Source organism: Triticum aestivum, chromosome 5A (assembly GCF_018294505.1).
Source record: "Triticum aestivum cultivar Chinese Spring chromosome 5A, IWGSC CS RefSeq v2.1, whole genome shotgun sequence".
In the NCBI taxonomy this organism is placed as follows: Eukaryota; Viridiplantae; Streptophyta; class Magnoliopsida; order Poales; family Poaceae; genus Triticum; species Triticum aestivum.
Window position 1 is genome coordinate 90,020,055 of NC_057806.1, and position 72,089 is coordinate 90,092,143.

A 72,089-nucleotide genomic window follows, 5' to 3' on the forward strand; every position below is an offset into this window, starting at 1 on the left:
GTCTTGCCCTTGCGCTTCCTATTGCGATGCCGGCCCTTCTTTGTCGGGGCGGCTATGTCTTCGTCTGTGGAGTCGGTTTCCGCACCAGCGTCCTCGCCGGGGTACTTCCTCCCCTCTTCAGCTCGAGCGCACCTATTGGCCAGGCTACATCTTTGACCTTGTTCATCGGCAGCTCTTCACACATCTTGTAGTTGCGCACATTCTGATGGAATGCGCTAATCACAATGGCGGGATGAACATCTGGGATGTTGTACTGCACCCAGCTGAAACTCTGTATGTACTTGTGCAAGTTTTCACCTTCCTTCTGGGGGATGATATGCAAATCGCTTGCCTGGCCATGAGCTTGGTGACCTCCAGTGAAGGCGCCAATGAACTCATGACACAAATTCGGCCAAGAAGAAATGGAATCCGTCGGCAAGTGCATCAACCATGACATGAAATTGGGTTTAAGCGCCAACGGGCAGTAATTGGCAAGCACCTTGTCGTCGCGAGCACCAGTAGCTTGCATCGTGATGGTCTAGATGCTGAGGAACTCCCACGGGTGGGTCTTGCCGCTATACTTCTCGCCAACTTCGGGCTTGAACGTGCAGTGGGAGGGCCACTGGAACTGTCACAGCTCACGAGTAAAGGATGGGCAACCCACCTCGTAGGGTAGGCCGCCAGAGCCTCCCGGTGCTGGGTGGTCCATAGTGGGCCCCGCCTGCCTATCCGACTGGTGGCGTCCTTCGCACCGGCGCTCGATGGTGGTTCGAGCGTCTTCATGGGCTCGATATTGAAGAACTTGGCGCTGATCATGGTGGGTCCGTGGGTCGGACGATGCTATGGAAATGTTATCACAAGCGTCATCACGACAGACCGACACCCATGATGGCTGGCATGGTGGAGGAGAGTGCACCGTGGCCGCAGCACCTCCGGCCCTTCCACCACTGGCATGCGGTGGCTCGACGGAGCGCCGGCCTGAGGGCCCCACTGGTCGCGGCTCATCTTTGTTGGCAGCGCCGATGAGGCTCTAGATGGCGGCTCTCCACTCGTTGAGCTTTTCTGCAGTAGGAGGAAAGTCGAGGAGCAACTGCGCGCGTGCCAAAGCTTCTGCTGGCATGGGTGGCGGTGAAAGCTGTGTGGACCATGACGTGCTCCGACTTCTCACCAGGTTAGAAGGAGCTCTATCGCAACCTTGCGGCCGTGCGCGATTTTCGCCAGCGCCTCGGCATGCATGCTGGCCTCCTATGTCCCGTGGATAAGGCGCATGACTCTTCCCATGGCGGCGCACGGGGTCACCGGCGTGGTGACGCTGCTCGTCGTGCACAACCTGGTAAGAGCGCGTCGTGGGCGCCGGTGTAGGCGTCTTGGAAGTCGCCGCGACGCCCATGGGTGGCACGACGCCGCCCTTGGAGGGCCCCGCGCCGTCTGCGGGGGGCCCGGCTCCATCTCTGGATTTGGCGGCGTGACGCCCGTCGTCTCGCGCACGAATGACGCCGCTCGCCAGGCTTTGACTGCCAGAGCGATGTGGGTGTTCGCGGGCCGCGCCTCGGCTTCCGTCCGCGATAGCCCCACCACTCGCCCACACTGGTACGGGCCGTTCGGCTCCCGACGAACCGATTGCCGTGATCGTCTTCTTCTTGGGAGACATGGCGATGAAGAACTGCTAAGCTAACCGCTAGACTGGATTTTCATAGCTGCGCCCCCTACCTGGCGCGCCAGTGATGTCGGTGGGAACAACACCTATGGGATCACTGGGACCCCTTCTACGGTTGGCGGGCACAGAGGTGTGCAAAGAGTGGGTCTAGTAGCTAGCGCAATGATCGTTTGCCCAGGTTCAGGCCGCAAGGATGCGTAATACCCTAGTCCTACTTTGGTGTATATTTGAGTGTTCTTGAGCTTCCGAACTAGCTGCGGTGCGTGCACAGTCCAAAAGGTCCGAATCCTTCTCCAGTACGCCTCGGGCCTCCTTTTATAGTCAAAAAGAGGTCACCACAGTGGCACACAGGAGGTGGAAAGGTAAATAGTGTACAAGCTTATCGCCTGTCATTACGGGATAAGGAGCATTAAACGCGCACCTTAGGTATCCCGTTGCTTTATTGGGGACGGTAACGAGGCCCGTCCCATCCGTCGCCGTTCTGTCTCGCTCTGACGCGCGTCCATGCCAATGAGGGATGCAGCGCCATGTAAGCTGGTAGGCCACTGAGATGGCGTGGTGGTAGGGTCTTCACGAAGATCTGCATGCCACCATATAGGTCCTTGCTGAGTTGGCCTAGAGGCCGCGCCTCGCCACGCAGGTGCCTGCCCAGCTGGATGGGCTGGCAGCTACATGGGAATGGCGGTGGGGTCTTGGAAGACGTGGGCCTGGTTGTGGCCCCGCAGGTGTCCTCGGCAAGGGTCTTGTCGTGGCATCATGGTCTTCCCCGGCAAGGATCTTGCCGGCGGTCTCGTGGATTTCCTCGGCAAGGATCTTGACGAGGATCGTCGTCTTCTGGTCCTCATCCGATCTTGTGTGCCTATGATCTTCTGGAAGATCTGCATGCCACCATGGAGGTGCCTCCCAAGCCTTGGTTCCAATGTGGATGATGGTTTTGGAACCCTTGGGCTCAAGGGTGGCGCGCTTTGTTGGCATTGGGCAAGTTGCCCCGGCAAGGCTCTTGCCGGGGCTGCGGAGGCCGCCCCAGCAAGGGTCTTGCCGAGGGAGTCCACCTCACCCTCTTGCTCTTTGTGTCTACTGGTCTTGGCGTTGTTCTGGTTGCCTTGTGCTTTTGCTTCTTCTGCCCCGCCGGGTATGGCTGTAGGCGTGGCTCTAATTGTCTGTGCACAAGTAAAGGGGTACAAAAGAGAGCCCGTACTTTCGTGCACCGAAAACGTTCGCTAACTAGCAAACCCAAAAAACCGATCTAAACCGTCGAACCGAAAAGTAAACCGATAAAACCCTAAAAAATGATCTAGGTTTTATACCTAAAACCGGCGGGCGGCGGCGGTTTCCAGCGAACGGTGGCTCCGGTGAAGCAAAGTGCGGCGGCCGCGCGGGACAGCGACGCCGGTGGCGGCAGCGTGTGCTACGTTTTGAGGTTGCGTTGGTTTTCCCCGAAGAGGAAGGGATGATGCAGCAGAGTAGCGTAAGTATTTCCCTCGGTTTTTGAGAACCAAGGTATCAATCCAGTAGGAGGCCACGCTCAAGTCCCTCATACCTGCACAACATGATAGCTACTCGGAACCAACGCGATTAGGGGTTGTCAATCCCTTCACGGTCACTTACGAGAGTGAGATCTGATAGATATAATATTTTTGGTATTTTTGGTATAAAGATGCAAAGTAAAAAGTAAAAGCAAAGTAAAAAAGCAAGGCAAGATTAAAGTGATGGAGATTGATATGATGAGAATAGACCCGGGGGCCATAGGTTCACTAGTGGCTTCTCTCAAGAGCATAAGTATTCTACGGTCGGTGAACAAATTACTGTTGAGCAATTGACAGAATTGAGCATAGTTATGAGGATATCTAGGCATGTTCATGTATATAGGCATCACGTCTGTGATAAGTAGATTGAAGCGATTCTGCATCTACTACTATTACTCCACTCATCGACCGCTATCCAGCATGCATCTAGAGTATTAAGTTAAAAACAGAGTAACGCCTTAAGCAAGATGACATGATGTAGAGAGATAAATTCATGCAATATGAAATAAACCCCATCTTGTTATCCTCGATGGCAACGATACAATACGTGCCTTGCTGCCCCTTCTGTCACTGGGAAAGGACACCGCAAGATCGAATCCAAAGCTAAGCACTTCCCCCATGGCAAGAACTACCAATCTAGTTGGTCAAACCAAATGGATAATTCGAAGAGACTTGCAAAGATAACCAATCATACATAAAAGAATTCAGAGAAGATTCAAATATTATTCATAGATAGACTTGATCATAAACCCACAATTCATCGGTCTCAACAAACACACCGCAAAAAGAAGATTACATTGAATAGATCTCCACAAGAGAGGGGGAGAACTTTGTATTGAGATTCAAAGAGAGAGAAGAAGCCATCTAGCTACTAACTATGGACCCGAAGGTCTGAGGTAAACTACTCATACTTCATTGGAGAGGCTATGATGATGTAGAAGCCCTCCGTGATGACGGCCCTCTTCCGGCGGAGCTCCGGAACAGGCCCCAAGATGGGATCTCGTGCATACAGAAAGTTGCAGCGGTGGAATTAGGGTTTTGGCTCCTGTTTTGATCATTTGGGGGTACGTGTGTATATATAGGAGGAAGAAGTACACCGGAGGAGCATCGAGGGGCCCACAAGGCAGGGGTGCGCCCTAGGGGTGGCGCCCCCCACCGTCGTGACCGCCTCTTTTGTTCCTTGGAGCAAGGTCCCAGTCTCCTGGATCACGTTCGGTGAGAAAAACACGTTCCCAAAGATTTTATTCCGTTTGGACTCCATTTGATATTCCGTTTCTTCGAAACACTGAAATAGGCAAAAAAACAACAATTCTGGGCTGGGCCTCCGGTTAATAGATTAGTCCCAAAAATAATATAAAAGTGGAAAATAAATCCCAATATAGTCCAAAACAGTAGATAATATAGCATGGAGCAATCCAAAATTATAGATACGTTGGAGACGTATCAGGCATCCCCAAGCTTAATTCATGCTCGTTGTCGAGTAGGTAAATGATAAAAAGAGAATTTTTGATGCGGAGTGCTACTTGGCATAATTTCCATGCAAATCTTCTTAATTGTGGTATGAATATTCAGATTAGAAAGATTCAAGACAAAAGTTTATATTAACATAAAAATAATAATACTTCAAGCATACTAATAAAGCAATTATGTCTTCTCAAAATAACATGGCCAAAGAAAGTTATCCCTACAACATCATATAGTCTGGCTATGCTCTATCTTCACCACACAAAATATTTAAATCATGCACAACCCCGATGACAAGCCAAGCAATTGTTTCATACTCTAACTTTTTCAAAACTTTTTCAATCTTCACGCAATACATGAGCGTGAGCCATGGATATAGAACTATAGGTGGAATAGAATGGTGGTTGTGGAGAAGACAAAAAGGAGAAGATAGTCTCACATCAACTAGGCGTATCAACGGGCTATGGAGATGCCCATCAATAGATATAAATGTGAGTGAGTAGGGATTGCCATGCAACGGATGCACTATAGCTATAAGTATATGAAAGCTCAAAAAGAAACTAAGTGGGTGTGCATCCAACTTGCTTGCTCATGAAGACCTAGGGCAATTTGAGGAATCCCATCATTGGAATATACAAGCCAAGTTCAATAATGTAAAATTCCCACTAGTATATGAAAGTGATAACATGAGAGACTCTCTACTATGAAAATCATGGTGCTACTTTGAAGCATAAGTGTGGTAAGAGGATAGTAACATTGTCCCTTCTCTCTTTTTCTCTCATTTTTTATCTGGGCCTTTTCTCTCTTTTTTTCTTTTTTTATGGCCTCTTTTTATTTGGGCTTCTTTGGCCTCTTTCATTTATTTTTCGTCCAGAGTCTCATCCCGACTTATGGGGGAATCATAGTCTCCATCATCCTTTCCTAACTGGGACAACTCTAATAATGATGATCATCACACTTTTCTTTTTCTTATAACTCAACAATTACAACTCGATACTTAGAACAAAATATGACTCTATGTGAATGCATCCGGCGGTGAACCGGGATATGCAATATGACAATGATGGAGTGTGTCATGATGAACTAGATGGTGGAAAGTTGCATGGCAAAATATCTCGGAATGGCTATGGAAATGCCATAATAGGTAGGTATGGTGGCTGTTTTGAGGAGGGTATATGGTAGGTGTATGATACCGGTGAAAGGTGCGCGGTATTAGAGAGGATAGCAAAGGTGGAAGGGTGAGTGCAAAAATATAGAAGTTATCAAAGCAAAGTATTACACGCATGCTCCTAGGGGGATAGATTGGTAGGAAAAGACCATCGCTCGTCCCCGACCGCCACTCATAAGGAAGACAATCAATAAATAAATCATGCTCCGACTTCATCACAAAACGGTTCACCATACGTGCATGCTACGGGAATCACAAACTTTAACACAAGTATTCTTTAAATTCACAACTACTCAACTAGCATGACTTTAATATTATCACCTCCATATCTCAAAACAATTATCATGCTTCAATCTTTTCTTAGTACTCAACACACTCAAAAGAAAGTTTCACAAATCTTGAATACCAAGCATATTATTATTAAGCAAATTACCATGCTATTAAGAGACTCTCAAAATAATCTAAGTGAAGCACATAGAGCAAAATTATAACACTCAAAAGATATAAGTGAAGCACATAGAGCAAAACTACTTAGCTCAAAAGATATAAGTGAAGCACATAGAGTATTCTATCAAATTTTAATTCATGTATGGCTCTCTCAAAATGTGTGTACAGCAAGGATGATTTTGGTATACTAAGACAAAAAGACACAAATAATACAAGACACTCCAAGCAAAACACAAATCATGTGGGTGAATAAAAATATAGCTCCAAGTAAGTTACCGATGGAAGTGGACGAAAGAGGGGATGCCTTCCGGGGCATCCCCAAGCTTTGAATTTTTGGTGTCCTTGGATTATCTTGGGGGTTACATGGGCATCCCCAGGATTAGGCTCTTGCCACTCCTTGTTCCATGATCCATCAAAAGAATTCACCCAAAACTTGAAAACTTCACAACACAAAACTCAAAATAGAAAACTCGTGAGCTCCGTTAGCGAAAGAAAACAAAAGACCACTTCAATGTACTGTAATGAACTCATTCTTTATTTATATTGGTGTTAAACCTACTGTATTAAAACTTCTCTATGGATTATAAACTATTTTACTAGCCATAGATTCACCAAAATAAGCAAACAACACACGAAAAACAGAATCTGTCAAAAACAGAACAGTCTGTAGTAATCTGTAGCTAGCGCAAGATCTGGAACCCAAAAAATTCCAAAATAAATTGGTGGACATGAGGAATTTATATATTAATCATCTGAAAAAATAATTAACTAAATATCACCCTCCAAATAAAAATGACAGCAGTTCTCGTGAGCGCTAAAGTTTCTGTTTTTACAGCAAGTTCAACAAGACTTTCCCCAAGTCTTCCCAACGGTTCTACTTGGCACAAACACTAATTAAACACAAAAAACACAACTGAAACAGAGGCTAGATAATTTATTTATTACTAAGCAGGAGCAAAAGGCAAGGAATAAAAATAAAATTGGGTTTCCTCCCAACAAGTGCTATCGTTTAACACCCCTAGCTAGGCATAAAAGCGAGGACAGATCTAGGTATTGCCCTCTTTGGTAGGCAATCCATAAGTGGCTCTCATGATAGTTTCATATGGTAATTTTATTATCTTTCTTGGAAAGTGTTCCATGCCCTTTTTTAATGGAAATTGAAATCTAATATTCCCTTCCTTCATATCAATAATCGCACCAACCGTTCTAAGGAAATGTCTACCAAGAATAATAGGGCAAGAAGGATTGCAATCTATATCAAGAACAATGAAATCTACGGGCACATAATTCCTATTTGCAACAATAAGAACATCATCAATCCTTCCCATAGGTTTGTTAATAGTGGAATCCGCAAGATGCTAGTTTAGAGAGCAATCATCAAAATTACGGAAATCTAGTAAATCACACAAAGTCTTGGGAATAGTAGAGACACTAGCACCCAAATCACACAAAGCATAAAACTCATGATATTTAACTTTAATTTTAATAGTTGGTTCCCACTCATCATAGAGTTTTCTAGGGATAGAAACTTTCAACTCAAGTTTTTCTTCATAAGATTGCATCAAGGCATCAACAATATGTTCGGTGAAGGCTTTATTTTGACTGTAAGCATGTGGAGAATTTACCACGGATTGCAACAAGGAAATACAATCAATTAAAGAGAAACTTTCATAATTAAATTCCTTGAAATCCAATATATTGGGTTTAGCAACATCTAGATTTTTATTTCTTTCAATCCCACTTTCATCAATTTCATTGTTAAGATCTAAATACTCCAAATTTTTAGAATGCCTTCTAGGTAAAGGAAGATCATATTCAGTTTCATCAAGATTCATATTGCAAAACAATGATTTAATAGGGGACACATCAATAACTTTTAGATCTTCATCTTGATTTTCATAGGAATTGGAGGAACACGCTTTAATAAAGGCATCTTTGGAAGCACGCATCCTAGCGGTTCTTTCCTTGCACTCATCAATGGAAATTCTCATGGCTTTGAGAGACTCATTGATATCATGCTGAGGAGGAATAGATCTAAGCTTTAAAGAATCAATCTCAAGAGAAATTCTACCAATGTTCCTAGCCAAGTCATCAACTTTAATCAATTTCTCTTCAAGCAAGGTATTAAAATTCTTTTGTGAATTCATAAACTCTTTAACACTATTCTCAAATTCAGAGGGCATCTTATTATAATTTCCATAAGAGTTGTTGTAGGAATTCCCATAATTATTAGAAGGATTACTAGGATATGGCCTAGGATTAAAATTCCCTCTATAAGCGTTGTTACCAAAATTATTCCTACCAACAAAATTCACATCCATAGATTCATTGTTATTCTCAATCAAAGTAGACAAAGGCATATCATTAGGATCAGAAGAAACACTCTTAGTAGCAAATAATTTCGTAAGTTCATCCATCTTTCCCCACAAAACATTGATTTCTTCTATCGCATGCACTTTTTTGTTAGAAGATCTTTCAGTATGCCATTGAGAATAATTAACCATAAAATTATCTAGGAGTTTAGTAGCATCTCCTAAAGTGATTTCCATAAAAGTGCCTCCCGCGGCCGAATCTAAAAGATTTCTAGAAGCAAAATTCAATCCGGCATAAAAATTTTGTATAATCATCCACAAATTCAAATTGAGCATAGTTATGAGAATATCTAGGCATGATCATGTATATAGGCATCACGTCTGTGACAAGTAGATCGAAACGATTCTGCATCTACTACTATTACTCCACTCATCGACCGTTATCCAGCATGCATCTAGAGTATTAAGTTAAAAACAGAGTAACGCCTTAAGCAAGATGACATGATGTAGAGAGATAAATTCATGCAATATGAAATAAACCCTATCTTGTTATCCTCGATGGCAACGATACAATACGTGCCTTGCTGCCCCTTCTGTCACTGGGAAAGGACACCGCAAGATCGAACCCAAAGCTAAGCACTTCTCCCATGGCAAGAACTACCAATCTAGTTGGCCAAACCAACCGGATAATTCTGAGAGACTTGCAAAGATAACCAATCATACATAAAAGAATTCAGAGAAGATTCAAATATTATTCATAGATAGACTTGATCATAAACCCACAATTCATCGATCTCAACAAACACACCGCAAAAGAAGATTACATCGAATAGATCTCCACAAGAGAGGGGGAGAACTTTGTATTGAGATTCAAAGAGAGAGAAGAAGCCATCTAGCTACTAACTATGGACCCGAAGGTCTGAGGTAAACTACTCACACTTCATCGGAGAGGCTATGATGATGTAGAAGCCCTCCGTGATGACGGCCCTCTTCCGGCGGAGCTTCAGAACAGGCCCTAAGATGGGATCTCGTGGATACAAAAAGTTGCGGCGGTGGAATTAGGTTTTTGGCTCCTGTTCTGATTGTTTGGGGGTACGTGTGTATATATAGGAGGAAGAAGTACGCCGGAGGAGCATCGAGGGGCCGACGAGGCAGGGGGGCGCGTCCCCCACCCTCGTGACCGCCTCTTTTGTTCCTTGGAGCAGGGTCCAAGTCTCCTGGATCACGTTCGGTGAGAAAATCACGTTCCCGAAGATTTTATTCTGTTTGGACTCCGTTTGATATTCCATTTCTTCGAAACACTGAAATAGGCAAAAAACAACAATTCTGGGATGGGCCTCCGATTAATAGGTTATTCCAAAAAATAATATAAAAGTGAACAATAAACCCCAATATAGTCCAAAATAGTAGATAATATAGCATGGAGCAATCAAAAATTATAGATACGTTGGAGACGTATCAGCGTGCAGTGGCGGGCGGCAGGCGGCGGCGACAGCGGCGAGTGGGCGGCGGCGGCAGCGTGCAGCGGCGGCGGTGGCGGCGGTGACTGCGGTTGGGGCGAGGTGGGGAGGAGGCGGCGGGGTTGGCAGCTTTAAAGGGGGGCAGGGAGGTGCTGTCTTGGGCGAGGTGGCGCCCGGTCGGACCGGGAGTCATGCCCCGGCCGAACTTGGGCGGCGGCGACGGCTCGGTCTCCCCGCACGGGACAAAGGAGGCGCGGGAGTGGGTCGGCCTGCTCGGCTGGGCCTTCGGCCCAGTCGGGTAGGAAGTTTTTTTTAAATAAAATTTCGCATAAAGAAAATCCTAATAAAATATAAAAAAAATCTAAAAATACCAGAAACAATTTTCATCGTCTAAATCTATTATTTAGAACAAAGTGAACATTTTTCTGGCCTAAAAATGCATATTTTTTTCTAAATTCAAATAAAATAGCAAATAAAATCCAAATAAAATATAAATTTGATTTAAAAAAAATTCTCCTCCACTATTCCTCTCTTTTGAAGAAGTCATATTATCTTCACTCTTTTATTTATAATATTGGAAATAACTGGAGAGAAAACAAATTAAAATCAAATTGATCCTCTTTTCAAATTTGAGAAAATTCAAATATGAAAATTTATGAAATCCCCAACTCTCTCCTTGGGTCCTTGAGTTGCTTAAGATTTCTTGGATCACAACCAAAATGCAAATAAAATATGATATGCATACGATAACCTATGTATAACATCCAAATTGAAAATTGGGATGTTACACACACTCGCATATTAGCTACACCCAATGCTCAAGTACGATCATAGTGCCCCTTAGTTGGTGCTATATAAGAGAAGATGGAGACTCAAGTAAAAAATAAAAATTGCATAAATTAAATAGAAAGGTCCTACGCGGAGGGAAGTGGGGATTTGTAGAGGTGCTAGAGCTCAAAGCGAAAAAGATAGAGATAAAACATTTTGGGTGGCATGCTTTTCCTGTCAACGAAAACAATCAAGTAGTTCCCAATACTTTCCATGCTAGATATATCATAGGCGGTTCCCAAACAGAAAATAAAGTTTATTCCTTTTCCACCATACTTTCACATTCCACGGCTAACCGAATCCATGGGTGTCGTCCATAGCAATACTTTCCAAGGAATTTATTATTTGACAACATAAAGTAATTTCATTTTTCATTTCGGGACCGGGAATCCCTAATACCTTTGCCGTACTCTCGTGCAATGACAAGTGAATAACCACTCATCTTGAGAATAACACATCTAGCATGGAAATATATTAGCCACCCCCTACCGTTTCATGAGTGGTAGGAGCACACAAAACAGAAATTTATTTTGAAAATTAGAGATGGCACATACATATTTGCTTAGAACGGCAAAAGAATACCGCATATAGGTAGGTTTAGTGGACTCATGTGGCAAAAACTGGTTTAAAGGATTTTGGATGCATAAGTAGTGATCATACTTATTGCAAATGAAGGCTAGCGAAAGATTGAGAAGCATCCAACCAAGAAATGAAAAATCTTATAAGTGAGCATTAAGCATAACTAACACCGAATAATGCACCACAAGTAGGATGCAATTTCATTACATAACTATTGACTTCCGTGCTTGCATAGGGAATCATAAACCTTAACACCAATATTCTTACTAAAGCATAATTACTCATCAACGTGACTCACATATCACTACACTGGTACGCGTCAGTGCTATACAAACGGTTTTTAACCCCTTTCTGCGATGTCATTTGGGACCGTCCCCAAGTGAGTGTGGGCGATAGGATGTCCTTCCCACACGACCCAGAAACCGTCGGGGATATGGAGCAATGATCCAGAGGCCTTCCAAAATGTAATCGTGTGCGATGCAACCCACACTAAATTCTTTTGCACGTGTGGTATCGGTGATTAAATGTTTCTTATGACGCAGTGAAACCATACGGTCTGTCATAATGATCCATTTGGGAAACAGTATGTAAGGCACACTTGCCAACATATGAACTGTGTGTGATTTGTGCCCCATCGCACATGATTTTTCTGCATAACCCGTCTGCAATGCAAGACTCCATCACACATGTTTCCCAACAATTACCGTCTGCGATAATGTTCCATCACAAATGGTGCAGGAGCCCCTTCGCACACATACAAGTGCTGCAAACCATTTGTGATTTGTTGGGTATCACCGACGGTTGCCGCAAGAGTGATGTGTGCTTTTTCTTTGGGATCCCACACGTTTCCTGAAAAATTACGACTGGGATTGTATTTTACATTGGGCACGGTTTACTCCGAGTTCTCATGTGCGATAACGCGATATCACAAACGGTTCCGGAGACCCTACGCACAAGTAGTAGTGCTGCAAATCGTTTGCGATCTGCTGTGTATCACCGATGGTTCTGCTATGATTGACGTATGCTTCCCGACGCGGATCACGCACACTCATCTAGTTGAACCGTGTGCGGAGCAATTGCTAGATTAAAAAAAAAATATCCCATTTTGAATCGGCATGCAAAAAGCAAATTCGCCACAATGTTCAATTGAACAAATAAACAAAAATATCACATTTTGAATCGGCACGCAAAAAGCAAATTCACTACAATATTCAATTGAACAAATAAACAAAAATATCCCATTTTGAATCAGCATGCAAAAAGCAAATTCGCCACAATATTCAATTGAAAAAATAGTGTCCACGGGAAGAATATTCATCAGATTTTGCAATAATTGCAATTGAACATATGGTAGCTAAATTCCAATGATTTGTCCACACATATATGCATTACATAATTAATCATAGTGTATGAAATACGGAGACCTCATCAGATGGAAAACAGTGGATCCGTGCGTATATGTTTAGCGGATAATTCTTACTCAATGTTTCAGGAGAAGGCATGCTGAGATCTTCATTATCACCAGTGGGGTTAATGTAGTGATCCAGGAAGAAGTCGCTGATAAATCTCCGAACCATCAGCAATTCACCAGCCGAGAGCGGTTCAGGGGTCCTCGGTTTTAAGATGAGCTATAGTATTTTTAAGATCAGAATGTGCCATATGAGTGGAGTAGAAGGTATTAATTAAGATAGACTTACTGGTACTAATTTGCGAGGATCGTCACAACTATCAGCAGATTTGCAGATGGAGATCATGTGTCTACAAACATAGTATCCACAAAGGTTGGTCCCTGCTTCTTGCTGAGGACACTAAATTTTTTTTGTATAGAATTAGTCATGTATTTGCCCTGTTAGGAACAACCTAACCAGTGTTAGATGTATTATTTTTTATTTCGACAAAATAGAAAGAGGTTTATTTAGAAGCTTGAACATTTGACTAGCGTAAGAAAAGGTATTTGCAGACTGTTGGATAAATTTTCCGAAAATAACGGATTTCAGTGTGTTAGCGGAGAAACGATCTCGTGCTACAGAGGTAGTTCCCTCTTGAACAGGTTCCCTGGTTTAGTTTTCCACAATGTGAGCACACTGCATGTCACACCCTAGCTAGTCCATGCATTAGAGTGTGCATCATGTTTATTTTTCATCAGAAAATTGAAATGGGGAAGGCAGAACCCCCAGCACCCCTCTTGAAATCAACTAGGGTTTACTAAAAATAATTTCAATGAACCTGAAATGCCCTTCTAAAATGTTCACCCTCTTTGCCTTGGGTTGGAACCTCTGGAAAAATAGGTGCACAATTTTCTAGGTCAACAAAAGGTCACTGGATTAAATCATAAGTATTTGAATTTGGGCATTTTAATGTTATAAAATAATTTAAATGCTCAAATAATTCTGGGAGTAAATGTTTCCTGTTGGAAATAATCTAAACAGAGGCCACATTTATTTTCAGGATTTTTGGAAATGTTCTAGTATTTTAAATAAAGCTAAACAGTTGCAGTTTAATAGAAAACAAAAACTAAATAAAAAAAGAGGAGAAAGAAGCCCACCTGGGCCTTACCTATGCTGGCCCAGCCACCTGGCTCGGCCCAGCCTACTGGCGCTGCCAGTCGTCGTCCTCCTCGCGCCAGAAGGATGCGGAGCGCGTGGCCGGCGCCCGCGGCCACACGCCGGCCACCTCCTGCTTCCACCGACGCCCGGGAGACGCCCTGAAGTGCCACGCGACCCCCACGTCTCCCTCTCGCACTCGCTCACTCTCCCCCTCGTCTCTCTCTCTCTCCCGCGACGGCCGAGCGCGTACCTCGCCGCCGATCGCCGTAGTTGCCACCACAGACACCCCCTCGCCCCTCCGACGAGCCCATTAGCTCCGGCTCGACTCCCTCGTCCTCCCCACCAAGCCACGCATCGCCGGAGGCCCAGCATCACCGCCTTCGCCCTCGTCTTCAACCTCGGGCACCCGAGCCATCTCCGGTCGAATTCGCCGCCGCCAGGACCTCCCCGAGCCCGCTGACCCCCTCTCCGACTCCGCTGTGAGCCCCTCTTCCTTTCCCCCTAGTTCCCATGCTTGATTACGCCCCGTAGCCACCGCTCCCTCTGAGCCCGAGCGCTCCTCGCCGCCGGCCATGTCGCCGTCGTGGCTACGACCGTGTAAGCACGCGTCCGAGCGCCTCACCGTGCTCAGTGCAGCACCAGTAACCTGTAGCCACCCCCAGTTCTCCCTCCCGTGCACCGTAGCGTCGATTCCGACCTTGCCCGAACTTCGGCCGCCGCCACGAGCTCGATTCCGGCGAGCTCGCTCCACCCAGCTCCTCCCACTTGCCCCACTAGATGCGCACGAGCCCCAGCTACGCGTAGCCCGTCTCCGCCGTCGATTTGGTCACCGGAGGACCAAATCTGAAGCCCTCCGCCGTCTCGGGCCTCGCTGGCGTCGAGCCACCGGCGAGTTGACCCAGTTTGACCCCTGGGTGGGCCCAGGAAACCCCCCCTGAGTCTATGACAGGTGGGGCCGGTCGGCTAACTAAATTAGGATTAGTCTTAATTAATTTTAATTAAATCAGTCACTGACATGTGGGCCGAGGCCCCACTGACAACTAATTAGTATTAATCTAATTTTGCTAATTAGCTGAGAGGCTGACAGAAGGGGCCCACCAGTCAGGTTTAACCTGGGCTGGCGCCTTTGACCTGCTGATGTCACCCTGACGCAATGCTGACGCAGTAATCGATTTTCTGGATTTATTCTTATTCAGGAAATTCCAGAAAATAGTTCAAACTTCAAAAATTCATAGAAATTTAACCATAGCTCCAAATGAGATAAATTATATATGAAAAATTATCAGAAAAATTCAATCTATCCATCTGTAATGGTTTCATTTATGACAAAACAAGTTTACCATGCTGTTTAGGCAGAATAAGGAAATGCACTATAAATGCCATGTTTAATGAGCTAATATTTGAATCTTTGATTCAAATGAGTTCATTCCTCTCTGTTATAACTTGCATTAGGCCAAGACACATTCATATTGCCATGTCATAGCATGCATCATATTGTTGCATATCGTCATGTGTTGATTGTATTACGATGTGTTTTTCGTGGTAGGTTCTGCCTCCGAGGATATTCACGAGTATCCAACTGAAGGGCAGTATCCCACTACCACTCCATCAGGCAAGCAACCATTGATCATTCCGATACAAACCCATGTTCTCGCTTCTGCTCTTGTTTACTGCATTAAGACAACGCGATTCAAACTGCTGTGTGCTACAGTAGTTGAACCCTTATCCTCTGCATGACCTGTCATTGCCACAGTAACTAGATGAAACCCACTAGCATGTGTAGGATTTGATTGAGCCATGTATGTGATTCCTACCTTGCTATGCCTGCTATGCTTAGAGTTGTGTCAGGTCTGGTTCATCTGGGTGATGGGCTAGAGTGAAATGTTTATGTCGGTAATGTGAGGGATGTGTTGAACATGTTTTGGTAAAGGTATCGATGAGAGGCCATGTAGGAGTACATGGTGGGTTGTTTCATTGAGGCCGTCCCTAAGAACTGAGATCTGTAAGTGTGATTTAAGATTCAGCTACTACCATGCATTGGGATCCTTAATTGACCATCTAGGCTGCTTAACCACCCTAGTACTCTGTCCAGGAGTTGCAAATAGTTTCTGGTGCTTGTAGGATATGTGTTGGCGGCCGTGCGTAGCGCTAACCCTAGGGGTGGGCTATGTTGCGGTAGATACACCGTGGCACGGTGTACCGAGTCACCCGTTTGGTGTCCCGAGAACCCTGTTCACATCGTTCGGGGCCGTATGTGGAAACCTCGGCCGGACTCCCTGCGGATGGAACCTGGATAGGCGATAAACCTGGACTAGAGACTAAAGTGTTTAGGTAGGCCGTGGCCAACACCCTCGCTGGGCTTCCGCTTGAAGGTTGCCGAGTACATGTCGTGTAAGCGGCGGTAAGTGGTGAAAGCGTGTGTGACGAAGTACACCCCTGCAGGGTATAAAACTATTCGAATAGCCGCGTCCGCGGTAAAGGACTACTTGGTTGCCTATACATTTCATAGACAAGTTAATGGACACTACTAAAAGACTCAAGAAAAGTGTGAGTATCGAGGATGGCCCTCTCGTAGGATGACGAGGGAGGATCCCCGGTGGAGTATTGGGTTGGTGAGTAGTGGACTCGTGTGCGAAAACTATTTTACTGGTGGAGTTCCGTAGGATAGCTTAGCCAAGAGTCAAAGCTGGCTTGCTGCATTAACCCCACCACCTTCTTGAGAATAAGCATGTATAGTAGGTTCTGATGTAAGACTTGCTGAGTACCTTTGTACTCATGTTTGTTTATTTATTGTTTTCAGACGACAACACCGCCCACCCCAATGGGTTCTATGTAGACCTTGACGTCGACGAGTGACTAGCCACCCAGGTGGTGACCCTGGCCATGGAGGCCTATGTAGATAGACAGGCTTCGAGATGCCTTCTTTCTTTGAAATGCTTGGTATGAGTGGGATCCGACAATATAGTTGTTTATCCTTGGCAGCCTTTCATATGGGGAAATGTAGTCTAGTGCTCCTCGAGCCATAGTAGTCCGCTACAGCCCGGTTCACCGGAGTCCTGCTAGCCCAGAACTACTGTTCAGGACACTTGACTGGCCGGCATGTGTTTCACTTCGTCCCTATGTCTGTCCCTTCGGGGAAATGTCACGCGGTGACTTCCAGAGTCCTGCCTAGCCTGCTACAGCCCGGGGTTCCCCGGAGTCCTGTTAGCCCAGTGCTACAGCCCGGAATCACTCGTTGATGACCGACATGTTCGATGTGATTCATGTATGCCTGTCTCCATAGGTCTGTGCCGCTTTGGGTTCACGACTAGCCATGTCGGCCCGGGTTCTCTGTCATATGGATGCTAGCGACACTATCATATACGTGAGCCAAAAGGCGCAAACGGTCCCGGGCCATGGTAAGGCGACACCCGTGGAATACCGTGCGTGAGGCCGCAAAGTGATATGAGGTGTTACCGGCTAGATCGATGTGACCTGGAATCGGGGTCCTGACAGCGTTGGTATCAGAGCCGGACTGCCTGTAGGTTCGTTGAGCCAAATTGGTCGATGTCGAGTCTAGAAATGCTCTAGTTATATGTAGGGGAATTGATTGTGGGAGGGAACGTAAGGTTCTTTTACTCTTTTACCTATGCCTCTGATTTGAGTCATTCTCTTCTCATTCAACGTGGGTTAAGGACTAGGCTCTCCTCTTCTACCAGGTTCACGTGTTACTAATCCATAGTAGCTTATAGGATTGTTGTTACAAGCCCCAGTTCAGTTCTACTACTTTAGTATGTTGCTAATTGGATCAGAATCTTGATATGATGTTGTTGAGTGGTATTGCGAACTGTTGTGGATGACTCAAATATTTTTCTGAGCATTTACAGTTGTTATGCTGTCCAATTTTCCCTAGAAATTTTTATGCCTTTGCATTGTGGTTGTGCTTTCAGATGGCCAACCATGTTCGAAATCAAGTGGTTCGCCTGACCCGGTGCCTCGACGTGCCCGGTCATACTGCTATGTTAGTCCGGGTAATGATCGAGACGGGCTACCGTTGGTACCCCGAATACACCGTCGAAGAGCAGTTCCGCGACTTTAATCAAAGTCAATATCTCTGCACCGTCAGGATATTTCCTTCTTATCCTAGATCTACCGAGCCCCTTCACGGTTCCTATGGACTCGGGGTTACTATTGAGATGGCTGTGCAGGATGCTGCCTATTCCATGATGACCATCTTGCGAGTCCGGACTGGCCTGCTTCGGAACACCGACTTCCGTTACATGCCAGCTTCACTTCCGGGAGCGCAAGGGTATCTTCAAGCTATCTATGCTGACTCCACTCAGGAGGACTCATTAACTCGGACCACTGCCGAGTTGCTTGAAGATAAAGACCGAGAGAATCGGGCCTTGAGGCTGGAGCTTTTCAATGCACGTGCTGATCATTGGGCCACATTGACTCGGTTTGCACCTGCGGTGCAAGCTGGATGTATGGATACAAGGGATCTGTATCCTGTGAGATCAGCTCTGCCAGACATGGTGGATTGGCGTGATGTGGGAGGCATCACCCCACCCCGTGGTCCCCGCAGGCCACCGATTGTTGGTCCAAGACCTCATCCTAGCCCTTTTGGTCCACAGGCTCCTCAGGACTGCCTGTTTCCGGATGGTCATGTTGAACTTCCAGGCTACGGCGGTGACTTCTATGAGAACTACTATGGAGCTGTCTGAGTTAGTAGTAGTACCACTAGTATTGTAGTAGTTGTATCCCCACTGTCCTGTGTGACTTGTGGAATATGACTTTGCGTGTAATCGATTTCGGAGGTGTATATAAATAATGTATAGGAGCTTGGAATGCCTCCGATGAGATGTAATGTCTTTCATCATAGTTGTATTGTAGCCTGGGCTTGTACTAAACTATGTATGATGTGTATGATCGTTGGTATATATATGGCAGTTTTATATTACCATGACATACGGATGAACATCTCTGCATTCCGTGTTATACATTGCATTCTGCACCTCCTTGCTAAGTTTGAGCCATCCTTATCTAAACCATTGTCTTGCTTTCTCCTAGGATGGTCAACACCCGCAGCAACCCTGCTGCCTCGGAGCAGGGGGAAGCCAGTGCAGCTAGGGGTGAAGATCTGCCTCACCCGCCTTCACTGGCCAAAGTAATGTTGGAGGCGGAAAGAAACAAGCGTGAGACTAACCGCCTGCTAGAGAGGATTGAGCAGAACACTGCACGCCACCCGCGAAATGACTTAGTGTCAATCAATGACTTTATCAAGCTATACCCGCCAAAGTATAATCACTCCATCGAGCCCCTCGACGCGGATGACTGGCTTCGCAGCATCACCCACAAGCTACGTTCTGCCAATGTAGCCGAAGCCGACAAGGTTACCTATGCTGCCTATCATCTCGAAGGCCCTGCGAGCCTTTGGTGGGAAAACTTCGAAGCTATGCGCCCGGTCGGCCAAATCACTTCTTGGGCTGAATTCAGTGAGGTTTTCCGTGAGCATCACATCCCGGAAGGTCTCATGGATCGCAAGAGGGAGGAGTTCTGCAACTTCACCCAAGGAAGACTGACTGTGGATGCATATAGTCGTGAATTTGGGAATCTGGCACGCTATGCCCCTGAAGAGGTTTCTACTGACGCTAAGAAGCAGGCAAGGTTCCGCAAGGGACTTAGCCCTGAGCTTCGCTGCGATCTCCATCTGCACGAGTGCACATCTTTTCAAAAGCTGGTCAATAAAGCCATCAGCGCTGAGACAGGCCAGACTGATTATGACGCTTCACGCAAGCACTCCCGTGATTTTGGCTCTTCATCCGGCTCGGGACCTCAGAAGCGCCGGGTGTGGATCCCAAGCACGGCACTGCCACCCAGGTTCATCCCGAGGCCATCCTTTGAGGCGCCTCGTCCCAACCAGCAATTTGCACCACCCAAGCCCTATGGTGGCCCCGCTGCTAATGCTGCTCCACGCCCCAATGTGGTGACATGCTTTAAGTGTGGAAAGCCGGGTCACTATAGCCGAGAGTGTCCCCAGAACAACAACTCCAATCAAACTGGAAAGTCCGTTGGCCATGGTAAGCCAGCGGGGAAAACATTCTACGCCAAGCTGGCCACCACTGCACGTGGCCATGTCAACTATGTTTCAGCCGAGGAGGCTCATGAGGACCCCAACATCGTCCTTGGTACGCTCCTTGTTAACTGCCATCCGGCATCCGTTCTTTTCGATACTGGAGCATCTCATTCATTCATATCCGAAAGCTATGCTCGATTGCATAACACGACATTCTATGACATGCCCACTTCCATGGTAATTCAAACCCCGGGTTCCAAATGGCAAACTTCTAGAGTAAGCCATGGGAACGAAATTCTTGTCGACAGACTTGTCTTCCTTGCATCCTTAATAGCTCTCAAGTCCTCCAACATAAATATCATCTTGGGTATGGACTGGATGTCAACTCATTATGCTAAGATCGATTGTGCCACTAGAACCGTTCAACTTACTCACCCATCGGGCAAGACAGTCAATGTCTTAACTCGAGTGGCCATGCGCCAGCTTTACTCTCTAAATGCCAACCCTCTTCCAGACCTTGAGGATGTTCCGGTAGTCCGAGACTTTCCGGATGTATTTCCAGAAGAACTGCCAGGTGTTCCACCTGACAGGGATGTTGAGTTCGTGATAGACCTTGTCCCAGGAACCATTCCAATCTCTAGAAGACCCTACAAGATGGCACCCCTAGAACTAGCCGAGCTTAAGAACCAACTCGATGAGTCCTTGAAAAAGGGTTTCATCCGTCCTAGTTCGTCTCCTTGGGCTTGCCCCGTCCTCTTCGTCAAGAAGAAGGATGGAACGGATCGAATGGTTGTGGATTACCGACCTGTCAATTTGGTCACCATCAAGAACAAATATCCGCTTCCCAGGATCAACGATCTATATGATCAGCTCGCTGGATCCTCAGTCTTTTCCAAGATGGATTTGAGGTTGGGCAACCATCAAATCAAAATCAAAAACGGGGACATTCCCAAAACGGCCTTTGTTACTCGTTATGGCCAATACGAGTACACCGTCATGTCCTTCGGTTTAACCAATGCCCCGACTACCTTCTCTCGGTTAATGAACTCAGTCTTCATGGAGTACTTGGATAAATTCGTGGTAGTATACCTCGATGACATACTCATCTACTCCAAGAATGAAGAGGAACATGCCGAACACCTAAGGCTGGTATTGATGAAACTTCGAGAGCATCGCCTTTATGCCAAATTCTCCAAGTGTGAATTTTGGTTGCCAGAAGTGACCTATCTAGGCCATGTAATTTCTGGTAAGGGTATTGCTGTCAATCCCGAGCGAGTTCAAGCCATCCTTGATTGCACTACTAGAAAAAGGGCTATAGATGGGATTGACACTAATGGCGCACCAGACAAGTGGTGCACCATTAGTATATACTAATGGCGCACCACCTTCTGATGCGCCATTAGAGTTGAAACTACTAATGGCGCACCTGGCACATGGTGCGTCATTAGTATCAAATTTTTTTTTGAACTAGTGCGCCTGTCCAAACATACTAATGGCGCATCCACAGGTAGTGCGCCATTACTAGTTGTAACTAGTAATGGTGCACCTACCAGAGAGTGCGCCACTAATGTTGTTTTTTTAATTATTGTTTTTATTCCTTTTTTTGCAAAACTACTAATGGCGCACTCGCACGCGGTGCGCCATTACTAGTTTAAACTAGTAATGGCGCACCGTGGTGTAGTGCGCCATTAGTATGTTTTTTTTTGCAAAACTACTAATGGCGCACCACCAGGAGGTGCGCCATTAGTAACCTGGATTACTAATGGCGCATTTGTGGTTGGTGCGCCATTAGTAAGTGGGCAGCAACAAGATATTTTGGACAGCCTCTCCTCCCACACTCACTTTCTCCCCACTTCATTCTCTCCACCGCCTCCTCCTTGTCTCGGGTGCCTCCTCTTTTTCACCTCATTTCCACCATAAATTCATTCAAATTAAGTGGTTAAGTTACCTTGTTTTGCTAGGTAGGTAAGGGCAGAAGCTATATTTATGTTGTTCTCCCTACAACAATGTGCACATGCACTTTTTATGGCCTAGCTAGATTTATGTATGTTCGTGGTGTTGCATATGTTTGTGGTTTTGCATATGTGTTTGTGTTTGGAGGTGTACCGGTATTTGAAATGCGATAGTTGCCAATATTTTGCCGGAATGTTGATTCATTTCCGTTTCGGCGAGAATTTTGGCATTAATCATTCTTTTTGGTCCTATTTTTAGGGAAAGTCATGCCAAATTTTTTCTTGGTTCTAAAATATCGTTTTGCTCTACCCCGCAGGCGACCATGGTCCGCACGATGACCGAAGGCATCGTGAATAGGTTTTTGAGGTCCGCGAAGGCCGTGATGCTTCAAAAGAACAAGACGGAGATAAGATGTCCGTGTCGAAGATGCAAGCTGAATAGCCTTATTGCGGACCCGGATTCCGGGCAGGTGCGGGACCACCTGCTCTTGCGTGGTTTCATGGATGGCTATCGGTGGCAAGGTGATGAAGATGACTACGAAGTCGTCCATGGGGGCCGGGCAAGAAATGAGGAAGGGCAGCAAGACAACCACCGCGGCTCGAGCGGGTGAGAAGACGAAGAATCCCCAGGAGATGATCACGACGGTGATGCTGTACACAGTCATCATGTAGAAGAAGATGCAGGACATGATGATGATGCTGGCGGAGCAGACGAAGCTGGACCATCGTTGGGCTGGGTGCAGGACCCTCATATTCAAGAGCTGCTTCTCAAGCAGACGGATAACGCAAGAGCTGCCGCCCGAGAGAAAGCCAAGATGGATCAACTTGAGTTAGACGCGGTTACTCCATTGTATGAAGGATGCAGGCCCGAGGATACCCACCTGAAAGTAACGCTCATGGCTCTGGAGATGAAGGTAAAACACAAAATGACCGACGCATGCTTCAACGAGAACATGTCATTCTGGCACGAACGTCTTCCCAAGGGGAACAAGTGCCCGACCAGTTTGGAGGAGGCGAATAAAATCGTGTGTCCTCTGGATTTACCGCACGTGAAATACCATGTGTGCATGAACAATTGCATCATTTATCGGGACGAGCACGCAGAGTCTACCATATGTCTGGTGTGCGGTGTCACTCGATACAAGAAGAGGAAGAAAGCTCCTCGAAAAGTGGTGTGGTACTTTTCAATCACTCCTCGTCTACAGCGGTATTTCACGGACCCTAAGGTAGCAAAGCTCCTACGTTGGCACTCGGATAGGGAGGAGAAGAAGCAAGAAGATGACGCAAATGATCCGGAGATAGATAAAAAAGACAAGATGCTGAGTCACCCTAAGGATGCGAGCCAGTGGCAAGCGTTGAACTTCGAATACCCAGAATTTGGGAACGATAGAAGCACACATAGCACCTGGCCTGTGTTTGTGTGGATGTACAACCTTCCCCCCTGGTTGTGCATGAAGAGGAAGTACATTCACATGAGTATGCTAATTGAAGGGCCGAAACAAGCAGGGAACGACATCAATCTGTATCTGGGGCTGCTAAAAGAGGAGATTGACACGCTGTGGAAAACACCAGCCAATATGTGGGACGCCGCAGAGAAAGAATATTTCCCTATGAGAGCCGCACTGCTCACGACAGTGCACGACTATCTCGGTTACGGATATCTTGCGGGGCAGGTAGTCCACGGATTTTCTGGATGCGTAAGGTGCATGGATGACACAACGTATCGCCAGCTAGATAGAGATCCCGGGTCTTCGAAAACCGTGGTCATGGGACATCGAAGGTGGCTTCGCGACGATGACTCATGGAGGAAACGCGAGGATCTGTTCGATGGTGAAACCGAACCCCGAAAACGCCCGTGTACGAGGAGCGGCGAGGAAATAGACAAGCTGTTGAAAAATTGGAAAGACTGCCCACTGCCGGGAAAGAAGCAAAAGGCGCCAGAGCCGCTGCTGAAGGTATGGAAAACGAGGTATGTTTTCTGGGACTTGTCGTACTGGAAGATCCACCGTGTGCCTCACAGCCTTGATGTCATGCATATCACGAAGAACGTGTGCGAGAGTCTGCTTGGTACCCTGCTCAACATGCCAGAGAGGACCAAAGATGGGCCGAAAGCAAGGGCAGACTTGAAATCAATGGGCATCAGGCAGGAGCTTCAGCTATATATGATGATGATGATGATGATGATGATGATGATGATGATGATGATGATGATGATGATGAGGCGAAGCAGGACACAGAAAGTCGTCGCAAAGGCAAAAAGGCCAAGAAGACTGGAAATGACTACCCTCCCGCGTGCTTCACTCTAAGTCAGGAGGAGATCGAGCAGTTTTTCACCTGCCTCCTAGGAGTAAAACTTCCTTACGGTTACGCGGGGAAGATAAGCAGATACCTAGACCCAGCGAAGCAGAAGTTCAGCGGGATGAAGTCTCACGACTGTCACGTGCTGATGACGCAGATACTTCCAGTTGCAATCTGTGGGATCATGGACGTGCACGTCCGTGAAATGCTATTTGGCCTATGCAACTTCTTCGACGTCATCTCTCGGAAGTCGATTGGCGTGAGGCAACTCAGAAGGCTACAGGAAGAGACCGTGGTGATACTATGTGAGCTTGAGATGTACTTCCCGCCCGAATTCTTCGACATTATGGTGCATCTGCTGGTCCATATAGTGGAGGATATCATCCAACTCGGGCCGACGTTCCTGCACAGCATGATGCCGTTCGAAAGGATGAATGGTGTCATCAAAGGATACGTTCGCAACATGTCACGTCCAGAGGGAAGCATAGCCAGGGGCTTTCTGACCAAAGAGTGCATCTCCTACTGCACAAATTATCTAGGCATCGAGAACCCCGTTGGTCTGCCCGTCAACAGGCACCTCGGCAGGCTCGCTGGATGGGGTCACCGTGAGGGTCGCCGCGAAATGCATGTCGACTTCGAGGGTCGACTCGTCGACTTTGAAAGAGCAAACCTAGTCGCGCTACAACACATAGACGTGGTCGATCCTTGGGTGGTAGAGCACAAAACCTTTATTAAGAAGACGTACAATGACCGAGGCCAACAGAGGACGGACGGAGATATACTCAAAGAGCACAACTCATGTTTCACGCGTTGGTTCAAGCAGAAGCTTCTGTCGTACCCTTTACATGAGGATTCTTCCGCGGAAGAACAACTCATATTCGCCTTGTCATAGGGCGCCGAGCACAACCTGATGACCTATGAGGCGTACGATATCAACGGCTACACATTCTACACCGAGGCCAAGGACATGAAGAGCGATGGTTATTAGAACTCCGGGGTAACAATGGAATCCTACACCGGTAACGACAAGGACAGATACTACGGAAGGATCGAGGAGATCTGGGAGCTGAGCTACGCTGGAGAGAAGGTCCCGATGTTCCGTGTCAGATGGGCCAAGAACGTCATAAAATAAGACCGGTATTTCACCACCATGGTTATACCCGAAGACAAATCCAAGACCGCGGGCGCAAACGTCACCGCGAAAAATGAGCCATGGGTACTGGCTTCCCAAGTGGACCAATGCTTCTTCATTACCGACCCGCCAAAGCCCAGTCGTGTTGTCGTGAGGAGAGGCAAAAGGAAGATCATCGGAATGGATGGAGTAGCCAATGAGCAAGACTTCGACAAGTACGGCGACCCGAGGATCGAACATGACGACGATGATGAAGTAGCAGCATACACCACAAGAAGAAGCAGGACCACCCTACCTAAAGGACGTCCGTTCCATAGAAGAACTCCATTTGTGAAAAAGAAGGGCAAGAAGATTGTGAACAGATAGATAGCTAAGATCGATTGTATTTAAATCGTAGACTTCATTTCTGGATTATATTTCATGGGCACTTTTTGAACTATCATGAATATTTTTTAATTTCATGGACACTCGATCTCGATCCTCCTCCATCTCGATCGCTATCCCACCTCGCCAGATCCGGTCCACCGGCCGCCGCCGCCGACCGCCCGCACCCTCTCGATTCCCCTACTCAATCGCCGCCGCCGACCCCCTGCACCCCAGATCCGGTCCAGCGGCCACCGCCGCCGACCGCCCGCACCCTCTCGATTCCCCTACTCAACCGCCGCCGCCAACCCCCCGCACCCCTCCCCTACTCAACCGCCGCCGCCGACCCCCCGCACCCCTCCCCACTCAACCGCCGCCGCCGACCCCCCGCACCCCTCCCCTACTCAACCGCCGCCGCCGACCCCCGCACCCCTCCCCTACTCAACTGCCGCCGCCGACCCCCCGCACCTCTCCCCTACTCAACCGCCGCCGCCGACCCCCCGCACCCCTCCCCTACTCAACCGCCGCCGCCGACCCCTCGCACCCCTCCCCTACTCAACCGCCGCCGCCGACCCCCCGCACCCCTCCCCTACTCAACCGCCCCCGCCGACCCCCCGCACCCTCCCCCGCTCCACCGGCATTACTGTTTAATGATATTTAAAAAAAATTATTACTGTCTTATAAAAAAAATATTACTATTATGATTTAAACAAGTTTGAACATATTTAAACACAAATAAGTATCAAACAACATTTTAAATGAAAAAAAATTGTGGAGCCTCGGAATTGAACCCATGACCTCTTGGTGTGAGAACTGGCTGCTGACCAGTCGAGCTAGTAGAGGGAGCTTGATGTGGATCAGGTCAGGTGGAATATAACCTGTTAGCTCGAGCAGAAAAAAAAATTACTAATGGCGCACCAGGGTGAGGTGATCCATTAGTGTGGATGTACTTATGGCGCACCGAGGGGTGGTGCGCCATTAGTATTGTGCCGCCCCATCCATAGTCCTCCCCGGCGGCCCACCTCTCTCCCTCGCCCTCGATCCCCTCTCTCTCCCTCGCCCTCGCCCTCGATCCCCTTCCCTGACGCCGCTGCCCCACCGCCTCGCCGCCCCGACGCCGCTGCCCCGCTGCCCCGCCGCCTCGACGCCGCCCCGACGCCCCGACGCTGCCTCGACACCCTGATGCCGCCTCGACGCCGCGACGCCGCCCCGACGCCGCCTCGACGCCTCGACGCCTCACCCTGGTGAGTTCCGGCCCTTTCATCCAAGGAGGAGAAGGTGCTGCTGCTGTGGATCCTTCTTGTACCTCCCGTCTCCATCTAGCTGACCCTCGTGTCGTCTCTGCTCTACAGGCAAAGCGCGCCGGCGAGCGACCAGGACGAGGACGACACCGGGAGAGGAGGGCCACATCGCTTCGGCTCTGACTAGTGGTGCTTCAGCCTCGGCTACAGCAAACATAGGTGAGTCCCCCACCCCCTTCTATTCTTCCTCCTCTCTGGTCCTCTATCAGCAAACTGTCTGTACCAATTGAATTGTTAAGCTAGCAGAGACACCCCAGAAGATACTAGTATTACCCGGACTTGTAATTTTGCTATTCAAACAGTCAGTCAGTCAGTGATGAGTGTGATCAGTTTTCAAAACATTTGGGATTCGCCTAAATTTGCCACTGCAAATCCAGAATGCAAAGCACAGAATAACAAATAAGCAGCTAGTAGTATATTTCAGTAAGTACTAGGATTGGATTGGGCAGTCCATATATATAGCACACTGCAAACCAAGTTCATCATGAGTTGCTGCTGCAACTTAGTAAAAATTATGTCAAGCCTACATATCTTCCTTATCAAGCCAAACATAACTGAAGCAGGTGCAGGAGCTGTAGTACTCCATTTGGTGATCTTTATCGTTTCGTTTTTTTGCTGGATCGATTTAGTTGCTGTGATTGATTTCGTTGATAGTTTAGTTCCCGATATCTCTAGTCCGGTTGATTATCACAATGTTGAAAACTTATCACAATGTTGCTGTGATATTTAGTTGCTGTGATTGATTTCATTGTTGATTATCACAATGTTGAAAACTTATCTACTTTTTGCCCCCTACAGCAAGCAATAAAGTAATTCTATTAGTCATCCATTGAGATATATATGAGTTATTACAATGTGAGAAGAACAATTCTCAAACTATAAATTTTATTAAAAATGAAAAATGAAACATAAACGGGTTTGCATATAATAAGTCTAGACAGATCAATTTCCATATTTATTTTATTCTAGTATATTTTCTCATATACAACCAAAGTTTTTTTGCGAGGTATAACAAAATTTTCTTTTCTTATTTCCAGCCCCCTTCAATATTTTTCAGAAAGGAAATGTTCATCGCTGTGTTCCATGGTCGAGACTATCTCGCTTCTTTTTCTCCATCCAAAAACTCTCTAATTAACAGGGGCTGTTAATTGTAGTTTTGTTTTGGTCTGCAATTGCATATACGGACATTTATTTAATTACCACAAGATCTAAACCAGGATAAGAGCAAAGAGTAATCAGATCTGAACTGAAACTAGCTAGGAGCAGAGCACATTTGTGTAGAAGCAGAGTGCATGCAATATGGGGCTTTTCTGGATGCTGCTGTTCTTGGTAGGATGAACAAGTGGCACCTTGTAGGGTCTTGATTGGTTATGTTGCAAACTGAATATGTAGCTGCTAGGACCCAGTTTCCAATCTAGTCTGTAGTAGTGACATGCTATTTTAGATGGTCTATTACTATGTAGGACCTTAATTGGTGGAGTCTCAACGCTGAACTGGGTAGTAGTTAGGAGTCAATTTCTTTAATCCTAGTGTAGCTGCTCTCTTAATACTTGTCTGTAGGTTCTTAATTGTTGGTGTCTCAAAAACTGAATATGTTTTCATAGCATAACTTGAGGGATAGCATAACTGAATATGTTTTCATAGCATAACACAGTGCACTCTGTTATGAACTATATGTTGTGTACTCTAGTAGGCTCATCATCCAGTCAGTGCAGTGCATGCATTAGTTATTAGGAAGTCAAGTATGATCTCTGATCTCTTCTTCATAAGGGGTATGCAATGTAGTTCCTCCATACAGAGACACTATCCAGAAACGATTGACCCGGTTCATCCTACTTAGTTATGTAGGTTAATATGATTATGTATGAAAATTTTGAAAAGCAACTTCTCAGATACGTCTTACAATCTCACCTTTGTGCAGTTCCAGGCATTGTATGTATGTATATCTTGCGGATTCGATGACTGCCTAAAAAAACGAGTAGGGGAGAGTGAGTTTAAGCTTGTGTTGATTTGGTCACTGATATCTGCCGTCAGTCATACTACCAACAGTAGGTAGGCGGTCTGTTAATTTCTAATGTGGGGAAAATGCAGGTCCTGTAGAACTAGAGACTGAAAGCTTTGTTATGTCTCTCAGTTGTTGTGGGAAATTTGCAGGCTCTGTAAAAGTAACCATGGTACCAACAGCAATGCCATCTTACTGTAGAATTAGAATACATGGATGTACATGATCAGCTCAGCTCCCAAACTGCCATTCATCACATCAATTTCCCCTTATGTAACTCCAGTCAAAATTTTATGTTGGTCTACCTAGTAGATCCCATGGTTTGATTTTATGTTTGTTCCTATCAATACAAATGCTGAGCTATGTTCCATTTTTACTGTTCTTTGTGATAGTTTTTGCAACTTTACTTCCCATCTTAAGGCAAGCCCCATTTTTACTGTTCTTTGTTAGCAGAGATGCTTGTTTCTAAGAACTTTGATACTATTTGGATCAAAGTTAAATGAGCACATAGATGACAAAAAAAAGTTCAAATTGTAAAATGTTCATTTTGCTGCTAGTGCCCATTTTGAGTAATTGCTTAGAGGGATGATCCTGTGTGAGCTGGTGGAGTGATTTGTTTTCTACATAAAGCTCTTTAGTCAGGCTGGTTTTCGTGAAATACACATGAAGCTTCACCAGCTCCTGTGGGTGTGGGATCCATGTGACATGTGACATTGCATCCATGTCCACCTGGGATAATGATTTTGCAGGTACCCTGAGAGGCCCTTGAGTTTGCCGGAATGTCGATTAACTTTCGTTCTGGCAAATTCGGGTACTCCATATGTCCTATTTTCGGCAAAGGTCATGCTGAAATTTTCCGTGAATTTTAGCATGACTTTGCTAAAAATAGGACATATGGGGTACTTGTGACTAATGCATGGGCCGGGGTATCGTAGTAGTTAATTAAGTAGGATCAAGTGCCCCGGCGTACTTGTGACTAATGCATGGCTTTTAGGGTGCCTCGGTGTCGATAAAAACCGAAATGATGAAAGCTTAGGCTTTTAGGGTGCCTCGGCGTTGAAAAACCCTCAATGATAAAAGCTTAGATTTTAGGATGCCTCGGTGTCGACAAACCCTAAATGATGAGACCATGATCTTGTTCCTTGACAATAACCAACTTTTTGACCAAACTTTGTTTCTATTTAGAGATAAACATGGCCCACAACAATGAGGCCGGGGGTTCGGGCAGCAAGGCATTCTGGGAGCTGTCCCAGGAGATGGAGGAACAACCTCACTTGTATGAGGCCGCCGCCTTCCCCACCGATCCTGAGACCACGGATGGTGCCGCCGAGGATGACCACACTGATGCCACCACTGATGGTGCCGCCGAGGATGCCACCACTGATGATGGCGGCGCACGCACAGATGGCAGCCAACCGAAGAGGCAACGGAAGGACCGACGCCCGATCGTGCTCCGCACCCTCAAGGAGGAAGTTACTGAAGTGGACTCCAACAGGAATCCAACGGCGCTCGAACGAATAGTCAAGGGGTACTTGCTTCAGCTCGGGTGCATTGTCCGGAGCACCGTCTCGATCAACACCGAGAACCTGAGGCATCCTGACCGAGGGAATTTGCGCAACCTCCTCTTCACGAAGCTGCACGAACGATACAAGTTCCCCGCTGAATTTGCAAACACAAGCCTCAAAGGGAATAAAGTGAACAATGCTGCCCTCACGAAGATGAGCAAGGCCCTATCTACTTGGAAAAGCAATGTGAAGAGAATGATCGAGAAAGGTGAGAGTTATCAGAAGATCAAGGAGAAAAATCCTTCGATCACCGAAGATGACTACAACGACTTCAAGATCAATTGCTCGAGCACCGCAAGCTCCCAATCAAGTGAGTGGGGGAAACAAATGCGGGAGCTGAACATAGGGGAACACACACTCGGTCCCGGCGGTTACAGAGTGGCGGAGCCTATATTGGACAAGGAGGAGGCGGACCGTGCCGAGCAAGGCCTACCGCCCCTCTTCGATAAATACGGTGACAAGTAGACCAGGAACTTTGTCAGGGCCCGGTACAAGAAGGACCCAAAAACAAAGGAGCTTACCACGGATCCAAAGACCAGGCAGCTTGAACTTGTTCTGGTAAGGAATACACCCCCGCATAATTAGCTCCATATGGTTGCATTCTAATTAATGAAGCCAAATTTCTAAATGGTTCACATTCCTTCCGGAGGCGACTGAAAGCAGTAGCGCGGGGTCGACTAAGAGCAACCCTTGGGACACCACTCTAAATAGGGGTTGAATGTAATGAAGAACAAGGATAAGCTCAGTAAGCCGACGTCAGCTGGTCGTGTGGCCGGCAAAGGCTTGTCGACAAAATGGGGGTCATACTATACCGCTGGTGTGCGGAAGGAGAAAAAGACCAGCTCGGAAAGCCAGGCGCGAGAGGTTCAAGAACTCAAGGCACAGGTGGCGCGGATTCCGGAGATTGTCCAAGAGCAAGTGGAACAACGACTCGGAGCGACGATCACCGCCATTGTGCCTACCTTGATCTCGGGGTTGAGTGCGTGGATTGCGGGCGGCCAACAGGGGCCGCCCCCGATTCCTAGCTTCACGGCCAGCAACTCGCATAATGTGATGGCGGGGCCATTGGTGCCTCCGGCGGAGGCGACATTGGTGTCTCCGACGCCGGCACGGGAGCTTAATGCACCCGGGTGTACGCCGGCCGGCACCTCTGCAGCAAGCGGCACCTCCGTCAACTGCACGCCCGCCATTGGCGGTGTGTCGACATTAGCCGAGCTCGACGCCATCATCACGGTAACTAATTAAGCCTCTCTCGGCCGAGGACTTCATCTCCTTGCCTTTGACTGGGCATCCCTGACGCCCTACATGTTTTCGCAGGGCGCCGCCAACGTTTCGTGCACTCTCCTCCACTTCGTGAACAACGAGTTGGTCGATGTCGCCAAGGGCAAAATCGTTCAACCGAGCAACCCCTTGTTCCACGGTACCCAGATGCCACCCAACTTGTTTAGGGTTCAACTGGTTCGGGTGCTGCCAGGCTGCGACGACTTGTTACCTCCGATTCGACCCGTCGGGGCCGACGATGATGACGTGATGACCCTCAGCGCCTGCCTGAGCTGGCCCCTGCTTTGGCCGAAGAGCCAGATTCGTTTGGGGGCGGGGGACACCACCCCAAAGACAACACCGCCAGTCGTGCCAGCGCCAAGTCGGCCCCATGGCAAGACCGCAGCAACGGCGCCGGACATCCCTATGCCACTGGATCCAAACATGCATATGGCACAGGATCAGAACGACGACGACGACGATGATACATTTGGCAACGTCGATCAGTACTTTGCCGATCATGGGTACGATGGCGACTTCATGGGGCCTCCTTCTCAAGAACCAAACCCAACAAAAGACGTGTGCGATCTAGCTGGTACCACGGAGAAGCCAAGTTGCAACAGGCGCCGTCTGGCGTTCAGCTCTCAGGAGTCGCCTCCAGCTGCCGACTTCACCGAGCCTCAGATAGGCGAGGTGTGAAATATTATCAGCCCCAACACACTCAAGAAGGCGGTCTGTGAGCAGAACTCGGTCCCATTACAGGAGAAGAAGAAGGCACGCAAAAGAAAGACTAAGAAGGGTGCGAGCCAGCCGGCACCGAGTACGCTCCGTGCTCAGGAGGGGCCACCTTCACCGCAGGATATCTCGAGGAGGGTGCATGTGGCGGGTAGGGCGATGCTACCGACAAATATGCTCAATGCTGCAACCGGTGCTATGCAGAGTCTGCATGACAGTGTTCTTTCTTTGGAGAAGCGGCGTCTCAGAGAGAAGGATGTGGCATACCCGGTTTTCGCGACCAAGGTGCCAGAGGGCAAGGGCTTTGTGGATAACTCCATCGGGCGTACGATCGTCCTGCGTTTTGATGACATCCACGCTATGTTGAACCTTCATCCGCTGCACTACACCTTCGTTCGGCTATTTTCGCTGAGTATGGAGATGCGGATCATTCGCGACAAGACCCCGGACATTGTGATAGTCGACCCCTTCTACATGCGTGCCAAGATCTTGGGCAGCGCTGGGGACTGGCAAGTCGCGAGTTCCTCGTGCCTTACTTTCCCGAGTAAGTCCTCCCCTCAACCTGCCCGTAACATATGAATTCTTACATTTCGATCGTTTTTCTTTTAACATTCCGTGTTTTCTGCAGTGACACAGGTTGCACGCTCATCCTCCTAAGCCCCAAATATTCCATGGCCACGTATTTCGACCCGGACCGTCAGTCAAACATAGACTACACAAATGTCAAGAAGGTTCTTGATGATGTTCTCCCCGGCTACGCCAAATCTAGAGGCACCTTCACCAAGCCTATTCGTAAGTACGGCAAGCATGTGTTCTCCCACAATACGACGTTCTGCTGCGTCAAGCAGCCGCCTGGCGGTCAGAAGGGTGCCTACTAGGCCATCCATCACATGCGGGCGATCGTACGGGACCATCATCAACTTCTGCTACCGAGTAAACTCAAAGATTGGGCAAAGAGCGTGTCGGCAATCCAGGACGCGGACCTCCGACAAGAATTCTTTCGCATCCAGTCGGAGTTTGCGGAAATCATCCATCAAGATGTCCTTCGTACCTCGGGGCAGTTCTACCTCAACAATCAACCGTCCAACAGTGACATCGACATAATGCTACAAATGCAGGCTGACAACGACCGTTATTTCATGACTCCCACGATAGACGGCGGCTTCATCCATGCTCCGGTCCCTTGAGTCGAGTCGAAAGCAGTGATGTTGTGTCTAGTTCTGAAACATCGATTGGCTCATGTTGTAATTAAACTTTAATGAACTTGTAGTATGTCTCTTTGGTTTCGAGAGTCGTTCAACTTAGATGTAATCGATGCTATTAATGTCTTGCTTTTCTCTCCCGATCGTTCTGTTGCATACTTATATATTGCTTATGTATTGTCTGTGAATTGGTACTAATGTTTCGTTTGGCTAGTGCATAGCAATGCCGACGTATGTCGTGTACAAGGGTAAGGTTCCCGGAGTCTACGATGACCGGGAGGAGTGTCGGAGACAGGTTCACCGATTCAGCGGTAACAGTTACAAAGGGTACACCACTAGGGCCGAGGCCGAATCTAGATACGCCCGCTGTCTAGTGGGAGAGGGGAGGGAGCGTTGGAGGAACCGGATGAAGACGAGTTTCATCGTGATGATGCTCATCGTGATGACCGCAACTCTCTTCTATGTGATGGTAGTTTAGATGATCGATATCGACTTGTAATGTGAAGACAAACTCGCTACTCGCGGTCTCGAGACTTGTAATATAATGTTCTATCTTTGTTCGGTCTTTTCAATTCGGAGACTAATATGATGAATTGTATTCGGAGACTAATATGATGAATTGTATTCAAAGACTAATCTTCTATTGTATTCGATGAATCTGCTGTTGATGTGTGCTGTCTATATTTTGTCAAATTATACATTTTGTAACCTGTGCAAAAAACAGAAAATAAAAAATAAAAAAAACCTAATATTCATACTAATGGCGCATCACATGACAGTGCGCCATTAGTATGACAAAGCATACTAATGGCGCATCACTGGACAGTGCGCCATTAGTATGCCGCGGTTACTAATGGCACATCTCGTGGTCGTGCGCCATTAGTATGCCAAAGCACCTGGGTATACATGGCCCCTGGGAGGCATACTAATGGCGCACCGTGGCCTATACTAATGGCGCACCAGTGGTGCGCCATTAGTATACCAGATACTAATGGCGCACCACTGGTGCGCCATTAGTAAAAATTACTAATGGCGTGCTAGTAATGGCGCACCAGTGATGCGCCATTAATGGCCAAATTAGGTGCGCCATTAGTAGCGGTTTTTCTAGTAGTGTTGGACTCCACCTGAGACGGTTAAGCAAGTTTGGAGCTTCCTTGGCTTAGCGAGCAATTGCCGCCGCTTCGTCGAAAATTTCTCCAAGGTTGCTAAACCTCTAACTGAACTCCTCAAGAAAGATAAAAGGTTCGAGTGGACTCCACAGTGCGAGTTCAGTTTCCAGGAACTGAAAAGAGGCCTGACATTTGCTCCCATACTGGTACCACCAGACTTCTCCAAGGACTTTATTATCTATTGCGACGCCTCGCGACAAGGACTAGGTTGCATACTCATGCAAGATCGTCAGGTAATTGCCTATGCTTCACGGCAATTACACCCACATGAGGAAAATTATCCCACACATGATCTAGAGCTTGCAGCTGTAGTCCATGCACTTAAAACCTGGCGACATTACCTTCTCGGTAATCGTTGCGAGATCTTCACCGATCACCAAAGTTTGAAATATATCTTCACCCAACCAGATTTGAATCTCAGGCAAAGACGTTGGGTTGAGTTGATCTCGGATTATGACTTAGGAATAACTTACGCCCCAAGGAAAGCCAATGTCATGGCTGATGCGCTAAGCTGTAAGTCCTATTGTAACAACCTGATGTTACAACAAAGACAACCACTTCTCCATGAGGAATTCCGTAAGCTTAATCTTCACATTGTTCCTCGAGGATTCCTATCCACCCTGGTGGCGAAACCTAACCTTATGGATCAGATCATAACCGCCCAGCGGTATGATAAGGGCATATCCCGGATTAAGGAAAACATTGCTAGCGGAGTTGCTAAATGTTTTTCCATGGATAAGCGGGGTGCTGTCTTCTTTGAGAACCGTTTGGTGGTTCCCAAGAAACAACATCTACGCCAATTGATCCTTAAGGAATCTCATGAATCCCCTCTCACCATTCATCCCGGTAGTACCAAAATGTATCAAGACCTACGCCAGAGGTTTTGGTGGACTAGGATGAAGAGAGAAATCGCTCAATACATTGCTAATTGCGATGTTTGTCGTCGTGTTAAAGCAGAGCATCAACGGCCTGCTGGTACCCTTCAACCTTTGGCTATTCCCGAATGGAAATGGGATAAAATCAGTATGGATTTCATCACTGGGTTTCCCAGGACCAAGAGAGGGAATAATGCCATCTTCGTCATGATCGACCGTCTTTCCAAAGTAGCCCATTTCCTACCTGTTCGTGAGAATATCACTGCTAGCCAGCTAGCTGATCTATACATCTCCCGAATAGTGTCTCTTCATGGTGTTCCATTGGAAATTAACTCAGACCGTGGGAGTCTCTTCACCTCTCGATTTTGGGAAAGTTTCCAAAATGCTATGGGAACTCGTCTCTCCTTTAGCACCGCCTTCCATCCTCAATCAAGTGGTCAAGTGGAACGAGTCAATCAAATTCTGGAGGATATGCTCCGAGCCTCTGTCATCTCGTTCAGAATGAGTTGGAAGAAATGCCTTCCATTCACGGAGTTTGCTTATAACAATAGTTATCAAGCCAGCTTAGGCAAAGCTCCTTTCGAAGTTCTCTATGGACGAAAATGTCGAACGCCTCTTTGGAAATAGTCAGAAACCAGGGAAAGACAGCTCTTTGGCCCAGATATGATTCAGGAAGCAGAAGAGCAGGTTCGCGTTATTCGTGAGAAATTGAAAACAGCCCAATCTCGTCAAAAGAGTCAATATGATCGTAAACATAAGCCTATCACTTATGAAGTTGACGAGAAGGCTTACCTTCGGGTTACTCCGTTAAAGGGAACCCATCGTTTCGGTATCAAAGGCAAATTGGCTCCTCGTTACATTGGACCCTTTCACATTCTTGCCAAACGAGGAGAAGTTGCCTACCAGTTGGAACTACCTCCGCATCTTTCCAGAGTTCACGATGTCTTCCACGTTTCACAACTCAGGCGTTGCTTCGCGGATCCTATCCGTGGAGTGGATCACGAAACGCTTGATCTACAAGATAACCTTTCTTACCGGGAATATCCTGTTCGTATCCTTGATCAAGCCGAGCGTACCACTCGACGTCATAATATCAAGTTTCTCAAGGTTCAATGGTCACACCATTCCGAGGAAGAAGCCACTTGGGAAAGGGAGGATCGTCTTCGACTCGAGTACCCCACCTTCTTTCCAGAGGATCCTAAATCTCGGGACGAGATTCTTTTGAGTGGGGGTGAGTTGTCACACCCTAGCTAGTCCATGCATTAGAGTGTGCATCATGTTTATTTTTCATCAGAAAATTGAAATGGGGAAGGCAGAACCCCCAGCACCCCCCTTGAAATCAACTAGGGTTTACTAAAAATAATTTCAATGAACCTGAAATGCCCTTCTAAAATGTTCACCCTCTTTGCCTTGGGTTGGAACCTATGGCAAAATAGGTGCACAATTTTCTAGGTCAACAAAAGGTCACTGGATTAAATCATAAGTATTTGAATTTGGGCATTTTAATGCTATAAAATAATTTAAATGCTCAAATAATTCTGGGAGTAAATGTTTCCTGTTGGAAATAATCTAAACAGAGGCCACATTTATTTTCAGGATTTTTGCAAATGTTCTAGTATTTTAAATAAAGCTAAACAGTTGCAGTTTAATAGAAAACAGAAACTAAATAAAAAAAGAGGAGAAAGAAGCCCACCTGGGCCTTACCTATGCTGGCCCAGCCACCTGGCTCGGCCCAGCCTGCTGGTGCTGCCAGTCGTCGTCCTCCTCACGCCAGAAGGACGCGGAGCGTGTGGCCGGCGCCCGCGGCCACACGCCGGCCACCTACTGCTTCCGCCGACGCCCGGGAGATGCCCGGAAGTGCTACGCGACCCCCATGTCTCCCTCTCGCACTCGCTCACTCTCCCCCTCGTCTCTCTCTCTCTCTCCCGCGACGGCCGAGCGCGTACCTCGTTGCCGATCGCCGTAGTTGCCACCATAGACACCCCCTCGCCCCTCCGATGAGCCCATTAGCTCCGGCTCGACTCCCTCGTCCTCCCCACCAAGCCACGCATCGCCGGAGGCCCTGCATCGCCGCCTTCACCCTCGTCTTCAACCTCGGGCACCCGAGCCATCTCCGGTCGAATTCGCCGCTGCCAGGACCTCCCCGAGCCTGCTGACCCCCTCTCCGACTCCGCTGTGAGCCCCTCTTCCTTTCCTCCTAGTTCCCATGCTTGATTACGCCCCGTAGCCACCGCTCCCTCCGAGCCCGAGCGCTCCTCGCCACCGGCCATGCCGCCGTCATGGCTACGGCCGTGTAAGCACGCGTCCGAGCGCCTCACCGTGCTCAGTGCAGCACCAGGAACCTGTAGCCACCCCCAGTTCTCCCTCCCGTGCACCGTAGCGTCGATTCCGACCTCGCCCGAACTCCGGCTGCCGCCACGAGCTCGATTCCGGCGAGCTCGCTCCACCCCAGCTCCTCCCACTTGCCCCACTAGATGCGCACGAGCCCCAGCTACGCGTAGCACGTCTCCGCCGTCGATTTGGTCACCGGAGGACCAAATCTGAAGCCCTCCGCCGTCTCGGGCCTCGCCGGCGTCGAGCCGCCGGCGAGTTGACCCAGTTTGACCCCTGGGTGGGCCCAGGAACCCCCCCCCCTGAGTCTATGACAGGTGGGGCCGGTCGGCTAACTAAATTAGGATTGGTCTTAATTAATTTTAATTAAATCAGTCACTGACATGTGGGCCCAGGCCCCACTAACAACTAATTAGTGTTAATCTAATTTTGCTAATTAGCTGAGAGGCTGACAGAAGGGGCCCACCAGTCAAGTTTGACCTGGGCTGGCGCCTTTGACCTGCTGACGTCACCCTGACGCAATGCTGACGCAGTAATTGATTTTCTGGATTTATTCTTATTCAGGAAATTCCAGAAAATAGTTCAAACTTCAAAAATTCATAGAAATTTAACCATAGCTCCAAATGAGATAAATTATATATGAAAAATTATCAGAAAAATTCAATCTATCCATCTGTAATGGTTTCATGCATGACAAAACAAGTTTACCTTGCTGTTTAGGCAGAATAAGGAAATGCACTATAAATGCCATGTTTAATGAGCTAATATTTGAATCTTTGATTCAAATGAGTTCATTCCTCTCTGTTATAACTTGCATTAGGCCAAGACACATTCATATTGCCATGTCATAGCATGCATCATATTGTTGCATATCGTCATGTGTTGATTGTATTACGATGTATTTTTCGTGGTAGGTTCTGCCTCCGAGGATATTCACGAGTATCCAACTGAAGGGCAGTATCCCACTACCACTCCATCAGGCAAGCAACCATTGATCATTCCGATACAAACCCATGTTCTCGCTTCTGCTCTTGTTTACTGCATTAAGACAACGCGATTCAAACTGCTGTGTGCTACGGTAGTTGAACCCTTATCCTCTGCATGACCTGTCATTGCCACAGTAACTAGATGAAACCCACTAGCATGTGTAGGATTTGATTGAGCCATGTATGTGATTCCTACCTTGCTATGCCTGCTATGCTTAGAGTTGTGTCAGGTCTGGTTCATCTGGGTGATGGGCTAGAGTGAAATGTTTATGTCGGTAATGTGAGGGATGTGTTGAACATGTTTTGGTAAAGGTACCGATGAGAGGCCATGTAGGAGTACATGGTGGGTTGTTTCATTGAGGCCGTCCCTAAGAACTGAGATCTGTATGTGTGATTTAAGATTCAGCTACTACCATGCATTGGGATCCTTAATTGACCCTCTCGGCTTCTTAACCACCCTAGTACTCTGTCCAGGAGTTGCAAATAGTTTCTGGTGCTTGTAGGATATGTGTTGGCGGCCGTGCGTAGCGCTGACCCTAGGGGTGGGCTATGTTGCCATAGATACACCGTGGCACGGTGTAACGAGTCACCCGTTTGGTGTCCCGGGAACCCTGTTCACATCGTTCGGGGCCGTATGTGGAAACCTCGGCCGGACTCCCTGCGGATGGAACCTGGATAGGCGATAAACCTGGACTAGAGACTAAAGTGTTGAGGTAGGCCGTGGCCAACACCCACGCTGGGCTTCCGCTTGAAGGTTGCCGAGTACATGTCGTGTAAGCGGCGGTAAGTGGTGAAAGCGTGTGTGACGAAGTACACCCCTGCAGGGTATAAAACTATTCGAATAGCCGCGTCCGCGGTAAAGGACTACTTGGTTGCCTATACAGTTCATAGACAAGTTAATGGACACTACTAAAAGACTCAAGAAAAGTGTGAGTATCGAGGATGGCCCTCTCGTAGGATGACGAGGGAGGATCCCCGGTGGAGTATTATGTTGGTGAGTAGTGGACTCTTATGCGAAAACTATTTTACTGGTGGAGTTCCGTAGGATAGCTTAGCCAAGAGTCAAAGCTGGCTTGCTGCATTAACCCCACCACCTTCTTGAGAATAAGCATGTATAGTAGGTTCTGATGTAAGACTTGCTGAGTACCTTTGTACTCATGTTTGTTTATTTATTGTTCTCAGACGACAACACCGCCCACCCCGATGGGTTCTATGTAGACCTTGACGTCGACGAGTGACTAGCCACCCAGGTGGTGACCCTGGCCATGGAGGGCCTATGTAGATAGACAGGCTTCGAGATACCTTCTTTCTTTCTAGAGTCTGTACTCAGACTAGTTGGTTCCGCATGTGCTTGTGTGTTTGTATGACTTGAGTGTCGGGTCCTGTGACCCCTATCCGTATGAACATGTTATGTATGGCTCTCTGGATCCTTTAAATAAAGTACTTGAGTTGTAGAGTTTTGTTGTGATGCCATGTTGTATGTACTCATATCGGGCATATTGTGTGTATGATTGAAATGCTTGGTATGAGTGGGATCCGACAATCTAGTTGTTTATCCTTGGCAGCCTTTCATATGGGGAAATGTAGTCTAGTGCTCCTCGAGCCATAGTAGTCCGCTACAGCCCGGTTCACCGGAGTCCTGCTAGCCCAGCACTACTGTTCAGGACACTTGACTGGCCGGCATGTGTTTCACTTCGTCCCTATGTCTGTCCCTTCGGGGAAATGTCACGCGGTGACTTCCAGAGTCCTGCCTAGCCTGCTACAGCCCGGGGTTCCCCGGAGTCCTGTTAGCCCAGTGCTACAGCCCGGAATCACTCGTTGATGACCGACATGTTCGATGTGATTCATGTATGCCTGTCTCCATAGGTCTGTGCCGCTTTGGGTTCACGACTAGCCATGTCGGCCCGGGTTCTCTGTCATATGGATGCTAGCGACACTATCATATACGTGAGCCAAAAGGCACAAACGGTCCCGGGCCATGGTAAGGCGACACCCGTGGGATACCATGCGTGAGTCCGCAAAGTGATATGAGGTGTTACCGGCTAGATCGATGTGACCTGGAATCGGGGTCCTGACACTGCAAATGATGATGAATTTTGACAACAACAATTATTGAACCAGATATAAATGCAAATTAATTTCAACATCATAGAATTCAAAACCTATCCATGAATTGCTGAAGATGCGTCAGATCCTGACCGTTTGTTGACTCTCTGAGAGAATCGATGTAGTAAACCGGGTTCTTGTTTGGAACAATGAATACCAATATCCAGTGATTGCTTGATGTCTACTACACAACCTTCTTCTTGTAGACATTGTTGGGCCTCCAAGTGCAGATGTTTGTAGGATAGTAGCAAATTTCCCTCAAGTGGATGACCTAAGGTTTATCAATCCGTGGGAGGCGTAGGAGGAAGATGGTCTCTCTCAAACAACCCTGCAACCAAATAGCAAAGAGTCTCTTGTGTCCACAACACACCCAATATAATGGTAAATTGTATAGGTGCACTAGTTCGGCGAAGAGATGGTGATACAAGTGCAATATGGATAGTAGATAAAGGTTTTTGTAATCTGAAAATATAAAAACAGCAAGTTAGCGAGTGGTAAAAGTGAGCGAAAACGGTATTGCAATGCGTTGAAACAAGGCCTAGGGTTCATACTTTCACTAGTGCAAGTTCTCTCAACAATAATAACATAATTGGATCATATAACTATCCCTCAACATACCACAAAGAGTCACTCCAAAGTCACTAATAGCGGAGAACAAACGAAGAGATTATCGAAGGGTACGAAACCACCTCAAAGTTATTCTTTCTGATCGATCTATTCAAGAGTCCGTAGTAAAATAACACGAAGATATTCTTTCCATTCAATCTATCATAGAGTTCGTACTAGAATAACACCTTAATACACAAACCAACCAAAATCCTAATGTCACCTAGATACTCCAATGTCACCTCAAGTATATGTGGGTATGATTATACGATATGTATCACACAATCTCAGATTCATCTATTCAACCAACACCAAGAACTTCAAAGATTGCCCATTCTATCGAAGAGTCAAGACGAAAATGTGTGCCAACCCCTATGCTTAAGTTCATGATCTAGGTTTTCGGTGGCTACAGAGGCTTGCGGCGGCGGAACTCCCTATCTAGGTTATTTTCTGGAGGTTTCTGTATTTATAGGAATTTTTGGCATCGATCTCACGCCAGGGGGGTCTCCGAGTCGTCCACAAGGGTGGAGGGCGCGCCCTACCCCGTGGGCTCGTCCTCCTATCTCATGGACGGCTCGGGACTCTTCTGGCCCAACTATATTACTCCAGGGGCTTCTTTTGGTCCATTAAAAATCATCAAAAATTGGCACATCAATTGGACTCCGTTTGGTATTCCTTTTCTGTAAAAATCAAAAACAATGAAAAAATAGAAACTGGCACTGGGCTCTAGGTTAATAGGTTAGTCCCAAAAATCATATAAAATAGCATATAAATGCATATAAAACATCCTAGATGGATAATATAAATAGCATGGAACAATAAAAAATTATAGATACGTTGGAGATGTATCATTGCTACATATTAAGAAAGCCATGAACTTATGAATTATGTCAAAATCTGAAACATAATCAGTGTATGCATGGTTGTTTACTTGACTTACCGGGCATGATATGGCCAGATAAATGATTCTGCATGGGACGTGTTTTCGAAGAGACGGATGACCATGTTAACGGCCCAGTCTCGTAGGTCCTTACCATGTATTGTTGTGCCATTTGCTAATTCAGGATCTATGAAATACACACTCTCCCTTTTTCTTCTCTACGCGTTCAATCCCCTGAGAGGAATAAAATTTAGTTAGCTATTTATCATTTACAAAAATGTATGGAGAAGTTGATCAGAGTTTGTTAAGTACTTACAAAATCAGGCATCTAACAAGAGTGGCATTGAAGACGTTGAAATTGAAGAAGATATGTAAGTCCTCGAAACTCACATTGATGGAACCAACATTGTGTCGAAAATGATCTCTGTTGTAGTGGACTGGCAAACCATGAAGACCTGCTGACATTTGATCCATGCAATATTCATGTAACTCACGACAACTGGAGCTGCACTCATCAAAATATTCGCTAACAAGAAATGGCTGGCCATGGACGTAATTGCGTGCTTCAAGTACGTCTGCTTTACTTTTAGCAAGCAACAAATGTACTTCTTCATCATCCATGTTGTCAGAAATAATATTACTCCCCGATTCAAACAACCTGCTGTTAATTTGGTTCTGGGCGATGAGTGCTTTAAGTAAGAGGCAATCATTCTCTTTCCTCTTCACTTTCCCGCTGCACTTCCTCGGGGGTGTAGCCTTTTTGGCCACTTCCTTCTTGGTACTTGAAGCATTTCTGGCAAAATGTTTGGTTGCCTACAAGGTAGACTGCTGACCAGATAGTGAAGCTTGGACGGACTGCTTAGCAAATGGTTTATCTATGCCGGACCGCTAAGCTGGCGGTGCTATTGTGACAGACTATTGGGCTATAGGAGTAGATGCATCAGACTGCTGACCATGCGTTGAAGCTATGTCGGGTTTCTGCGCAGGTGGTGCCAACTTGTCGGTGTGTTGAGGAGGCCGTGCCAACGTGTTGGTTTGCTAAGCAGGAAGTGCTAACGCATTGGTATGCTGATCACTCAACTGTGGACCGACGGACTGATGAGCAGTCGGTTCTGGACCTACAGACTGCTTAGCAGGCGGTTCAGAAGCATCAGACTACTTAGTAGTCCGTTCCACCAGGTTGGTCTGCTGAGCATGTGTTGCAGCTGGGTCTCCCCCCGCTGCTTCAGTGGCCGGCATCTGAAATGGTGGTGCGTCTTCATAAGTTGTAGGCCTTACCACTGGCTGCTTTGGGGCAGAGGATGACATGGCATGTACGCCACAAAGTCGGGCCGACTGATCCCAGGTTGATGCTGTGGCAAGGAGAGCGTCACCGGTTGAGGGGCAACAGTGGTTGCTCTTGGCGGGGCTTCAGGGATCTCATCGATGAACTCTATTTCCTTTCGTGGCCACTAGATGTGATGTAACAGTGTTTCTCCCAAGGTCCTTTGCTCATCGAAGTCTCCTAGGACATTCTTCAAGGAAAATTCATTGAATCCAGGCTTTACTTCAGTCATGTAGCACTTCACACAGCCCGGCTTCAATGGCACATTGTCCAACAAGAGGCCATCTTCCAAGAAGGGTGGGCAAACCCAAGATGTTGCACATTTTAATGTACCTTCATAATGTGTAAGCACGCCCTTTAGTCTTGTAACATCCCAAATTTTAAATTTGGAATGTTATACATAGGTCATTCATGCATATCATATTTTATTGCATTTCGTTTCTAATCCTCGAAATCCTAAGCAACTCCAGGACCCTCGGAGAGAGTTAGGGATTTTCCCTCATTCTCAAATTTGAGTTTTTCAAATATTGGAACAAGGATCACTTTGATTTTAATTAATTTTCTCTCCAAAAATATTTCATATCAAAATATATGAGAGGAGATAATATGACTTCTCCAAAATAAATGAAAGATTAGAGTAAAATATTAAAATCAAATAATTTATTTTATTTGGGTTTGTCGCTATTTTATTAGAATTAGGAAAAATATGCATTTTCCAGAATTGCATTAGAGGCCCAAATAAATGTTTACCCTGTCCGGAGTATTTGTGGAGGACGCGGAAATTTTATTTCAGGATTTTTGGAGTCCGTTTAGTATTTCTTTTCTTTGTTTTTCTGCACGGAATTATTTAAAAAAAGTTACCGCCTTACCGGGACATGTTTGCCTGGGACACCGACCAGGCCGGCCCTTTAAGAGGCGAGGCCTCGAGCCACTGCCAGCCCCAGCCCGCCCGCGCACCCCGCCAAACCCTAAGCCGCCGCTAAGGGAGTCCTAGATTAGGGGGTCCTCGGACAGCCGGACTATATACTTTGGCCGGACTGTTGAACTATGAAGATACAAGATTGAAGACTTCGTCCCGTGTCCGGGTGGGACTCTCCTTTGCGTGGAAGGCAAGCTTGGCAATTCGGATACGTAGATGTCCTCCCTTGTAACCGACTCTGTGTAACCCTAGCCCCCTCCGGTGTCTATATAAACCAGAGGGTTTAGTCCGTAGGACAACAACAATCATAATCATAGGCTAGCTTCTAGGGTTTAGCCTCTACGATCTCGTGGTAGATCAACTCTTGTAATACTCATATCATCAAGATCAATCAAGCAGGAAGTAGGGTATTACCTCCATCGAGAGGGCCCAAACCTGGGTAAACATCGTGTCCCCCGCCTTTTGTTACCATCAGGCTTAGACGCACAGTTCAGGACCCCCTACCCGAGATCCGCCGGTTTTGACACCGACATTGGTGCTTTCATTGAGAGTTCCACTATGCCGTCATGATAAGGGCTTGATGGCTCGTTCAATCATCGGCAAAGATGCGATCCAGGGTGAGGTTTTTCTCCCCGGACAGATCTTCGTATTCAGCGGCTTCGTACTGCGGGCCAACTTGCTTGGCCATCTAGAGCAGATCGAGAGATATGCCCCTGGCCATTAGGTCAGGTTTGGAAGCTTGAACTATACTACCGACATCCACAGAGACTTGATCTTCGACGAATTCGAGCCCATGTTAGGTGCGCCGCATAGTCACGACGAGCATGACTTAGCTCTGCTGTCGGACGGTGTTCGGGAGATCACACCTGTGGCCACTCCTGCCCTCAATCCGGAGCAGATCGTGCCGTCCGAGGACGGGTGGATAGACCCCGCCACAGAAGCCGCACACTTAGCGGCAATAGAGCCGAATACTGACTTCACCTCCTATGAGACCTGTGTTACCGGACCCTTGGGTTCGTCCCTGGCCAGAGGCTCCGAACCGCTAGCGTCCGTGCCTATCCAATCTGATTGGTAACCGATCATGGAGTTTACCTCCGCTGATATTTTTTAGCACTCGCCCTTGGGCGATGTGCTAGACTCATTGAGGTCTCTCTCCTTGTCAGGAGATCCTCGTCCGAACTATGTTCGGCTCGAGTGGGAAGCGGACAATGAAGGAATTTGTTCCCCACCCACCACCCACTTAATAGCCATTGTCGATGACTTAACCGGCATGCTTGATTTCGACTCCGAAGACATCGATGGTATGGACGACGATGCAGGAGAAGAACAGGAACCACCGCCCACAGGGCGCTGGACAACCACCTCATCATATGATATATACATGGTGGACACCCCCAAAGAAAGCAATGGCAATAAGGCAACAGAGGATAATACCCTTGAGAAGCAATCTAAGCACCGGCGTCATCAACGCCGCTCTAAGCCTCGCCACAGCAAAAGCAGCGATACCGGCACAAGAGACAATAACGCTGCGGACAGTGCCGAAGACGAAGACAATCCCCTCCAGCCAGGCTTCGAGCGGGAGGATGGGCATACGAGCCCTAAGGAACAGGCGACAAACGGAGAATCAGGGGATGACAATTACATGCCCCTCTCCGAAGACGAGGTGAGCCTCGGCGACAAAGAATTCATCATGCTTGAGGATCCCGTTCAACAGGAGTGCTTCAAGCGCCGGCTTATAGCCACAACAAAAATCCTGAAGAAAAAGCAACAACAGCTTCAAGATGATCAAGATCTGCTAGCGGATAGATGGACTGAGGTCCTGGCAGCCGAGGAAAACGAACCCGAGTACCCAACCAAAAGTCTCCCAAAGCGCAGGTTGCTACCCCAACTCGAGGAGGAAGAATTAAAGCCTACACTACCAGCGTATGATGCAGCTGACCGGCCACCTCGTGGCTGAGGCAAAGCGGCATATCAGACCGAAGTCCAGCCCGCACCCCGTCGCCAGTCAAACAAAACACCAAGGCCCGGGGCTACACGCAGGACCTGCGAGACGTATTGGAAAACAAAGCAGGACATACAAGATCGAACTACATATCACGGGGGCGTGCCCCAACGCGTGACGACGACCGTCACGCCGGATATACTAAAAGCAAATACGGCTGGGCCAAATAAAGCAGACAAGACTCGTATGAACTGCGTCTTGATATATCCCGGCACAGAGGCGCCACACACCCCCTATGCTTCACCGACGAAGTAATGGATCACGAATTCCCAGAAGGGTTTAAACCCGTAAACATCGGGGAAAATGCTCGAATGCATGAGACGAACACGTATGCAAATGCAGTGCACATGATGACATGATATGAGATGCATGACAACGACAACAACACATGGAGACAAAACCCGAACCTGAGAAAATAAAATAACTTAAGGCCGGAAACGGCAAGAGTTGGAATACATATTAGGAAAATCATATCTGGGATGTTACAATACTCCACCACTACGAAAGGATCTCGTCCCGAGATCTAGGACTGAAAGAACGCTGGGTACTCGGAACGAAGGTGATCCTTGCGTTCCCAGGTAGCTTCACGGTTGGAATGGTGTGACCACTTGACTTTGAGGAATTTGATTGACTTGTTGCGAGTCTTGCGTTTAGTCTCTTCAAGAATAGCAACTGGGTGCTCACGATAAGAGAGATCTTCTTGGAGCTCAATGTCCTCGAAGTTGACGGTGCGGTCAGGAGTCTTGAAGCACTTTCAGAGCTCAGAGACATGGAACACATCGTGCACATTTGCAAAGTTTGAAGGAAGCTCGAGTTGATAGGCGAGATCGCCTCTCTTGCTGACAATCTTGAAAGGTCCCACGTATCTAGGCGCAAGCTTCCCTTTGATATCGAAGCGACGAGTACCTTTCATTGGAGAGACGCCGAGGTAAACATGATCTCCGATCTCGAAAGCCAAATCATGGTGCTTACTACCATAGTAGCTCTTCTGGCGGGATTGGGCTGCTTTGAGGTTATCTCGAATGACTTTGCACATTTCCTCTGCCTCTGTGATTAAGTCATTTCCGAGAAGCTGACGTTCACCGGTTTCAGACCAGTTGAAAGGGGTACGACACTTCCTGCCATACAGAATTTCAAATGGGGCCTTTCCCGAACTTGCTTCAAAACTGTTGTTGTAGGAGAATTCAGCATATGGAAGACAATCCTCCCACTTCATGCCGAAGGAGATCACACAAGCCCTGAGCATATCTTCAAGAATCTGATTGACACGCTTGACTTGACCGCTAGTTTGAGGATGGAAAGCTGTGCTGAAGCGGATGTTGGTGCCCATGGCCTTCTGAAAAGAATCCCAAAACTTGGAGGTAAAGATGCTGCCACGGTCTGAAGAGATCACTTGTGGAATACCGTGCAAAGAGACAATCCGAGAGGTATAGAGTTCCGCCAATTGAGCTACAGTGATTGACTCTTTGATAGGCAGAAAGTGAGCCACTTTAGTGAGTTTGTCGATGACAACGAATATAGCATCATTGCCATGTTTGGACTGTGGAAACCTAGTAACGAAGTCCATCTCAATGTGGTCAAACTTCCATTCTGGAATGGCAAGAGGTTGGAGGAGACCAGCTGGCCTTTGGTGTTCTGCCTTCACTCTTCTGCAGACATCACACTCATTCACGAATTGAGCAATCTCTCGCTTCATTCGAGTCCACCAATAAGCCTGCCTGAGGTCCTGATACATCTTCGTGCTCCCAGGGTGGATGGAGAGGAGAGAATTGTGAGCCTCGTTCATGATCACTTTACGAAGGTCACCTTTGGGCACAACAATACGATCCTCGAAGAAGAGAGTATCCTTGTCATCAAGGCGGTAGCACTTGTACTTGGGTTGACTCTTGGCAATCCCAATCTTCACCTTCTTCACTATAGCATCAAGAAGCTGGGCTTGGCGAATCTGGTCTTCCAAGGTAGGAGAGACTTGAAGGTTGGCGAGGAAACCTTGAGGAACAACTTGCAGATTAAGTTTGCGGAAAGCTTCACAAAGCTCGGGTTGATAAGGCTTGAGAATCAGACTGTTGCAATAAGCCTTTCTGCTCAATGCGTTAGCAATCACATTGGCCTTGCCTGGAGTATACTCGATACTCGGATTATACTCTTGAATCATGTCGACCCATCGAGTCTGCCTGAGGTTGAGATTAGGCTGAGTGAAGATGTACTTGAGACTCTTGTGGTCAGTGAAGATGTCCACTTTTCTTCCCAATAAGAGATGTCTCCAAGTCAAAAGAGCATGCACAACTGCCGCCAACTCGAGATCGTGAGTGGGGTAGTTATTTTCATTGGGCTTCAACTAGCGAGATGTATAAGCAACAACATTCTTCTCTTGCATCAACACTGCGCCAAGACCTTGGAGAGAGGCATCACAAAAGACCTCGTATGGCTTGGATTCATCAGGAGGAGTCAGAACTGGAGCAGTGACCAATTTCTCTTTCAAAGTGTTGAAAGCAATGTCACACTCCGGAGACCAAACGTACTTGACGTGCTTCTGGAGAAGATTTGAGAGAGGCTTCGTGATCTTAGAAAAGTTTTCAATGAATCTTCGGCAGTAGCTTGCGAGACCGAGGAAGCTACGGAGTTGCTTCACGTTCTGAGGAGGTTCCCAATTCACAATTACAGACACCTTCTCAGGATTCACCGCAATGCCCTTGGCAGAGATGATATGACCAAGATAAAGAACCTCATCGAGCCAAAATTCGCACTTGGAGAACTTGGCGTAGAACTGATGTTCCCTCAGCTTATGGAGTACCAAACGCAAGTGCTTGGCATGATCTTCCTTGTTCTTCGAGAAAACCATAATGTTGTCGAGATACACCAAAACGAAGTCATTGCTGTAGGCGTTGAAGATGAAGTTCATCATGCAAGAGAACGTCGGAGGAGCGTTGACGAGGCCAAAAGACATGACAGTGTATTCATATGACCCATAGCTTATCCTGAAAGCCGTCTTGGGAATATCTTGTTCACGGATTCGAATCTAATGATAACCCATACGGAGATCAAGCTTGGAGAATACTTGGGCACCTTTGAGTTGTTCGAACAGCTTGTTGATGTTGGGAAGTGGGTATTTGTTCTTGATGGTATTCTTGTTCAATGGACGGTAATCAACACAAAGTCGGTCCGTTCCATCCTTCTTCTTCACAAAAAGAACACCACAACCCCACGGAGAAGAACTAGGCCGGACGAGACCCATTCTCTCTTGAATATCGAGTTGCTTATTCAGCTCCTTCAACTCTTCAGGTCCGAGCTTGTAAGGATGCTTGCATACAGGTTCCGTGCCGGGATCAAGATCGATGACGAATTCAACTGGCCGGTGCGGAGGCATTCCTGGAAGCTCTTTTGGAAAAACGTCTTGATATTCGCAAACGACTGGAATTTGCGAGATAGCATCCAGTTCACCTTTCTCATTGAGAGAAAACAGACGGATGGTATTATCCCGAGCGGCAAAGACAATTACATCCTCAGACGAATGAGTCAATTGAATCTGCCTGGCTGCACAATCAAATGCGCCTTGTGCTTAGAAAGCTAATCCATTCCGAGAATAAGATCAATATCCGAGTTACCAAGAACCACCGGAGAAGAAAGAAACTTGTAGTCGCCCAACGTGATAGAGATATCGGGAGCAACCAAACTAGAAGTCAAAATGCTTGCCAGGAGAAACAACTTGCATGACTTTGGGCATGATCTCAGTATCAACATTGTGATTCGATGCAAAAGGGCATGACAAGAAAGAATGCGATGCACCAGTATCAAAAAGTACTTTTGCAGGAACATCGTTAACAGGAAGGTTACCCATGATGACATCTGACGAGTCCTCTGCCTGAGCTGCATTCATCAAGTTGACCTTGGCGTGCTTGGGGTTATGCTTGACCACAGCTATACTTGCCGATCTCACAGGAGGAGGAGGAGGAAGACGCCTCTGATTGAAGCATTTGTTGGCATAGTGACCCTTCTATTGGCACTTGTTGCACGTGACCTCTGAAAGCGGACGGTGGTACGGAGCACTCGATCTTGGAGCTTGAGAGGAAGTCTTGTTCTGAAAGCCAGGGTTGGGTGGGTGGGAAGATCCACTGCCACCTTTGCTCTTCTGCTGATACGGCTGACGGAATGGAGGAGGAGGAAGCCAATACTTCTACTGCTTGGCCACTTGAGTAGAGGAAGAAGGAGTAGCATCTCTGACTCGCTTCTTGGAAGCATCACACCTCAGTTGAGCAGCCTCTTGCTTCAATGCCATGTTGTAGAACTCATCGTACCTCAAGGGCTCAAAGAGAACAAGAGCTAGCTGAATTTCTTCTCTGAGACCACCCCTGAACTGGTATATCATGCTCTTCTCATCAGGGACGTCCTGCTTACCAAAGTCGGCGAGCTTCTAAAACAACTTGTTGTAGTCATAGACAGACAAAGAGCCTTGCTTCAGGTTGTGGAATTCCTCACGCTTGCTTTCAACCACACTCTGAGGAATATGATGAGCTCTGAAATCTTGACGGAATTCATCCCAGGTAATCGCACGTCCACCTCTGGAATCCTTGTACTGTTGGAACCATTCTGCAGCTTGATCTTTGAGTTGGAAGGAAGCAAACTTGACGAAGTCCTCAGGCCTGACGTTACTGCACTCAAAATGCTTGCACAGATCCACGAGCCAATCATCAGCATCAGTTGCCTCAACACAATTGCTGAAAGTCTTTTGCCCGTTAGCAAGGAACTGGTTGAGTGTAGCAAAGTGATTCTGATTGTTGCCTTGGTTGCCTTGATTTGCTTGATTGCGCTCCTGATGAATTTGCATGATCAACTGCGTGTTTGCATTGGTTGCGGCCATCACAGCTTGCCATGCCTCCGGAGGAGGTGGAGGTGGTGGCGGATCTTGATTCTGATTCTGGTTGGTGCTCTTAGCGGGAGCCATCCTGAAGAGGTTGACCACCGTTAGCACATTGACAGATAAAATGAAGCCGAATCCAACGGAATGAAAATTGGAACATAAAGTCTTCACATCCGAACAAAATGAACGAATGCATTCCTCTTGAAATGGTCACATATCCGTAAATTGAGAAGCCACTTAGAATTTAGGTAGAGAAATAAATCAACAAGGTACGGATCAAGAACGAATACTCGGTAAGAAATCCCAATCTCAAACCAAATATCCGTGGAAGAAGAACTAGAGCTACAAGAATTCCCACCTATGAAACTCCCGAACCTTTCCGGTTATGCAATCAGGTGTTGGGGATACAGGGGAAGCATAATATCTCACCCAAATCTAGCAAATCCTACATCCAGCTGTATCCATCCTTCAACACATAACTGAGAAAAACTTTGGAAACCATCTACCTCAACCTTCGAAAAGCATCCGTTATACAAGTTATGGCGATACTCCCGAACTCCCGCCCCAGTACTGGGTGGCGTCGAGGTTATCTCACCAATGAACTGCATAAAAGAGATTTTCGATGTCGGCGTACTAAACTCAGGTATTCCAGAACTGCAACGATAAAATTATGACGACAACACCTCGGAGCTCAACTCCCCAAGACACTGCCACAAAAGCCCTAACAGGAGGCACCAAGACAATGTTCTCGTCACAAAGCCCTAACAGGAGGCACCAAGACACTGCCACAAATACCCGCGTGATCCTAAAAAAAATTTAGTGAAATTTGAGAAGAGAAGAGTCAAAACTCTACGTCAGGATGCCTTACCAGAGCGATGAGGAGACTGGGAAGTAAAAAGAATTCCTAAACTCTCCGATATATAATTCCTAAATGACTCAAAACATTTTTCTAGACACAACTCGACTGCTAAAAACGATCAAGCAATGGGGCTCCTAAGGTCGGGGAAGGTTCTGATTACCAACTTGTAACGCCCTCGATGCGGCTATAGCTCCCACTTGTCGAGGCACGACTTAGAGACATAACCGCATTGAAAGCAATGTCGCAAGTTAGGCACTCTTCACAACATCCCATGTAACATAAATAATAAAGGGGAGATAACATAGTTGGCTTACACTCGCCACGTCAATCAAAGTGCATAAATAACATTACAACATTCAAACACTCATGGCCCGACTACAGCACCAAAACAAAAGATAACCCAAACTGCGACACGTTCCCGATCACCCCAACTGGGCACCACTACTGATCATCAGGGAAAGACACGTAGTATCGTTGAGAGTCCTCGTCGAACTCCCACTTGAGCTCGAGCGCGTCACCTGGAGCGGAATCATCAGGCCCTGCATATGGTTTGGAAGTAATCTGTGAGCCACAGGGACTCAGCAATCTTGCACCCTCGCGATCAAGACTATTTAAGCTTAATAGGTAAGGCAAGGTAAAATATGTGGAGCTGCAGCAAGCGATTAGCATATATGGTGGCTATCCTGTTCGCAAAAGAGAGCGAGAAGAGGAGGCAAAGCGCGAACGAGAAACTAGAGAACAACCTGCGCAAGCATTACTCCAACACCGTGTTCACTTCCCGGACTCCACCGAGAAGATACCATCACGGTAACTCACACTGTTGATTCATTTTAATTAAGTTAAGGTTCAAGTTATCTACAACCAGACATTAACAAATTCCCATCTGCCCATAACCGCGGGCACGGCTTTCGAAAGTTCAAATCCCTGCATGGGAGTCCCAACTTAGCCCATGACAAGCTCTCACGGTCAACGAAGGAATAGACCTCCTCCCGAGACATTCCGATCAGACTCGGTATCTCGGTTCTTCAAGACACTTCGAGAGGTTAAAACAAGTCCAACAACACCGCCCGAATGTGCCGACAAATCCCGATAGGAGCTGCACATATCTCGTTCTCAGGGCACACTCAGATGAGACATCCTACGAGTAAAACCAACCCTCAAGTTGCCCCGAGGTGGCCCCGCAGTCTACTCGGTCGGACCAACACTCAGAGGAGCACTGGCCGGGGGGGGGGGGGGGGGTTCAAATAAGATGACCCTCGGGCTCCGGAAACCCAAGGGAAAAAGAGGCTAGGTGGCAAATGGTAAAACCAAGGTTGGGCATTGCTGGAAAAGCTTTAATCAAGGTGAACTATCAAGGGGTTCCCATTATAACCCAACCACGTAAGGAACGCAAAATCCGGGAACATAACACCGATATGATGGAAACTAGGGCGGCAAGAGTGGAACAAAACACTAGGCGAGAGGCCGAGCCATCCACCCTTTACCAAGTATATAGATGCATTAAGATAACATGGCAATATAATGATATGCCAACAAGTAAATAGTGTTCCAACAAGGAACGGTCTCCAATCTTCACCTGCAACTAGCAACGCTATAAGAGGGGCTGAGCAAAGCGGTAACATAGCCAATCAACGGTTTGCTAGGACATGGTGGGTTAGAGGTTTGGCATGGCAATTTGGGAGGCTTGAAAGCAAGTGGTAGGCATCGTAGCATAGGCATAGCAAAAGAGCGAGCATCTAGCAAAGCAAAGATAGTAGTGATTTCGAAATAGCAAAAGAGCGATCATCTTGCCTGCAAAGTTGTCAGAGTTGACTGGATCCTCGAAAGCAAACTCAACGGGCTCCTCGTTAGTGAACTCGTCTCCCGTCTCTACCAAAACAAGACAAACAAGCAAACGGAACACAATCAACCATGTGCAAAGCTCAAACAATATGATACAAGGATGGTATGCTATGCGGGATGCATATGCAAGATTTGACAAGGAATGCATGAACCTGGCCTCAACATGGAAATCCAAGTGTGCCACTGGAAAGATGAGATGAAATCGCTTGAAAACGATATAAAGAACGCCGGAATCGGAGTTACGGTATGGAAATGGCAAGCAATTCAAATATGACCACGTTCTGCGATTTACAGCAAGTAGCCATCTAAATGCAACAAGATGAACATGCTACAGCACCCAAACATGGCATCAAAATACATGGCAGGAACCCATTCATGAATCTTAACAAAAGTCTAGCACTGAGCTATGCCTAATTCATCCATTAACAGGTTCAAACAAGCATGGCAAAAATGCATTTGGTAAACAGATTTCAGACTTAGTGAAATTAACACTTGTCTGGAATTCAGATCAGATAGCACTCTTTGGAGCATGAAAACAATATGCTACAGGACTTGAACATGGCAAAATAAAGCATGGCATGGAGCTACTCATAGAGCTTAACAAAAGTCCCTTAGTGACCTTGAGCCAAAAGGGATCGGAAAATACAATTGCAAGCATGTGAACATGGCAAAAACATAATCAGTTCTCAGACTTGGTGAAAACTGGAGCATGCTCAAAACAGATATCAAGTAGGCATGTTTACAAGCTCGATGCACTCACTACAGAGCAAGTCATGACAATCTAAGCATACACCCATCAATAATACACAAAATACAAGCTAGACATGGCAAGAACAAAAACATAACATGCACGGATCAACTACAACATCCTCGGCAAAATTGTTAACAAGTAGACAATCTGCCCAGATTCACGAAATAGCAAAAGTAGAACTCGATTGACTCAAGCTAGGGTGCTCCATAATTGCAAACAAAGACATGGATGTATAGAGCACTACAAGATTAACAAAACATCCTTACTGATCATCCTCAAAAGTGGCACGGATCACTAGGAAACAACACGAACATATGGCCATATGAGGTAAACAGGTCAAGGACTTAGTGAAAAATGCAAAGTCCCTGGAATCAGCATTAACAAATGCCTCACTTAGCAAGCTTGTGCTAGTCACCACACACATCACAAAAATACATGGGCTGCACCTCTGGATAGACGGCAAAACATATAACAAAACATATGTACAGCTCAGGGGCATATCATGCACACAATAATCATGGCAAAAATGACAAATATCTAATTGGAGCAGCAGATCTGACTATTATCTCAAATAGCATTCTTCTAACAGAATTTAGGGCATCAAGATGAACTCAAATGAAAATGATGCAATGAGATAAAATGATGTACTCTCTGAGACGAACATTTTGATATGCTATATGCCCAAAACGGTGCTACGGATGAGGAGTTACGGCACGATGAACATAGGCAAAAAATTAGGGTTAGGGACAGAAAGTCAACCGAGTTTGGATCTAGATCCAGATCCGGACAGCACGCGTCCCGAGGTTCGTCCTTGCCGGATATGGAGCTCGCCAGAGTTGGACTTGGCACGGAGGAGAGGCTCGCCGGCCGGATCCGAGGGAGATGGAGGAGGCGGCGGACGGCGGTGGTGAGGCGGCGGTCTCCGGGCGGCGCAGGGTCGGGGCTTGAGGGCGCGGCGGCCGGATGCGGCGGCGCCGGTGATGGCGCGCGGTGGCGCCGGGCGGAGGCGGGTGGAGGCGGCGGCGCGCTCTGGCCGGGCGAAGAAGGGAGAACCCCGGGCGGCGGCGGGAGCGGCTCGGGCCGGGAGGGCCGCGCGCGGGCTCTCCCGGCCGGCGCGGTAGGTGGAGGCGGCGGCGACTCAGGTGGTGCCACATGGCGGCGGCAGCGCTGGGTGGACATGTCCGGCCCGATTCGGACACGTCCGGCGGCGAGGGGAGCAGTTTTTTTAGGGTTAGAGAGAGGGGATCCGAGATTTGGAATGTGGGGGGGGGGGTTATATATAGGCATAGATGGAGCTAGGAGAGTCCAAATGAGGTGCGGTTTTCGGCCATGCGATCATGATCGAACGCTCTAGATGATGGAGAGGGTTTTGGTGGGTTTTGGGCCAAATTGGAGGGGTGTTGGGCTGCAACACACACGAGGCCTTCTTGGTCCCTCGGTTAACCGTTGGAGTATCAAACGAAGTCCAAATGGTACGAAACTTGACAGGCGGTCTACCGGTAGTAAACCAAGGCCGCTTGGCAAGTCTCTGTCCAATCCGGAAATGTTAAATCCCCACACACGAAAGAAAGGTAGAAATGACCACCGGAGGAGAACGAAGCGCCGGAATGGAAAACGGACAACAGGGAAAATGCTCGAATGCATGAGACGAACACGTATGCAAATGCAATGCACATGATGACATTATATGAGATGCATGACAATGACAACAACACACGGAGACAAAACCCGAACCCGAGAAAATAAAATAACTTCAGGCCGGAAACGGCAAGAGTTGGAATACATATTAGGAAAATCATATCCGGGGTGTTACACCATTGTTAGGCGCTTAGATCGGAATCAACCGCGATCTGAATCGCTACGAGTATGACTCCTTCATCCGCGTTCTTGCAATGCTTATACTTAGCGATCTACAAGGGTATGTAGATGCACTCTCCTTCCCCTCATTGCTAGATTACTCCATAGATTGATCTTGGTGATGCGTAGAAAATTTTAAATTTCTGCTATGATCCCCAACATATTGATGATATGAGTATTACAAGAGTTGATCTACGACGAGATCCTAGATGCTAAAACCCTAGAAGCTAGCCTATGGTATGATTGTTGTATATGTTCTATCGACTAGCCTGGCCTCGGTTTATATAATGCACCAGAGGCCTAGGATAACAAGAGTCCTAGCCGAATACGCCGGTGGGGAGGAGTCCTTGTCTTGATCACCAAGTCTTGTGGAATCTTCCATGTATGCGGCAGTTGTCCGAACTGGCCCATGAGTATACGGCCATGGGGGTCCTCGGCCCAATCTAACAGATCGGGAGACGACGTGGTGAGTACCCCCTAGTCCAGGACACCGTCAGTAGCCCCCTGAACCGGTCTTCAAGTTAGGGACGCTCCTCGATTCTTCCGAACTATTCTTCATCTTCGGTTGTCGGTCTTGAGAACTGGTTAAACAAATCTTCTCATCTTCGATCTTGACTCATCGACCGCTATCCAGCATACATCTAGAGTATTAAGTTAAAAACAGAGTAACGCTTTAAGCAAGATGACATGATGTAGAGAGATAAATTCATGCAATATGAAATAAACCCCATCTTGTTATCCTCGATGGCAACGATACAATACGTGTCTTGCTGCCCCTTCTGTCACTAGGAAAGAACACCGCAAGATCAAACCCAATGCTAAGCACTTCTCCCATGGCAAGAACTACCAATCTAGTTGGCCAAACCAAACGGATAATTCGAAGAGACTTGCAAAGATAACCAATCATACATAAAAGAATTCCGAGAAGATTCAAATATTGTTCATAGATAGACTTGATCATAAACCCACAATTCATCGGTCTCAACAAACACACCACAAAAGAAGAAGATTACATCGAACAGATCTCCACAAGAGAGGGGGAGAACATTGTATTGAGATCCAAAAAGAGAGAAGAAGCCATCTAGCTACTAACTATGGACCCGAAGGTCTGAGGTAAACTACTCACACTTCATCGGAGGGGCTATGATGATGTAGAAGCCCTCCGTGATGACGGCCCTCTCCGGCGGAGCTCCGGAATAGGCCCCAAGATGGGATCTCATGGATACAGAAAGTTGCGGTGGTGGAATTAGGTTTTTGGCTCCTGTTCTGATCGTTTGGGGGTACGTGAGTATATATAGGAGGAAGGAGTACGTCGGTGGAGCACCGAGGGGCCCACGAGGTAGGGGGGCGCGCCCTGTAGGGGGGGGGGGCGCCCCCTACCCTTGTGACCGCCTCCGATACTTCTTGGAGTAGGGTCCAAGTCCCCTAGGTCTTATCCGAGAAGAAAATCACGTTCCAAAAATGATTTTTCTATTTGGACTCCGTTTGATATTCTGTTTCTTCGAAACACTGAAATAGGAAAAAAACAGCAATTCTGGGCTGGGCCTCCGGTTAATAGGTTAGTCCCAAAAATAATATGAAAGTGGAAAATAAAGCCCAATATAGTCCAAAACAGTAGATAATATAGCATGGAGCAATCAGAAATTATAGATACGTTGGAGATGTATCACGGAGCAAAGAGCTCGGCACTCCGAAGTGGTGACATAGCACGGTCAACGCAGGCCGGCAGAGTGATGCCGAAGTCCCCGGCATGGGGTAATAAAGTGTTGACGAAGCCCCCCGTCCAGCCGAGGTGACGCCAAAGGATATAGTCCGGCTGGATCATTTTCCTGTGCACAAAAAATAGTGCAAACCAGAGATAATAGTAATAATAATAATTAAAAAAGTCATTGCCTAATAAATAATTGATGCAAAGTGAGTAATAAAAGAAATATGGCCTGGCGCCGAAGTCAATGTCGATGCAAGGCGTTGGCGTGATGTGGTAAAGGCGTGGCAAATCCTGAATTCACAGGTCGGTCCGAGTTCCGGATGCGGCATTCACCGGACCATGTACAGAAACTGACTAAACCACCATGCGACTGTCGTTAATGCAGCCATCATTTGATAGACCTGTGTACATATGATGAACAAACCAGAGTAATAATCTCTTGGGAAAAATGAACCCGAACAAGCAAAAAATACTAGGATTAGTAGTACCTGGTTTATTTGTTGTAGCAATCCAAAGAAAGGTGATTCCGAAAATTGGGACCCGATCCGCACACCCATTGCCTGATGGGCGATAAAGCGACAGTATGGCGTTGCTGGCAAAGGTTGGCTCCCCAAGGCAAAGCCCTCAGTCCAGCTAACATGACGGAGCTGGTCGGCTAGTGACGCCGAAGTCTTCGGAGTAGGTTGATGAAGAGATGGCGAAGCCCCCGGTCCAACCGAGATGTCGAAGCCTCGATGTCAGCCGATGAGTCGAAGTAGGTCGGCGTGATGGACACCAGCTTGAAGAAGCAATAGTGCGGCCCTGCCGATGCAGGTCGTGACGTGGTCGATGCCGGCTTGATGAAGTGACCGTGCGGCGATGCCGGTATGCCCGCTCCGTGTAATCCGTGGGGCGTCGATGTTGGTGATGATTTATCCTTCGCGATGTCGGACTCTTGTTCGGCTTGCTGAGATGATGATCCGAAGAAGTTGAGCTCGGCTCAACAAAGTGACGACGTGTCTAGCACAGGTCGGCAACCTTGGAGCAATATTGCCGGACTGGTTTGACATCAGCATGATGATGAAGATGACCTCAGGGGAGGCTTAAAAATTTACGGGCACGTGTTTAAAAACAATGCACAATACCCTAGAAGAGAATTCCTCTAAAAAGGTTGTCCAATATCACGTTCATAAAGAAACATGAATTCGGGTCAGATTCGTATTCGCGCAGAAAACGGATCCGAAAATTGGTCCACTCATCGGAAGGTTCCCGGAGTTTGAACCGTCGGATCGAGCTGAAATTTAGAGGGGTGGTAGACATGGGAATTCCGCAGTAGATGAACGGTTGGATCTTCCAAAGAACCTCCGAGCTGGGCTTTGGAGACCACATCCTAAACTCAGCCAGATTCCCGTCCAAATTTGACAGGGCTCTGGTATATCGTAGATTGTTGGAGATTCCTCCATCAGAACTCGACGAAAGTTTGCATGGCTGTTGTAGACGTAATTCCTCACTAATCCACCGAAGCAATCGTCAAACCGACGCTCGAGGAGGTGGTGACGGCGAATACAAGTTCGCTGTCCATAAAAACAACACGGCCGCTCGAAGACAATGTTGACGTTGAGCCCTCGAGCTCCATGGATGACTCCTCTATGATCATGATAGAGATCAGAGTTGATGTTGAAAATGGCCCCCGTCCGAACATGATGATCGGAGATGGAGCACGGTCCTCGGTCGAGCCAAGGTGACCAGTCGAGCCGGCGACGAAGATGTTGGCGTCGCAGTTGACCTGCGGGCGAGCCATTGATCCTTTTGCCGATCACACAGCGGAACTCTCAATGAAAGCACCAAAGTCGATGTAAAAACCAGCGGATCTCGGGTAGGGGGTCCCGAATTATGCGTCTAGAATCGATGGTAATAGGAGGCAGGGGACACGATGTTTACCCAGGTTCGGGCCCTCTTGATGGAGGTAATACCCTACGTCCTGCTTGATTGATATTGATGATATGAGTATTCAAGAGTTGATCTACCACGAGATCATAGAGGCTAAAACCCTAGAAGCTAGCCTATGGTATGATTGTTGTATATGTTCTATCGACTAGCTGGCCTCGGTTTATATAATGTACCAGAGCCCTAGGATAACAAGAGTCCTAGCCGAATACGCCGGTGGGGCGGAGTCCTCGTCTTGATCACCAAGTCTTGTGGAATCTTCCATGTATGTGGCAGTTGTCCGAACTTGTCCACGAGTATATGGCCATGGGGGTCCTCGGCCCAATCTAACAGATCGGGAGACGACGTGGTGAGTACCCCCTAGTCCAGGACACCATCAATGTGGGTCATCCCAAAAGTAATGTCTTAAATCAAAGAAGAATTCTTTCTTTTGTTGGTATGTAAAGCTAGGTGGTAAATATTTAGCAACAATGTAATTAGCATAATCATCATACCAAGGAGTACTCTGAGAAACATTTGTTGCGGCTAACTACTCATCAGGAAAACTATCATCAATAGGTAATGGGTCATCAAGCACATTTTCAAGCCTAGATAAATTATCAGCTACTGGGTTCTCAGCTCCTTTTCTATCAATGATATGTAAATCAAATTATTGTAACAAGAGAACCCATCGAATAAGTCTAAGTTTAGCATCTTTCTTTTCCATAAGATATTTAATAGCAGCATGGTCTGTGTGAACTGTACTTTGGAATCAACAATATAAGGTCTAAATATATCACAAGCAAACACAAGCACTAAGAATTCTTTTTCAGTTGTAGCATAATTTCTTTGAGCACTGTATAGAGTTTTACTAGCATAATGAATATCATTAAGTTTCTTATCAACTCTTCATGCTAGAACAACACCAACAACATAATCACTAGCATTACACATTATTTCAAAAGGCAAGTTCCAATCAGGTGGTTGAACAATAGGTGTGGAAATTAAAGATTTCTTAAGTGTTTCAAAGGCTTCTAAACAATCATCATCAAAAACAAAAGGAATATCCTTTTGCAAGAGAATAGTAAGAGGCCTAGAAACTTTTGATAAGTCTTTGATAAATCTCCTATAGAAACCAGCATGACCTAAGAAACTACGAATACCTTTTATATCTTTAGGACATGGAATTTTCTCAATTGCATCAACCTTAGCTTGATCCACTTCAATACCTCTTTCAAAAATTTTATGACCCAAGACAATGCCTTCATTAACCATAAAGTGGCACTTTTACCAATTCAAGACAAGATTTGTTTGTTCACATCTCTGCAAAACTCAATCAAGATTGCTTAAACAATCATCAAAGGACTTCCCATAAACAGAAAAGTCATCCATGAAAACCTCAACAATCTTTTCAAAAAAAGTCACATAATATAGTAGTCATACATCTTTGAAAGGTAGCAGGTGCATTACATAAACCAAAAGGCATACATCTATAAGCATAGGTTCCAAAGGGGCAAGTAAAAGTGGTATTTTCTTGATCAGGTTGAGAAACAGGTATTTGTGAAAAGCCAGAATATCCATCAAGGAAGTAAAAGTGTGTGTGCTTAGATACTCTTTTAAGCATTTGATCACTAAAAGGCAAAGGGTAATGATCTTTTTCTAGTTGCTTTGTTTAATTTTCTAAAATCAATTACCATTCTATAGCCTGTAATAATTATTTGTGGAATAAGTTCATTCTTATCATTAGGAACAACAATTATACCTCCTTTCTTAGGAACACAGTGAACAGGACTTACCCACCTACTATCAGCTATGGGATAGATTATACCTGCTTCCAAAAGTTTTCATATTTATGTTCTTACCACTTCTTTCATCTTTGGATTTAACCAACGTTGGTGATCAACAACGGGTTTAGAATCAGGTTCCATATTAAATTTGGGCTGACATAGAGTGGTACTAATGCCCTTTAAATCATCAAGAGTATATCCAATAGAAGCTCGGTGCTTCCTTATAACTTTCAATAATCTTTCTTCTTCATGTTCTGAAAGGTTAGCACTAATAATAATAGGATATATCTTCTTTTCATCAAGATAAGCATATTTTAAAATGTCTGGAAATTGTTTTAATTCAAACACAGGATCACCTTTAGGTGGAGGAGGACCTCCTAGAGTTTCAATAGGGAAATTCTGTTTAAGCAGAGGACGTTGTTCAAAGAAATTTTGATCTATTTCATTTCTTCCATTCATATGTAAATCATTTTCATGGTCTAGCAAATATTGTTCTAAAGGGTCAGTACGTGGTACAACAATATAAGCAAGACCAATTAATTCATCCTTACTAGGCAATTCTTTTTCATGAAGATTTCTAGTGAACTTGGAAAAATTAAACTCATGAGACTCATTACCAAAACTAAAACCGACAGTTTGTTACTCACAATCTATCTTAGCATTAATGGTGTTCAAGAAAGGTCTACCAAATATAATGGGACAAAAGTCATCTTGTGGGGAACCAAGAACAAGAAAATCAGTAGGGTATTTTATTTTCCCACACAAGACTTCAACATCTCTAACAATCCCAATTGGGGATATAGTATCTCTATTAGCAAGTTTAATAGTAACATCTATTTCTTCTATCTCTGTGGGTGCTATGTCATTCATAATTTCTTGATATAAAGTGTAAGGAATAGCACTCACACTAGCACCTATGTCACATAAACCATGATAACAGTTGATACATCTCCAACGTATCTACTTTTCCAAACACTCTTACCCTTGCTTTGGACTCTAACTTGCATGATTTGAATGGAACTAACCTGGACTGACGCTGTTTTCAGCAGAACTGCCATGGAGTAATTTTTGTGCGGAAATAAAAGTTCTCGGAATGACATGAAAATCCACGGAGACACGTTTTGGAATTAATAAAAAATACTAGCGAAAGAATCAGCATCAGAGGTACCACACCCTATCCACGTGGGTGTAGGGCGCCCCCCCTGGGGCGCGCCCCCCTGCCTTGTGGGCCCCCTAGGACTCCACCGACCTCAACCCCAACTCCATATATTCACTTTCGGGGAGAAAAAAATAAGAGAGAAGAATTCATTGCGTTTTACGATACGGAGCCACCGCCAAGCCCTGTTCGGGGCTCTGGAGAGGGGAATCCGTCGTCATTGTTATCATCAACCATCCTACATCACCAATTTCATGATGCTCTCTGCCGTGCGTGAGTAATCTCATCATAGGTTTCCTGGACGGTGATGGGTTGGATAAGATTTACCATGTAATCGAGTTAGTTTTGTTAGGGTTTGATCAATAGTATCCATTATGTTCTAAGATTGATGTTGCTATGACTTTGCTATGCTTAATGCTTGTCACTAGGCCCTGAGTGCCATGATTTCAGCTCTGAACCTATTATGTTTTCATGAATATATGTGAGTTCTTGATCCTGTTTTGCAAGTCAATAGTCACCTACTATGTGTTATGATCCGGCAACCCCGAAGTGACAATAATCGGGACCACTCCCGGTGATGACCGTAGTTTGAGGAGTTCATGTATTCACTAAGTGTTAATGCTTTGGTCTAGTACTCTATTAAAAGGAGGCCTTAATATCCCTTAGTTTCCAATAGGACCCCGCTGCCACGGGAGGGTAGGCCAAAAGATGTCATGCAAGTTCTTTTCCATAAGCACGTATGACTATATTCGGAATACATGCCTACATTACATTGATGAACTGGAGCTAGTTCTGTGTCACCCCATGTTATAACTATTGCATGAGGAATCGCATCTGACATAATTATCCATCATTGATCCATTGCCTATGAGCTTTTCACATATTGATCTTTTCTTAGTTACTTTTCCGTTGCCACTATTACGATTGCTACAAAAACTGCTATTGTTACTTTTGCCACCGTTACCGTTACTTCCATACTACTTTGCTACTAAATACTTTGTTGCAGATATTAAGTCTTTCAGGTGTGGTTGAATTGGCAACTCAACTGCTAATACTTGAGAATATTCTTTGGCTCCCCTTGTGTCGAATCAATAAATTTGGGTTGAATACTCTACCCTCAAAAACCGTTGCGATCCCCAATACTTGTGGGTTATCAATACTATTTTCTGGCGCTGTTGCCAGGGAGCATAGCTCTATTCTTTGAGTCACTTGGGATTTATATCTGTTGATCACTATGAGGAACTTGAAAGATGAAAGAACCAAGATTTTTTCCCTCAACTACGAGGGGAGGTAAGGAACTGCCATCTAGCTCTGCATTTGATTCACCTTATGTTATGAGTAAATTTGCGACACCTACACCTGTTATTGATTCTGATATGTCGCGTGTTATTGATGATGCCACTTCTGCTATGCATGATGCTTATGATGAAACTACTTCTATGCTTGATAATACTGTGCCATTAGGTGAATTTCTTGATGAACAACTTGCTAGGGTTAGAGAAAATGAAATTATTGAAACAGATGATATTGATGAAAGTGATGATGAAGATTCTCCCCCTAGATATGAAATGCCTGATGTGCATGAGGGTTACGTTGTGGATGAAGAAACTGTTACAGACTTTTTTGCTTGCAAAGATAGATATTAACTTAAGAAACTATTAGCTAAGCTAAAAGAAAAGTCTTTGAATGCTAGAATGAAAGATGACCCTGCTTTTGCTACTTCACCTATCTGTATTTCTGATAAGGATTATGATCTCTCTGTCGATCCTGAGTTAATTACTTTGTTGAATCTGATCCTTTTTATGGCTATGAATCTGAAACTGTTGTGGCACATCTTACTAAATTGAATGATATAGCCACCCTATTCACTCATGACGAAAAAAATTGTTACTACTATATCCTTAAGTTATTTCCGTTCTCATTAAAGGGTGATGCTAAAACATGGTTTAATTCTCTTGCTCCTGGTTGTGTGCATAGTCCCCAGGATATGATTTATAACTTCTCTGCAAAATATTTCCCCACTCATAAGAAACAAGCTGCCTTAAGGGAAATATATAATTTTGTGCAATTAAAGAAGAGAGTCTACGACAAGCTTGGGGGAGGCTTCTCCGATTACTTAATGCTTTGCTTGATCATCCTCTCAAGAAAATTGAAATACTTGATATCTTTATAATGGACTAACCGATGCTTCCAGAGACCACCTGGATAGTTGTGTTGGTAGTGTTTTCAGGAAAAGAACTGTTGAGCAAGCTGAATTGCTATTAAATAATATATTGAGTAATGATAATGATTGGACACTTCCGGAACCAACTCCTAATCCAACTCCAAAGAAAAGGGGTATTCTCTTTCTCAGTCCTGAAGATATCCAAGAGGCAAAGAAATCTATGAAAGAAAAGGGTATTAAAGCTGAAGATGTTAAGAATTTACCACCTACTGAAGAAATACATGGTCTTAATAACCCGACACATGTAGTAAAGGTAAATTCTCTCTATAGATTTGATGAAGGTGATATTCCTCGTAATAAGTCTGCTAGCCAATGCTTGGATGAGTTTGATAATTTTATTGTTAAACAAGAAAACTTCAATGCTTATGTTGGTAGACAATTGAAATGTAATGCTTATATGGTTGAACACTTGAGTGATTATATGTCTAGAGTTAAAGGTGACCTTAAACTTATTAGTAAAAATTCTTCTATGGTTACCACTCAGGTAGAACAAGCGCTTAAAGCACAAGATGATTTGCTCAATGAATTAAATAATAGGAAAAATGATAATGTTGTTAGAGTTATGACTAGAGGGGGTAGAATGACTCCGGAACCTTTGTATCCTGAGGGCCACCCTAAGAGAGTTGAGCAAGACTCTCAGAGAACTAATGTTGATGCACCTAGTCCTTCTAAGAAGAAGAAAAAGAAAAATGATAGGACTTTGCATGCTTCTAGTGAAACTGTTGTTGACACACCTGAGAATCGCAATGATATTTCCATTTCTAATGCTGAAACATAATCTGGTAATGAACATGAACCTAGTGATAATGATGATGTTCATGTTGATGCTCAACCTAGCAATAACAATGATGTAGAGATTGAAGTTGTTGTTGATCTTGATAACCCACAATCAAAGAACCAACTTTATGATAAGAGAGACTTCGTTGCTAGGAAGCACGGCAAAGAAAGAGAACCGTGGGTTCAGAAACCCATGCCTTTTCCTCCTAAACCATCCAAGAAAAAGGATGATGATGATTTTGAGCGCTTTGCTGAAATGATTACACCTATCTTTTTGCGTATGCGTTTGACTGATATGCTTAAAATGAATCCTTATGCTAAGGATATGAAAGATATTGTTACAAATAAAAGGAAGATACTTGAAGCTGAAATTTCCACCATGCTTGCCAATTATACTTTTAAAGGTGGAATACCTACGAAACTAGGAGATCCGGGAGTACCAACTATACCATGCTCCATTAAAAGAAACTATGTTAAAACTGCTTTATGTGATCTTGGAGCCGGTGTTAGTGTGATGCCTCTCTCTTTATATCATAGACTTGATTTGAATAAGCTGACACCTACTGAAATATCTTTGCAAATGGCCAATAAATCAACTGCTATACCTGTCGGTATTTGTGAGGATGTGCCTGTTGTGGTTGCAAACGTTACTATTTTAACGGACTTTGTTATTCTTGATATTCCCGAGGACGATAGTATGTCTATTATCCTTGGTAGACCCTTTTTGAATACTGCAGGGGCTGTTATTGATTGCAACAAAGGCAATGTCACTTTTCATGTTAATGGTAATGAGCATATGGTACGCTTTCCGAGGAAACAACCTCAAGTCCACAGTACCAATTCCATTGGAAAATTTTCAATGATTACTATTGGTGTCGGAGTAATGGGCCACGAGTAGGCTAACCCGAGGCCTAGAACCTTTCAAGACATCGGGGCTGACTGCGCCCCTCAAGACACCAAGATGGAGAGTCGCCTTCCAGAGGCCGGCTAAGAAGCCGGCCACGGGGAGTCGGCCCACGACACCAACAAAGCCCATGCCCTCATAAGGGGGGATGGGACGGGAGTGGCCACAGTAAAGCCCACTCCCTCCCCTTTTCATGGGATGGCTAGGCCACAGTGCGCCGTACCAACGGAGATCTCCGTCCAGCAAGGCACTGTTGCCGTGCCATCCCTGACATCAGCAACATGGGGCGGAGTCCTGCGCCCACGACGGCCTGTCGGTGTGGACCACGGGCGATGGGCCCTACCGGCCAGCGAGAGTCCAGAAGACGGCAAGAGCGCCACCAGTCGGACCCGAAGGGAGCCGGCCCCCGGAAGTCGGCCTGCCCCTCCCACGGGTCCCACACGCCATTAACCAGATGAGACGGGGAGTGGCTACAGTAATCGCCCGCCAGGTAGCAGGGCTGTAGCCACGACCCCATGACCAAGCCTACGTCATTAGAAGCACGGCTACAGTAATTGGCAGCCGGCAAGACCCGCAAGCGGCGGGTACGACCTGTCGGCTCCGTACTAGAGCAGTCGGCGGGGCCCACCAGCCGACGGGCCCGAGCGATCGGCAGAGAAGCCGGCAGGCGAAGAGACTGACGGTTGTGCCCTGCGTCCAGTCGGTTTACCATTGTACCCCTGGGGGGTTAGGCCTATATAAACCCCCAGGGCACCCATGCAAAGGGGTTCCGATCCACTAGACCTAGACTAGACCTTAGAGAAGGGGGAGAGCTGGCCTAGTCTCCTCCTGCCCACAAATACAGCTCAAGGAGCACCATTGTACCCACTTTTGCCTTAGTGATCATGCGGAGACCCCGCAGAGCAGGACTAGGGGTGTTATCTCCAAGGAGAGCCCTGAACCTGGGTAAAGTTTGCCGGTGTTCATGTCTACGCCTCATCCCGTTTCCAGGCACCGGCGACGTTCTACTCGCCCCCACCATGATAAGCCATCCATTGGCATATGTCGCACCCAACACCCGACATTTGGCGCCCACCGTGGGGCCTGGTGCACCATCGTCCGGAGACCTGTTCTGGATGGGAACCCTTTTCCTCCCTGGCGAGCGCAGTCAGCCCGGCACGCCAGATGGAGTCTACGCCGACGCGCTGCATGGCGCTGAAATCGCCTGCGCGGCTAGTTGCCTCGCCGATCTTGTAGGCAAGGTCCGCCTCTCCGACGAGCCCGCATCCGACGTGGGCACATGCGGCCTCGGGAGCCTCCTCACGGGCCTCCTCGATCAACTTTACGTCGCCAGCGAGCCAGCTGGGGACTTGGAGTCCGTAGGCTCCACTGATCCGATGTTGTTCGACTCCGACACCGTGTCGCTTGACACGTTCCCCACCAACATGGTGGTCTATGACGAGCCGCTTCCTCGCGCGGAGAGCGGCGGAAGCACCGTCACGGAAGTGCTTGTCATCGATCATGACGAGCAGTCCGGCAGGGGTGATTACGACCCGCTCCATGTAGCGCTGCAAGACCAGGCAGCGCCCACCCCTGAAGATGCTGACGCCGAGACGTTGGAGGCACGCCGCCTTCAGCTAGTCGAAGGCGCCAAAAAGATGGCCAGCATGAGACGCCTGTCAGAAGCCTACCAGCGCAAGATGGGCCGCGCGGTGGGCGGCAAGCCAGCTCCAGCTGGGCCTAGCCGCCTTGGCACGGTCCAGCAGCACGGTGCGGCTATCGCCGATCTGTTTGGGGCGAATCACCCCGTCCACGCCACACCTGCGGAGAATATTCAAGCCGCCCAGGCGGCGGCGGACGAACTGGACAAGTTTGAAGGCGAAGAGCGTCACTTGATGACGGAGCGCATGCAGCGACTCCTTGACGCGGCTGCTGAGCAGAACGAGGCCGACTGCCATACTGATGCGCCACGCCGACGGAATGACAACTTGCTTCCGCGCCGAGACCAAGGCGCGGAGTCTCGGATGCCGACTGGCGGCGTCTGTGGAAGAAAAGACAAGGAGCCGGCTGCTAGCCGCAGTCGGACTCGCATCACCATAGAGCGCGGCCGAGAAGGCCGCCCAAGAACAGTGGTACGACGGGACGACTGTCTGCCTCCTCCCCCTTGGAGGGAAAGGCGAGTCTCCCCGCCGCCTGTTGATCACCCGACGCTCGGCGACCGCCTTGGCCGCCGAGAGGGAGTCGGCGAGAACGACGCCTGCCATCGGATCGACCGCCTCCACCGATCCCTGGCGCTTGAGGAAGAAGATGAGTTGGTTCCGCCGTGTTTTGGCCCCCGCATCCGAGACAAGCCCTTCCCCAAAGGGTTCACGCTCCCCAGTGACACACCCAAGTACACCGGCTCCATGAAGCCGGAGGACTGGCTGGTCGACTAGTCCACGGCCGTCAGCATAGCAAACGGCAACAAGCGTGTTGCTGTGAAGTATGTTCCACTCATGCTCCAGGGCACGACCCGGACATGGCTGAACAGCTTAAGGCCCCGCAGCATCAACAGTTGGGTCGACTTCACCGACGCCTTCGTCTGCAACTTCACCAGCACGTACAAGTGACCTCCCAAACCCCGCCAGCTCTCCTTGTGTGTGCAAGGGCCCAGCGAGTCAACCCGCGACTACCTCACGCGCTGGGCCGAGCTCCGCAACTCTTGCGAGGGCGTGCATGAGGTGCAGGATATTGAGTACTTCACTGCAGGATGCTGAGAGGGCACCCTCCTCAAGCACAGGCTTCTCTGCGATGAGATGGAAACCCTCGACCAGCTGCTGATCATAGCAGACAAATACGCCACGACAGATTCCTCCATGAAGACAGAGATTCAAGTCAGTGCAACTGGCAAAGTGGCTCCTCAGGCTCCCAGAACCCCAGCTCGAGACACCAGTCGGCGTCAACAGCAGAACAACCACAAGCGTAAAGCCCCCCGCCGACTTCCACCAGTCGGTAAGTGGCAACAGTTGAAGACCAACAGCCGGAAGGGCAGCCTCCGCTCAGACGTCAGAAGGGCGGAAAGTCCAACTGGCAGCCGACTTTCTCATATGAGCAGACTCTGGATGGACCCTGCAAGTTCCAAAGTGGCGCGAAGCCGTCCAACCACACCACTCGGAAATGCCACTGGCTCACCAGGATCGCAAAAGGAGACGGCCTTTTGCCTCCCCCTCCGCCCAAGCAGCCAGCGTTCAGACCAGTCAGCGCAGTGCAAGATGAGTACCCGGAAGAGCAGGGAGCATACGTCGTGTTCACCAGTGTGGCCGACGATCGACGCAGCAGATGGCTGCAGCAGCAGGAGGTGAATGCAGTAGCTTCTGACACACCTGAGTTCATGCACTGGTCTGAGCAACCCATCAGCTGGAGTCAGGCTGACCACCCCGAAGTAATGCCCAGACCCGGCTCCTATGCCTTGGTTTTGGATGCCACCTTTGCCACCGACAAGCGAGCTGCTCGTTTTTCCAAAGTCCTGATAGACGGCGGCAGCAACATCAACATCTTGTACAAAGACACCATAGAGAAGTTGGGAATCAGGCAGAGGCAACTACAGTCCAGCCGGACGGTGTTCCACGGCATAGTCCCTGGCCTTTCCTGCTCGCCAATCGGCAAGATCTTGATCGACGTCCTCTTCGGAGACAAAGATCATTTCCGCCGTGAATCAATATGGTTCGAGGTGGTGGACCTAGAGAGCCCATACCATGCACTACTTGGCCGGCCAGCCCTGGCCAAGTTCATGGCCGTCCCCCACTATGCCTACCTCAATATGAAGATGCGGAGTTCCAAAGGGATTCTGACCATAACTGGCAACTACAAGAAGTCGTCCGCCTGCGCATCAGAGAGCAGTCGGCTGGCCGAGTCCCTCATGATCGCAGCTGAGAAGCGGCTGCTAGATCGAGTTGTGGCGATGGCAGGCAAGCAGCTAGAGATGTTGCCTGATCCCAAAGAGTCGGAAGCTGAGGGCTCGTTCAAGCTGGCCAAGAAAACAAAGAAGATACCATTGGACCCGGAGCACCCAGAGAGGTATGCTGTCGTAGGCGCTAACCTTGACAGCAAATAGGAAGGCGAGCTCGTCGATTCCTCTGTGAGAATCGAGACATCTTCGCATGGTCCCCCAAGGACATGCCAGGTGTCCCGACGGAATTCGCCAAGCACAAATTACACGTCCGATCTGATGCCAAACCAATCAGACAGCCTTTACGCCGCTTGTCAGAAGAGAAGAGGAGAGTTGTTGGAGAAGAGATAGCCCGGCAGCTCGCAGCCGGCTTCATCATGGAAGTATTCTTCCCAGAATGGCTGGCCAACCTGGTCTTAGTACTAAAGAAGAACAAGCAGTGGTGAATGTGTATTGACTACACCAGCCTCAACAAAGCATGCCCCAAGGACCTATTCGCCTTGCCAAGGATCGACCAAGTGATAG